The sequence below is a fragment of the Euleptes europaea genome, chromosome 5 (assembly GCF_029931775.1).
Source record: "Euleptes europaea isolate rEulEur1 chromosome 5, rEulEur1.hap1, whole genome shotgun sequence".
Lineage (NCBI taxonomy): Eukaryota > Metazoa > Chordata > Lepidosauria > Squamata > Sphaerodactylidae > Euleptes > Euleptes europaea.
Genome location: NC_079316.1, coordinates 10,025,141 through 10,097,229, shown reverse-complemented (window position 1 = coordinate 10,097,229; position 72,089 = coordinate 10,025,141). Strand labels below are relative to the sequence as shown.

Genomic DNA, 72,089 nt, shown 5'->3' with positions numbered 1-72,089 from the left:
GGCAGGCTGTTTGGAGATAAGCTAGATAAGATCCTGGTGGAGACCAGAAATGAGAAAAAGACCATGCCCAGATATCTACGAAAGGATACCAGGGGATCTTTCTCAATGAACTCCTTTGGATCCTACCATGCACCATCTCATTCCAGATCTGACCATAGGAGAACTCCATGGTCAAGTAGCGGAGGGTCCTTGTGCAGAGGAGTGTGATTCAACAGATCACCTCATTTCCAAGCCTATTGACAAGAAAGATAGGCCTGTCAAACAAGGAAAACAGTGACACAAGGCCATTGGCAGTGGGGGGAAGACTACAACAATTTCAAACCCAGTGGATGCAATCACAACCCATCTTCTGGGTACTGCAAATCATTCAATTCGGTTATGTCACAGAGATCACCATTCTCTCCCCAGATCATTTTCTCCAATCCCTTAGATCCCTCAGTGCAGAGAAGCAAGCAAGGACTTTAACTGCCATTGAACATCTCTTGCAGATGAACACAATAGAGCCAGTTCCTCTTTATGAATGCCATTCAGGAGTCTACTCCGTAGTCTTCACAGTTCTCACGAAAAATGGGGATTTCACTGAATTCTATATCTGTATCTTCTGGTGCGTTTGCAGAAGAGGAGAGGGCTGCAGAGTCGGGCTGAAGCAAGACTGGCTCTGGGAGCTAACAAAGGGGAAAGGAAGGCCTCGCAGGCTAGCGAGGCTCACCCCCCTTTCTGAGGCCAAGGAAGCTCAAGCCTGGAAGGGCATTCTGGGGGACAGTGGAATCGCCATTGACAGGGGACGCCCTGAAAGAGCGCCACAGAGATCATCAGAAAAACAAACTCCTTATTTATATAACTGACTACCTCAAACAAGGGGAAGAAGATGTTTAGGTCAACAATCAGCCATGATTTTAGACAATGTATATTCCAGGCCTACAAGGCCAGCGACATTCCCATATTTCCAGGCACCATAGCATACTCTGTGCAAAGCACAGCTACCAATGCTGCCTTCAATAGTCAAGCTTCAGTAGAAGAGAGATGCAAGATGGCTACATTGTCCTCCATCTTGACTTCGTCAGACACTACAAGCTTAATTCATTTTCTTCAGCTGATACAGCCTTTAGACATAGAGTGTTGCAACTTGTGGTGGATAAGGATTAGTTCCCACCCGGACTGAGGGACAGCAGCATTGGAAATCCCAAGTTTCAAGATGTCCTCCTCCTCAGAGCAAGAATGGAACCTTGGATGCTTACCGTGAGGGTTCCTTTTGCTGTGAGGTAAGGAGGGCATCTTGCTCACACAAAAAGACTGAGAGAAAGAAGACGAATGATTAAGATTTAGACAGTACGTTGAGCAAGTAACAACACGAGCACTTTCTGGATTGTCAACAATTACATAATCAAACACTTCTTCAAAAAAACAAAAAACTAAACAATTCACCTCCCTTTTCTGTTGTTCTAACACCTTGCACTATGACAGAGTTTTCACCTGTTCTCATTAATGTTCTATGTTTGCATTTCTTCCTGTCTTTCTTATTATTATCTCAGAAAGTATTTAAATTGAGCTCAGAAGATTCCCGCCTGGGAGACAGGAAGTGATCAGATTAGTCCTGCCTCCCTGTACGGCCAGTGGGAATCACCCAAGTTTCAAGATGCCCTCCTTACCTCAGAGCAGAAGGAACTCGATGAACGTATCCAAGGTTCCTTTTCTGTAAGGTATCTCTAAGAAGCCATTTAGTCCCATAAAAATCTTTACCTGCCATGTCCTTCACACACTGATTATTCTACCACCCTACCATCCCCTCCAATATATCTTAACTTCAAGGTTTCGTTTTCTTTCTAAAAGAGCCATACTTGGTTCTGCACTGAGCCACGTTTCGCTCCACAGCATAGGTTGTGGACCCATGTCCTAATGAATGTAATCAATGGGCCTTTTTCATTCCCCCCCATTCCTTTATAAATAAATACACGCTGTCAATTATTTGCTCATTGCCTATTTCAGCAGATTAACTATTTAGAAAAAATACCTCAGTGAAAAGATCATAATGAATTCTAAATCCAGAGCGCACCAGATGTGCAGCAGTCTCAATCACAGAAGGCCCAGGGGGGTACTTCTTGTATGCCTGGAGCAGTTTCAGAAAGTGTAGAATCAGGAGACACGCCAGCACAGCTGCCAATATTGCCCGTATCCACATAATTCTCCTTGCTGTTCTTTGTATCCTTCTAAGGCCTCTGATGGGTTGAATGCTCTTTGTCTGATGGCCTGTTTTTTCTCAAGGGGTGTTGCGTCTCTCTTTCTCACCCTTTTATACTCTGCACTTATTGAAGACGCATACGCAACAAGCCTTCTGACAGCCTACCCAAGCACTATAGGAATGTACCCCTCCAGGTACATATATCAGCAGACATCACTATTTACATGACTAATGCCTGTCTGTAGTACTGAAGTAATGGAAGCAACTGCCTCGATTGGTTTGTTAGAAGATCTAGGTGTGTTTACTAATGGGGGAAAGTTCCCTTGTTGGTTCTCCTACAGTGCTGAATAGCAACCGATAACATGGTATTTTTAATATCATGGTATTTGTCTGGGCCACCTTGCTGAGATGGACTTTGCTTTCTTGGAAAACAGCTCCTAGGTGTTCTTAAGAGATGTCTATTCAAACACTTGGCAACTCGTCTGTGGGGTCTTTCAAGCTTCCATGTTATTTCCTGTGTCGTTCAATATCTATATTGTTCAATATCTATGCTCTGCTAATAATAACCTACCGGTACTTCTGGTTCCTGGCCCAAAGATTGTCCAGCTGTACTCATCTATGGTCAGGGCTTTTTCAGGGCGTGGTGCAACTCCCTCTCCAGTGAGACCAGGGTCCTGTGTAGGGTTGCCAGGTCCCACCTTGCAACCGGCAGGAGATTTAGGGAGGGGGGGTTGGGGGTGCCAACCAGCGTTATCTACGCGATGACGTCGCTTACAGTGTAACCAGAAGTGCCGTCGTGAGGCTTTCCCTGCCCCCTCCTGTTCCTATCTTAAGTTTCCAACCAGCCGGTTCTGCTCCCCCCGCCCTAACACCACTCAGCTGCTTGGCGGGGGTGAGGGCTTTCTTTTTTGCTTTGCCTCCGTGGCTTCCCTGGCACTCCAGCCTGAGAGCTTTCTTTGCTGCGCTCTGCCCAGTGTCCCAGGTTTCTCAGGCAGCTTTCCTCCCTGGCTGCTTTTCCCTGTTGTTTCTCATAAGTAGCGCTACTCATGAGAAACCACAGGGAAAAGCAGCCAGGGAGGAAAGCTGCCTGTGAAACCTGGGACACGGGGCAGAGCGCAGCAAAGAATGTTTGCATGCTGGGGCGCCAGGGAAGCCACAGAGATGCGGCAAAGCAAAAAAGAAAGCCTGCACCCCGTCAAACAGCTGAGTGGCGGTAGGGTGGGGGGGGGAAAGAGAAACCGGCTGGTTGGAAACTTAAGATAGGAACAGGAGGGGGCAGGGAAAGCCTCACGATGGCAGTTCCAGTTACACTGTGTTGTGCCTGAGTAATCATACCTGCATTACATTCAGACATACACACAAGCTACACGCATAAGCCACTGACTTGCAAAAGCCATTAGCTGACAGACGTTGCTTACAAGCAAAACCACAGAAGCCCCTTCCCAGTGGCCCCCCTTTCCTTTAGCACCAAGCACATATGCACACACATTCCAAAGGCTTCCCCTCCCCTTCGGTAACTTTTGCTTCGCTCTGCAAAAGGACACTGTGAGCTTTCTCAAGGAAACAGGCTCCATTCATTAATGTAGCGAGGCTCGTGCACGCGCTGAAGAAACTAATGACGTTGCATTGACAAGCTAGAATCGGATGTTAAGAAAATGTATCACTGTTGTATTGGAATGTGAAAAGTCTATATAATCTTTTGCTGTTGCCCAGCCTCGGTGACAGGATCGCAGAGCTGTTTGTCTGTATCCTGACTCACCCAGTTATGACTTCTTGGCCAATAAAGCAAGCTGTAATCAAACCAACCTCCTGCCCTCATTGCTCTCATTGGACTCTATGAGAATGGGGGAGCACAACAACTGTAAGTGACGTCAGCGCGTAGATGACGCTGGTCACTCCCCCTCTCTTCCTCCACCTACTTCCACCCGTCAACCAGCTGAAAGTCGGCGGGTAACAGCAGTGATAGCGGGAGATTGCCTGCCATATGCAGGCAGTTGGTAACCCTAGCCTTGCATGATCTTAAGGAATTCCACTGGGCCTGTAAGATGGAGATGTGCCAGGCCTATAATTGAGGGCAGCAACAGTGTGTCATCAGAGCTGGCCTCCCTACCCCCTCTGTGCTGCAACTGTAATGCCTATAATCTTCATTAGTATTGGAAATATATGCTTTTATATTCAGCCCGCATATTCACACTTATAAAGATGCTAAGCCCGGGGTATAAGGGTTAGCATCTAGCACAATACCATATTCTGCACACATATATATAATGGCAATACCCCATGCATAAGGGGTCAAGTATTATTCTTTGGTTCCTATTCACTCCCTGTGTGAGCACTGAGTTAGCATAAACTAGCAGCCATTATGAATCAGGTGCTAGTGAGATCATCCTTTCAGGCCTGGTACTGCCAGCCACCTTAACAGGGCATAAAGCTTTGATTTAAGACACCAAGAATGTTAAGTTTAATTTCTTCGTTCCAGATCATGTAGCCACCTAAATCCCCGCCTCAACCCACACTAATAGGCCTATGCTAATCCAAAGGTGTCCATCATTGGGTCTTTGTGTATCTATGCTCTATAGTACATATATTGTAACACCCCTGACCAGAGGTTATAAATGTTGTGGCAATCCTTTGTTCTGGTGTGCAAGCTGTCCTGCGCATTTGGGAAGCTCCGACCCGGTATGCATTATTAAGATAATAAACAAACTGCTTTGAATTATCAACCTCTTCCTGTGTTATGGTTATTGAGACTTAATACTATAACGCAGGCACTTCACAACCAACTATAAATTGGGGCCCTGACTGTCTCTCCAGGCCCAGATGAGCACCACTTGTTTAATTATTTAACTAATTAATAACTGGGAACTGGTTTTAAATTCTTAAGGTAATAGTAATAGCAATAATAATAATAAGCTTTTATTTATACCCCTCCCTCCCACAGCCAAGTCAAGCTCAGGGTTGCTACCAACATAATTATGGTTTTATTATCTTGTTGTGTTGTTTTAATTATGTTAGCTGCCCTGAGCCTGGCCTCGGCAGGAACAGAGGGTGGGATACAAATGGAAATAAATAAATACATGTATTTATCCAGAGATTTGGAGCAGCATGTGATCAATATGTGAATGCCACACAGCTTTTCCTCTTCTTTCCTTTCCATCCAGACCCGGAGAGGCAGTGGGAAGTTTTAATCAGTGGGTGAGCAAGCTGAAATTTAATCTGATAAAAATGGAAGTTCTGTGAGTTGGCAATAAGGCTGATATGGAAATAAGTGTTCAGCATGTTCTGGATAGGGTCACACTCCCTCTAAAGTATCACATATGTTGTTTGGTATTTCAGGGTCCTTTGCTGTTCATAGAAAGGCAGGTGGTAGAAGAAGAGTTGGTTTGTATATGCCGATTTTCTCTACCACTTAAGGAAGAATCAAACCGGCTTACAATCACCTTCCCTTCCCCTCCCCACAACAGTTACCCTGTGAGGTAGGTGGGGCTGAGAGAGCATGACTGGCCCAAGGTCACCCAGCTGGCTTCATGTGGAGGAGTGGGGAAACAAATCCAGAGAGCTGTGACTAGCCCAAGGTCAACCAGCTGGCTTCATGTGGAGGAGTGGGGAATCAAACCTGGTTCTCCAAATTAGAGTCCACTGCTCCAAACCACTGCTCTTAACCACTACACCACGCTGGCTGGTTGTCATGGTCCAGCCGGGTCCAGGGGACACTGATGACTCCTCTGATGAAGAGGCAGCCGGCAGCCCTGGCTTCTATCCCCAGCCTGTGCCGGAGGTTGTACAGAAAGAAGCAGCCCCTGCAGGGCCAGAGCCAAACCTGCAGCCAGGAACGAGCACAGCAACCCCTCAGCCCTCCAGCTGTGAGCCAGCTGCAGAGGAGGCAAACATGCAGGACCTTACAGGGAAAGAGATGAAGTGCCCGCCTAGCAGCTCGGTACCGACCCAGCACTGACAGCGGGGACGAGTGTTTGCAGGAGCAGGTCTGAGGTGGCCGGCAGGTGCACGGCATTGCAGGCTGCCTCAGTGGCATCCTGTTTATAAGCAGCTCGAAAGGTCGTAGCGGCGTGGAAGCAACACGTCCATCCGCTCCTGACCTTGCTGAGAACGGTTTGCTTTATCTGACAAAGGAAGATCAACAAATTAATGCTTGTGGAATAGAGACCAATATATATGTTTTTTAAATATCCTGGGAAGACTTGTTCCCAGTGGATGCAAGTTCACAAGAAGGAGCCCCGAGAAGCACAGGAGGAGAGTGTGCATCGTGAGCATAGACCACTGGAGTGGGATGCTGCTATTGTAATGTGACAATATTGTGGTTTCATCAGAACGCCCCAGTTTTAAACAAGCACATTTGCAGGAACAAGATGTAAAGAGGAGGAAAAACAAAGCGAAACACTCACAAATGTACTCACAGAAACCGTAACCAACTATAAAAAAGTTAATGAAAAACTGGATTTCTTAAACAAGAAGACACAGGATAAAGATGGCCAAATCTCCATTCAGCAGCTTTGGATGATTTTGGAGGTTCATTTTGTTTGCGTTTGGCCCAGCCCAGAATTAGTCTTATTGAGGAACAGTAGCAAAACCAGAACTGCTGTGGCCCCAGGTCAGGGAATACCCATCCAACTGGAATGTTAAATTAATAAGGTCTTTTAAATGTTGTAGTACGTATTTTAAATTGATTTTTATCCTTGTTGTGAGCCACCCTGAGCCTGACTGTAGTCAGGAAAGGGCGTCATATAAACCTAATAAAATAAAATCCTATTCCTGAGCCACCACAGATTTCACATGCTGTGGGGGAGGCAGTTTCAGTAACGCAGATTATTTTGGTGAGGAGAGAACAAGTTTTGTTATGTTCCTGGAGAAATGTAACAAAAACAAATATAAAAGCCCACCACAATATTTTTTCAGATGCAAAATCATTATTGGTCACACAGTCCGTTGACAACTGCTAGTTAGCAATATTTATCTGAATAACATTACAATTTGACATCTCGCTGTGACACTGCACTCTTCTTGCGATCTATGGCTTTTTGTAATGTGCAAGTCTGCGGAGAGGATCTATCTCAGGCAACTGAGGAATTGGGAAGCTTTGATTAGTGATTACAGTGACTACAGAAGTCAGAGGACAGAGAGAAAGCAGAAAAGCTCAATGCCGATTTTGCTGCAGTTTTTTCCCCCTGAAGAAGGGAACAGGCTCGTCTAGAGATGGGAGTAGGCAAGGCACAGCGTCCGTGCTGCTGATTGACATGGACAGAGAGGTTGTTGAGAAGCACCTAGCTGCACTGATTGAGTACAAAGCCCCTGTGCCAGATGGTATTTACCCAAGAACATTCTAGAGAGCTTGTAGATCCTTTGCCCATCATTTTCAAGACTTCTTCGAGGATGGGAAATATGCCACAAGACTGGAGGAAGGCGAATGTTATCCCAACCTTCAAAAAAGAGAGGAGGGATGACCCGGGAAACTACAGGCTAGTCAGTCTGACCTCTGTCCCGGGGTACTGGAGCAGATACTGTGTCCCGTCTCTTTGAGAACTTTGTAATCTGGCCTAGGAGTGTCTTATCCAAGTCTTCTGCCTGGCTTGGTGGTCTATAGCAGACCCCCACCACAATATCACTATTATTTCTTACTCTTTTTATTTTTACCCAGAGACTCTCAACCGAATTTCCATGCTCAGATTCATGCATTTTCTCACAAGTATATACATCCTTGACATATAGTGCAACTCCTCCCCTTTCCTTATTTGTCTATCCCTTTTAAACAAGTTGTACCCCTAAATCCTAATATTTCAGTTGTGAGTGTCATCCCACCAAGTTTCAGAAATGCCTGTTAGGTCATAGACCCCTTTCTGTATTAGGGCTTGTTTTCCATACTCTGTGTATTAGTGTAGAGACCTCAAAATCCGTAGTTTATGTGCCCTGAAGTTTTCTGTGCATTAGTGTAGAGACCTCAAAATCCGTAGTTTATGTGCCCTGAAGTTTTCATTTCTGTACTTCTGCAAGTTAATGTTTCCTTGTGTATGTGCCATTCCCCGCAACTCTTTATTGTTGTTATCTCCCCAAATCCCACCCTCCTCAGGCTCTGCCCCCCAAAATAGGATTTAGTTTAAAGCCCTCCTTATCAGTTTAAAGTCACCCCCCCCAAACCCTGCTCTCCTCAGACTTCACCACAAAACTTCCAGGAATTTCTCAACCTGAAGCTGGCAACCCTAGTCAGGTGTGGCCAATGAGTGCTCCCTCAAAGGTCAAAATAGACCTAGAAAGTACCCAGCCCCCTCCCTCTGACTTTTACTGACAGAAACTGAAGCCAGGAATCTGTGGTTGTGGGAATTGGATACTTAAAGCTATAGATGCTCCTTTTAGCATTTTCAGATTTTTTAAGCCCCTCAATGATTATTTTTTTTAAGATTTCAGATTTTTCTGCAAACCCAGGACATTTTTCAGGCTTGTACAAAGATTCGTCTTGTCCGCTCACAGCTTCAGTCACCGCATTTAAGTATCCAAAGATTTGGTTGACTTCGCTATTAGGATATAAGATTCTTAAGTGTAAGAGTGTCTTTGTTGTAAGATTTTGAGCATCACTTTACTCATGTGAGAAATTAATGCGATGGTCTGATAGTTGCTGTAGTCTTTGATGTCTCCTTTTTCAGAACTGGAATGTAAATTGAGCATTTCCAATCTGTGGGCCATTCTTTTATTTTCCATATTTGTTGGCATATTCTTTTAAAGATTTTGATGGACTCCATTTCTGTGGCTTGGAATAGCTCTATTGATATCTCATCTACTCCTGGTGATTTGTTTCTTCCTGTTGCTCTTAGTGCAGCTTCCGCTTCATTTCCTAAAACTTTAGGTTCTTCTTCAAAGTTTCTTCTTTGAAGGAATCTGTAATTTTTTTCATCTCTTTTGTAAAGTTCTTCAGTGTATTGTTCCCATCTTTTCTTTATTTTGTCCTTTTCAGTTAATGTATTTCCATGTTGATCTTTCAGCATGCCTAACCATACTTTAAATTTCCCTCTAATTTCTTGGATCTTATTCTTCCTTTTTTGTTTTTCTCTTCTATTTCTTTATACTGATTATTAGAATAGTTCTCTTTGTCTTTATGTACGAGTTGCTGAATTGCTGCATTAGTCTAGGAAGATAGTCTGTGATTGTATGTGTGCTGTCAAGTCACAGCTGGTTTATGGCGATCCCGTAGGATTTTCAAGGCAAGAGATGTTCAGAGGTGGTTTGCCATTCCCTGCCTCCACGTGGGCTGAGAGAGTTCTGAGAGAACTGTGACTGGCCCTAGGACACCCAGCAGGCTTCATGTAGAGGAGTGGGGAATTGAACCCAGTTATCCAGATTAGAGTCCGCCGCTCTTAACCACTACACCATGTTGGCTCTCTAGGAAGTTAGTCTAGGAATCCATAATTACTCACGTCAAATCATAGCAAGTGCTCTCTTAAAATGAGAGAATCTGGATTCCCAGAGAGAATTTTTCCTGATCCTTAAGAATCCTCTGTCTCTCTGTAGTGTGCCCTGCAGAGATGGATCAATGAATAAGAAGATTGTCCTACTGTTGTCAGTGGAGCTTATTTCATCCCTCCCAGCTCATGCACCTAAGGGAAAAGTAGCATAACTAGCCAATGACAAAATGTTTGGTGACAGATTGTCAGTGTTTCTGCCTGAATGGGAGAAAGTTACAGTTGATTCTTGGGTTTTAAAAATAATAAAAAGTGGTTTTTTTTTTTAGTTCTAGTCTTTGCCTTATTACCTTTTCCTCATCACCTCTGCTGTCTTGGACACACCTCCACTGTTGAAGAATGAGGTGGCAGAGCTGCTAGCCAGAGGGGCCATTAGGAGAGTTCCCCCAGAAGAGGTGAACAGAGGGTATTACTCCTGTTATTTTTTGATAGACAAAAAGGGAGGTGGAAGAAGACCCATCGTGGACCTTAGGGGTCTGAATAAGTTCCTTAAGATTGGAAAGTTCTGAATGTTATCATTAGCTGAGGTGATCCCCTTTTTAGAGCAGGACATGTGGTTTGTAGTCTTAGATTTAAAAGGCGCATACTTCCACATTTCAATTCATGAAGACTGCAGAAAGTTCCTTAGATTCGTATGTGAGGGACAACTTTATGAGTTCTGTGTCCTTCCCTTTGATTTAGCCATAGCACCAAGAGTTTTCACAAGGTGTCTCTCCATGGTGGTGGCTCACTTGACATTAGCAGGTTGTACAGTGTTCCCATATTTAGACAACTGGTTATTAGTGGGGAGCTCCCCTCATGCTTTACAGTGTCCTGTGCTAGTGACACATTACAAACCCTGGGGTTCATTATTAACGAGAAGAAACCAAAATTGCATCCCACACAAGGTTTGGAATTTATTGTTGCAAGGTTGAACTTGATCGCTGCAAGAGCATACCTCCCCATTCAACGAATCAGGGCCATTCAGAACCTGGTTAGACAGTTTACCAGGAACAGGTTCCAAATTGCCCAGAAAATGCTGGGCCTTATGGTCTCTACAGCAGCAGTAGTGGCCCTTTTGAGATTGCACATGAGACCCTTGCAAAATTGGTTCTTGCAGAGGTTTACTCTGAATGTAGATCCCAAGGGCAAGCGCATGTCTATTCCAAGAGTGATAATCAGATCACTATAGTGGTGAGCTTCAGAGGCCAATTTGTCTGAGGGGGTCCCCTTCCAGATACCCCACCCTCAGGTATACCTTGGACCTGATCCCTCACTGTTGGACTGGGGAGCTCATTGTGAGGGATTGCATGCTCAGGGCACTTGTTCACCATCAGAGGCTAAGCTATATATTAATTTATTGGAACTGAGGGCAATTAGGTTTGCTCTTGTTTCTTTTTCAGCATTGGTCACAAGGAAGTCGATGCAAGTAACTACAGGCAACATGACTGCCGAATTCTATATTGTCAAGCAGGGGGGCATGGACTCTGTTGCTGTATGCATGGAGGCCACACGCATGTGGCAGTGGGCCATCCAACACCATACTACACGGATGTCTATCCATATTGCAGGCCAGAGCAAGGTGATTGCAGACACCCTAAGCAGGCAACTAGAAGACAAACACGAATAGTTTCTCAACTCCCCTTACCTGGCTCAAGTGTTCGACATGTGGGGCACTCCAGAAGTTGATTTGTCACATGAGAGAATGCCAGGTGTCATAGATATTGTTCCAGAGCTACAGTGAGATGTCAGTCCCTGGGGGATGTATTCCATTACAAGTGGAAAGGGAATTCTTTAACGTGTTCCCCTTGCTGAGCAGGGCTGTGGCAAAGATCAAGGTGGACAGATCCGACAGCATCCTCATCACCCCTTGTTGGTCCAGGAGGGTCTGGTTCGCAATGCTATAGAGTTTGGCCAAGGGGAACTACATTCTTTTTCCTCCTCATAAAGGGAGGTCCTACCACCATGATGTGGAATTGTTACACTTAGCAGCATGGAGGATCTCTCTGTGAATGCATGGCCTGACGGGTAGCAGAAGTCCTATTGGCGTCTCATACATTGCCTACTACAAAATTGCCCCCCCCCCCGCCGCCAGCTGATCGCTGCCTCTCCCGGTAAGTAGGGGGTTCAGGGGCTCTTCCCCCTCCCCCCCTAGGGTGGCGCTGGGGTCAGGGTGGGTCTGGAGGGCCCGGGAAGCCGGGCGGGAGGGCGACCCGGGGGTTGTATAAGCTGACCCTCGGCTTACACGAGGGTGCCTAATTTTCCCCTATTTTTGGGGTGAAATTAGGCACCTCGGCTTATACGCGGGTCGGCTTATACGCGAGTATATACGGTACTATCCAAAAGGCTAAAGGCCAGGACCTGTAAAGTAGCATTCTCAGAATGGCTACCTGTTCTACACACAGGGCTAGCTACACAGGCACAAATTAGGGTTCTCAATGCATGGGTGAGAAAGTGGTGCTGGAAGGAAGAGTATAGATTTGTAAGGCCTAGGGAACGTTTTGGGAACCTGTGCAAAAGAGATGGGCTTCACTTGAACCAAAAGAGAGCCAGGCTGTTGGCACAGAGCAGGTTTTACAGTAGCTCTTGGGGAAAGGCCGATGGGAGCTAGAGAAGCTCCAGTTCTGAACAACTCTTCCCAAAGGGGTGGTGTGGTACACTCTTGGGAAAATATTGGTGGGAGAGGGCTAAAACTTGCAAATTAAAGGAGGGCAGTAAAGGCAGGCCATGTGAAGAAACCTGAGGGCCAAAGAAGGTGGGGATTCATACAGATTAGGGTTGCCAGGTCCCTCTTCGCCACCAGTGGGAGATTTTTTGGGGCAGAGCCTGAGGAGGGTGGGATTTGGGGAGGGGAGGGACTTCAGTGCCATAGAGTTCAATTGCCAAAGGGCCATTTTTCTCCAGGTGATCTGATCTCTATCGGCTGGAGATCAGTTGTATTAGCAGGAGATCGCCTGCTACCACCTGGCAGTTGGCAACCCTAATACAGATGGAAACAAGGTACAGGTTTTTGTATGCCAACGCTAGAAGTATCTGAGTCAAGATCAGAGAGCTGGAGTGCTTAATGATTAAGGTGATGTAGTTATAGCGGGAATTTCAGAAACCTGGTGGTACAAGGAAAATCAGTAGGCCATTGTTATCTCTAGATGTAAACTCTATAGACAGGACAGGGATGCATGTGCTGGGAGTGGTGTTGCTCTGAATAAAAGACAGCATGAAGTCAAATAAACTAGAAAAATTAGGGGAAGAAACTCCCACCACAAAATCACTGTTGGTAGAGATATCAAGCCATAAGTGTTACTTTAAAGCAGGGTTTTACTGTTGCCTCCCTGATCAAACATGAAACAGACCTCAAGACGAAGAGGAAAATAACAGTGGTGACCAAAGGGAACAATGTTTTGCTGACCCAGGGCTATATGGGGGGGGGGGAGAGCTTGAGTTTATAACAAAATAATATTCTTGTTTAAAGATTTTATTTTGAAGAAAATATTATACTTGGACGTAATGGCCACAACTAGGTTGGCAACAGCAATGAATCTTTTTGGCGTAGCATGAGTGCTGGATACAGGCGAAGTCCAACCCCAATGCGGACAGTAGAGTCACACTCCCCCCGTGAGCCCGCTGGGGTAACAGGGATGGTGGACCCGGGAACTCACCTGGGCTTCAGCCACTTGGTGATCCCCCGCCATTTGTGAGAGGCTGACCAAATGCCACCCCGATCCGGGCATAATCCCGAGCAGCCTCTACACAAAATCTCTTAATGAGATCCCCACGAGAGGGGAATGGGGCACGCAGGCCACTTCCCCTCAAATTAAATTCAGCCTCATGCGCCACCGCCATAGTTGTGACATAAGCATAACAATTAACAAACATCAACAAGGGAGGGAGGGAAGGGACAAAGCCGGGGACGACTGAGCCCAGTTGCGCCCAAGCCCCGGTTTTATGCTGGGCGAACGGACTGAAGTGAGAACTTCACTTCTCCGCTCACCCTGCTGACCTCCTGAACCAACCCCCCTGTCCTCCCGATAGGTTCAATTTGAACCTGTTATCGGGAGCCGATAGGCCGGGGCAGTGGGAAAAACACGTGGATGGGATGGGAGCCTGCTCAACCATCCCGCCGCACAGCTGCTCAGCTAGTGACCGCCACCTGCCCGCCTGCCTTTGCCTCGCTCCCCCCCGCCCGGGCAGCAACATGGACTCCCGGTAAGTCGGGAATCCTTTATAATACTGGGTGATTATCTTCACTACCTTCACATTGACTGGACAATATATGATCAAGTGATGCCATAGAAATGAGCTTTCTAGACACCCTAAATGATTGTGCATTAGAGGAGTTGGTCATAGAGCCAACCAGAGATGAGGCAAGTCTGGACTTGCATCTGAACAGGGCTCGAGATCTGGTGTAAGATGCAGATGTTGTTGCACCGAACAGTGACCACAATTCTATTAAGTTCAGCATTCATGTCCACAGAACGTTGCTTCCAAAGTTCAAAACAATCACTTTTGATTTTAAAAGACTAGAATAGACATTTTATTTATACCCCGCCCTCCCCTGGTGAAACCTGGCTCAGAGAGGCTAACATCATAGGTTCCACAGGGCCTGTAAAATGGAGTTATTCCACCGGGCCTATAGTTGAGGGCAGCTACAGTTATCCATCAGTGCTGGCCTCCCTACCCCCCCCTTGTATATTTGTACCAACTAAACATGTGGGAGCTCTGACTGTTATTTTAGTCCATAGCTGTGGATCATGACCCCTTATGTGGTCGCATAACTGAATGTGGGGGTTGCGAAAAATTTGGCAACAGTAAATGGTAAAATTATATGTATACCAAAGAATTGTTTTAAATAAAATTCTTTATGATTTATTATCAGTAAATATTTGATTTGTATACCTATTTTATATACCTATATAGCCCGGGTCGCGTATAAATTTCTCGGGCGAAAAGGGGTCATGAGTGGAAAAAGTTTAAGAAGCCCTGTTTTAGTCGTTATTGTGGTCTCTATATTTAGTAAGGAGCACGGCAGTTTCTTGGCTGTTGATATTTAAATTGATGATTTTATGGGGCTGCCTAATTGCTTTTACTTTATATTATGATTTTACTGTATTTATGGTATCTTACTGCATTGTATATTCCGTTGTTAGCTGCCCTGAGCCCGGCTTTGGCCAGGGAAAGAGGGTGCGATAAAAGTTTACATAAATAAATAAATAAATAAATAAGTTGAGTTTTATTTTATTTTATTGTATTTAAGGAAGCCATAAAAGACAAAAAGGCTTCTTTTAAACCACCGAAGGTTTTCCTGGTGGAGGTTCTGTGAAAGCAGTTGGTTTGACACAATAAGGTAAGCAAAAAGAAAAACCGAGGAGCAGACGGCCAAAAACATTAAGATGAACAATAAACATTTCCTCCAATATAGCAGGAGCAGAAAACTGGCTAGGGAGGCTGTTGGGCCTTTTGATGAGAAAGGAATAAAAGAACTGCTTAAGGCAGATTGGTGATGGCGGAGAAACCGAATGAATTCTTTGCGTATTTTTTTGCTGTAGAAAATGTGGGGTGTATACCTATGGAGCCACAGCTTTAGGAAGGGTTTCTGAAGAACTGAGTCAAATTGAACTGATAAGAGATGAAATTCTAGAACTGAAAACTAATGTCTTCAGGTCCAGATGGAATACATCTGAGGATTCTTTCAGAACTCAAATATGAAGCTGTTGATCTACTAACAAGTATATGTAACTTGTTGCTAAAATTGGCCTCTGTGCCGGATATCTGGAAAATAGAAAATGTTACCCTAGGGGCCGGAAACAATCAAGGAAATTACAGGACAGTAACATCTGTTCCAGGTGAATTAGTACAAACTGTAATTAAAGGATTATTAAGCACACTGAGTAACACGTTTTGCTGGGTGAAAATCAGCATGGTTTCTATGGAAGTTCTGCCTCACCTAGCTGTTGGAAGTTCTTTGAGCAGGTTACCGAGCATATGGATAATGTATTTGGACTTGCGAAAGGCTTTTTGCAAGGAACCTCACCAAAGACTCCTCCTGAGTAAGCTCAGTAGTCATGGGACAAGAGGATTAGTTAAATTAAAAAGTTGGTTAAATGTCAGGAAGCAGACAGTAGGAATAAATAGCCAGCTCTGGCAACGGAGGGAAGTGAGCAGTGATAATTTCATCATTGTTTTAAACAGAAATGCTCATATCATGTGGAGGAAGAGATATCTGTTGGTAAAAGTTTCCTTTAGTGGGAAATAGCTAATTATTGTTTTGACATGGGCTCCCAACTCAAATCAGCATCAATTTTATCAAGTATTGACAAAGGTATTGTTCCAATTTTTGAAAGGACATTTGGTGTTTGGCTTAAGAACATAAGAACCATTCTGGATCAGACCAATGCTCCATCAAGTTTAGCATTCTGTTTCACACAGTGGCCAACCAATTGTCCTGGATGGCCAACAAACAGACAGCAGAGTGGCCAAGACCTTCTGATGATGTTTTCTCCTAGCACTGGCATTCAGAGATTTACTGCACCTGAATATAGAGGTTCCCTATGGTCTCCAAGTCTAGTAGCCACTGTTGAAACTGTGTGTTAAGTGCTATCAAGTCACTTCCAACTTATGGTGACCCTATGAATTAATGACCTCCAAAACATCCTATTGTAGTGCCCAGATATAAGGGCTGGTATAAAACACTATGTACTCATATGCACACATATAGAAGCTTTAGGGAAGTTGTCATCCAAAGGCTTTGAGCCAACAAATACTCTGCCTGGTACTGCCTCTCACCAGTAGAGAGAAAGCTGTCTTTGAATTACCTCTAACCTTAGGAATGTAGTTCTGTTTCCTAGCTCACAAGATCAAGCACTTGCTCAGTTACGCCTTCAGGCAATATCTATAGGCTATGCTATAACGTGTATTGGTGTATCAATCTGCTTGTAAACAGCTATGGCCCTGCCCCATTCTAATGCATAAATGATGCTGACCTTCCTTTGTTCCTTTGTGAGTAACTGTTGGGTTTTGGATAGCGAGTTTCATTGTATTTCAGTAAATCAAGGGTTAAACTGTTTGTAACCAAGCTGACCAGATCAAAGGTGATGTGACCTACAGTATGTGTCAAATAGCCATTGGCTAAACAGGACAGTTGTAAAGGTATTTGCATACCAGGAGCTTCTTCTTTGTCTTAGCTAGAAGAAGCCCCCGCCATTAGACTTTAGATTTGACCATGTGAAGATGTAAGCTATAGAACTCCCACTCTGGGATGTGATAGGGAACTTAGAATGTAGAAAGAGATTTATTATTTTACATCCAAGTTACCCTTCCCTGAAGTTAGTAAGTAAAGGTGATTTTTACTAAGAGAAATGACTGCGAGTCTTTCTTTGTGTGCGTGCAACCTTAATTAGCTTCTGCCGGTGATTCCATTAATATTCAACGATCCATTTCCTCTAACAAGGGTAAAATTCCCATCAAATTGGTAGCAGAGGATAGTTCGGAATATTAATATGAATTATTAATGGATTTTGGAGAAGCCAAAACACGCACGGCTTAAGTTAGGATTTTTCCAGGGAAGCCAAACAGATTACAAAACGCCAGAAGGGATCTTTTCTCTGCAAGAGCTCAGCGGTTTATTCGTGTGAGACCTGAGGAATTCATACCCAGCGTGCTGTAATCTGAGAGGAGGGAAGCTGCCAGGATGTCGAACCCAGACAACAGAGCTACAACGAGCACGGGAACTCCAGCCGCTCCCAATGCAACTCCACGAGTCGTGAGTGCAAAAAGTCCACAAACTGTGACTATACCTCCCATAGCAAAAACGCCATTTGCTTTATGGAAAAGAAATGTGATGTTTGCCTTTGAAGCTATGGATATTGAATGGGTCATAGATAAAGAAAAGCCAGGAAGAGATGACCCAGAGTACCCTGATTTTAAGAGGACAAATGCACAAGCGGTCTGCCTCTTAATGGGAGCATTAAGCCAAAGCGAATCTGATATTCTGTTAAATAATGAAACGGCCAAAGATATAATGAAAGAGCTATCTGCAAAGTATTCTGTAACTTCCTCAAATCAGCTCATGGCAATTAAAGGAAACTTATTCTCAAGCAGGATGCCAGAAAATATTTCTCTGACTGAGCATCTAAGACAATTGCAGACCCTGGCCACTGAAATTCGCATTGCAGGCGAAACCGTTTCAGAAAGAGACTTTATAACAATTTTCCTAGCCAGTCTTCATCCCAAATTTCAGTCTGAGAGGAGAAACCTGCTAGGGAGAAAGGAACTGAACCTTAATGATCTTGTGTGTGCACTGAAAGAATTTGAAAATGATCAGAAACGTTTAAATGAAGTATCAAGTGGGATCTCAGTGATGAATGTGCATGAAAGAAAGATTTTTAAATGCTTTTCGTGTGGGAAAATTGGTCACAAAAGTTTTCAATGCAAGGAAAACATGGCGAAGGGGGGCCCCTCCTCCTCTTCTTCTCACCAAAAGCCCGCGAAATTCAAACAAAGGCCGGAAAGGCAGCAATCGCGCCAACCAGCCACAAGAGGGAACCAGAGTACAACTAAAAGACCAAATGAGATGGCCACGCTTATGGTTAAGCAAGCTTCTTGTATTGATTTAAAGTCTAAAACTGAATCCAAGCATGTTAGAGACATTATTCTTGATTCAGGAGCGGATTGCCACTTATGGTCTAACAGAGAATGTTTTAACCATATGGAAGCATGCAATGAGAAACTTACAGTTGCCAATGGAGAGTCAATCACTTGCAAGGAAAAGGGATCTGTGACTGTATATATAGAGAGCCTATGTGGAAATGTAATGCAACTGAATTTGACTGATGTTTATCATGTGCCTAATGCCAAAGAATGTTTGATGTCTGTAAGGAAGCTGAATAATGCAGATTTTAAAGTGACTATGGAGAAAGATGGATGTTGGTTAATTGACCCTAAAGGACGGATTTATCCAACCAAAGCAGAAGGATCTCATTACTGTTTGGTTAACATAGCAGATGAAATAGACACTTCTGATTCAGATTGCAATGATGAGGCATTGCAGGAAGCGCAGGATGAGGCCTGTGATTCAGAAATGGAGCACCTAGCTGTTTATAGTGGAAAATCAAATGAGATGAAAGCTAAGGAATGTAATCATAAGGACTGTGTTTATGGATATCATGTGAAATTAGGGCATAGAAATTTCAAATCTGTGAAGCAACTGCTGAATGACTGTGATGTAGCAGTAAAAGAATGCTTTGCCAGCCAGGAGCGATGCAGCGTTTGCATTAAAGGGAAAGGAACTGCCCCAAAGCACGTGCAGAGAGGCACAGATGTTAAGGCAGAAATTCTTGATGAAGTTCACTCTGATCTTATTGGGCCAATCAAAGATTCTGCTGGAGGATCTAAATATGTTCTGCATTTTATAGACAGTTATTCAAGATATGCATATGTCTACTTATTGAAATAAAAGACTGAAGTAGTTGATAAGTTTAAGATGTATGCTGCCATGGTGAAGAACAAGTTTAATAAAGAAATACAAGTGTTATTCACAGATCAAGGAACTGAGTACGTTAATAGTCAAATGAAGGAATTTGTTGAATCTGAAGGGATTGAACATGTGACCAGTGTTGCATATAGCCCACGGCACAATGGACTCTCGGAGAGATTTAATAGAACTCTAATGCAAAGTGCGAGATGCATGTTGTTGCAGGCAGGATTGCCTGACCCCTGCTGGGGAGAGTGTGATAGTACAGCAGCCTATCTCTACAATAGGTCAATTTCTAGTACCATTAACATGACTCCATATGAAAGATGGAACGGCAGAAAGCCTAGTCTAAGTCATTTGAAAGCTTTTGGAAGTCATGTATATACTTACATTCCGAAAGAGAAAAGGGGAAAGCTAAAAAATATAATAATAAAAGGATTAGTAAAACAAACATTAATTACTTCCATTAAGAAATTTAATTCATTTTGAATTCTCCCATCCTCCCTAACACCAATTCAATAAAATATTACTAGTAAATTTATTATCAAATACAATCCATATCCATAAGGCCTGTCCTTTTAACCAATTTCATTTATTAATCTTCACCACATAAGACACTAAAGTCAGTTAAGCTAGTTCCTTCATCCGAGTTTTCCAGTGTCTCCTTCTTTTTATCATTGTCATTAAACAACGAAGATGGTCCTTAAGGGTTGTTAGCAAGCTCTCTTCCAAAAGTGAGAAGTCTTCGATAGGGCTGTTGATTCGGTTCGGCCCGAACTGAAAAACAGCCGAATTTCCCCTGATTCGGTGGTTTTTAGTTCGGGAGGAACCGAACTCAAAAATGGCGGGCAACGAGGGCCCCCCGAATTCAGCGAGTTCGGGAGTTCACGAATAAATCCGGCAAATTGGGCCGTCAGTAAGCAGCATAACCGTCAGTAAGCAGCAGTCTCCTCCCCCGGCCAATTGGTGGCCAAGCTGGGTCTTCTTCTGGACAATCAGTCAGGATTGAGTACTGGAGGAATCAGCTGATGTGCGGCCCGGCCGGGGAGAGAGAGAGAGAGAGGGAAATCCTCCTGTGTGTGTGTGGGGGTGGTGCTTGTGCACATTCGCTCCTTTCTGTGGCTGCAGGGGGCGTATTTTTTGGGTTACAGACCCCAAACTTTCAGCAGAGATTCAGACAAGCCTTCTTAAGAGACCACCCAAGTTTTGTAAACATTGGGTCAGGGGGTCCCGAGATATGGGCTCCCCCCTTTTTCTTTCCATGGCTGCAGGGGGCGCATTTTTTGGGGTACAGACCCCAAACTTTCAGTGGAGCTTCAGATGAGCCTTCTTAAGATACCCCCCAAGTTTTGTAAACATTAGGTCAGGGGGTCTCAAGATATGGGCTCCACCCTTTTACTTCCCCCTTTTCCATTTCTGTGGCTGCAGGGGGCACTTTTTTTGGGATACAGCCCCCAAACTTTCAGCATAGCTTCAGACAATCCTTCTTAAGATACCACCCAAGCTTTGTAAAGATGGGTTCAGTGGGGGCAGAAATATCGGCTCCCCCCTTTTCTCTTTCCATGGCTGCAGGGGGCGCATTTTTGGGGGTGCAGATCCCAAACTTTGAGCGGAGCTTCAGGCAAGCCTTCAGGCAAGAGACCACCCAAGTTTTGTAATCATTGGGTCAGGGGGTCCCGAGATATGGGCTTTCCCCTTTCCCCTTTTCCCTATTGGGATGAATGGGATTCTGTATGCATCTCCTCCAGAGCAAAACGTCCCGTGCCTAAATGGAAACGTCTTGGATTACCCAGTCCTCCCCAGCCCCTCCTGATGGAACAAAAGACAGCCACAGTAAGACCCCTTTAATCTATAATTTTGGGGGGCTTTAATCTATAATTTTTCTCCTGTGTGTGTGTGTGTGGGGGGGGAAGCAGAGCCTGTGTGTGTGTGGGGAGGGAGCAGTTTCTGTGCGTGGAGGGGAAGCCAAAGGGGGCTTTTGCCAGTTCTGCCTGGGGTGTGTATTCCCCCTCGAGTCTCTCTCCCTGGTTTGAGGGGGGGGGTTTCAGTTGTGTGTCTTCAGGTTTTCCCTCATTCATAAAAAACTTCTTAGCTGTTTGTCGGGGCTGGGAGCTTTGTGCGTGGGTGGCAAGCTCTGCTCAGAGATGCACATTAAGGGTGGGGGGGACCACTTTCGGGGCCCATATCTCAGCCCCCCCTGACCCAATCTTTACAAAACTTGGGGGGTCTTTCAAGAAACGTCCTTTGAAGCTCTGCTGAAAGTTTGGGACCTTTACCCCCAAAAATGCCCCCCAGAGCCGCGGAAAGACACGGTTGTGTTTTAAATGGCTTTATTCGGCCGAATTTGTTTTCCGAACTTTGAATTCCCGCCGAATTGCACGGACCCAAAGTGGGGGAGTTCGGACTTCGGCATATGCCGAATCTAAACGGGCCGAATTCAGCTGAATCCGAACTATACCGAATTTTTTAAAATTCAACAGCCCTAGTCTTCGAGACGTGTCTTAGTTGCTATGTTTTCCGCATCCAGTTCTAAGAGGAAGATCCCAACAGGTCTCCTGTCCAAGTAGGTATTAAACCATCCGTCAAGCAAATTGAAGAGATCAGTTACATTCAGCTCCATTGGTATCAACAAAGCTATTGGAGTTTGGTCTATTGTGTATTCTTTCTCTTGTTCCTCAGCTAGAGAGCTCTCTAGCATTGCAATATTTGGGAATACATCTTCAGAATCTTCTATGACTTCATTCCTGTTTTGAGTTGCTGGCAGGGTGGAGATATCAAATTTGGTCATCATCTGGTCCAGCAGTGCTGACATCTGCTTTTGTTGATTTAACAGGTGTTCATAGAACCTTGCAGTTGTCTCATTTTGTAGATTGAACATATCCTGAATTAACTTTTCCATGGCAGTTTCTTAAGAATGCCCTTCAGCAGCAATTTTGGCAGGTCCAGGATCAAAGATTTTAATGAGTGTGGGTAGATTAATAAGCTTTGTTAAACATAGTCATTAAGAATTTTTTTCCAAAGAGTCCTTAATTTAAAGTAGAAATTGAAGTTTGGAAATTTTCTGAAGAAACCAACAAGTTTTTTGCAGATGCTCTAGACCGGCAGTAGACAGGAAGTAGGAAGTTGACAGGAAACAGTTTAGCCACGGACTTTCCGACGTCCCGTTTTGTAGTTTTTCAAAGAGACGCCTTTAGATGATGCACCGAGGGGACGCCTTTCAGTCCTGACCTCTTCTTTCACTTCCCTTCTCCCCACAATCAGCAAGCATGCTTCTTCAAGTCACGGCAATTCCTAGATGTCTTCCGATTCTTGAAAACGAAACTTAAGGACGTTGATAAAGAGCCTTCCCCAGCCGGAAAAAGGTAACATAGCCAAGAGAGGGAAGGGTTTTAATTCTCCTTTCCCCTCAAACGTCACAGAAGCTGATTGGTTCCTTTCACATCAATCAGGAAGTTCGATTGTTTTGTCTACCCACAGATCAATTTGATAAGGTCCTTGCCACTTTATCTGATGATTTATCTGAACAGAAAAGGCTTTATACGATGGAGGGGAGGCATGCAGAGTTCTCGGCAGTTGCTTTCAGCCCGGTTATTTTTCCGTACCCGGTAAGATCAAAAGAATTCTTGTACTCACTTAGATTTCGGAGAGTGAGGTATTTTTCCTTTAAATGTTTCTTAAGATGGTTATAGGTGCTGGAGGTCCAAGCCGGTAGCCAAGCAAACACCCAAGGCGATGTATTCTCCCCTAAAAATGCCGAGCAGGACAACATCCACACCTCCGGGGGACTTAAAAAAGCTCCCTCGGAGAGTGTGGGAGTCACACTGCTATCTTCTGGCCGCAGAGGAATTCCTGCATCCCAGCCCACAATTTAGGACCGGGTTGGTGTGCTATTTGCACTCCAATTTAAAGTGTATCTTGGATTCTCCTGGGAACTCTCCCTGGAGACTGTTGCCGGGACCAAAGCAGGCACCGGAAGTCTTGATTTAAATTTATTGTTCATAGGCGCGATTTAAATTCTGTAATCCAGAAGTAGTTTTGGTTTTTCATGGGAACAAAGCAAGCAGTATTATACAATGGTTTGGTCTGTCCCCTTCTGAAAAGCTCATGGTTTATGCCTGCCCCCAACTCTGCCCCAACTCCACCCAGCGGATTACCCAGTGCAGTTCACCTCTGTGGACACAGCCCCAGCCAAAAAAAAAAAAAAAGCACCAGTCCCTCCGGTTTCCTTATATAACTTTTCTATTTACCATGTTCCCCGTTCCCCCCTTGTACTTGGCCATGCCCCCCTTTCCCAGACTTTGACATATGGTCATCACAGTAGCGCTCAGCTTACAAACAATACAATGCCAATCACTTTTCAATGTTCCAATCTGGATACTGACTGTGCACTTCTACAAGACCGTCTTTCTCCGTGTTTTACTTCAAACGTGTCTGCAACATAAGGATGGAAGACCATTTTCACTGTGTTGCATCTGATATTGTGTACTTACCTGTGACTTTGTTACATGAGCATTGTTTTTAGTTAGTGTAGTGTTTGTTACTGATGCTAATATAGATAGTTCTGTTCATTAATAAGTTGGCCCATCTATGTTATTTTATTTGATTCTAGTGTTTCTTGTCAAGGCCATCTACTCAGGTCTGTTGATTAGCTCACACAGTAAAGCTGTGAATCTGGTGAGGGGAAACTCCACAGCTGATTCTTCTTAACAGGTAAATTTCCTTTTCTGTAAAATCCCAACATCTCTTTTTGCCATCCACTTCACCACTTTTAACAATACGCCACAAGCCGAGAAAGTAAATGTCACCCAAATGTTTATTCAACAAGCAGGCACCCATTTGTCCTTGAAAGGCCTGCAGCTATATTGAGCAACTTTCTAACATCATACAGTGCCAGAACTCTAGACAGAGCGCTTGTGTGTATGCAGCAAACTAGGAAAAACAGGATTTCTTAGCTGATAGTGACTGAGGTAGCAATCGGTAGCAGGCTAGATCTGCCTGAATTCCTTATTTGTGCAGGGTATCAGATAAACCTTAATGGGATAGAGAAACTCCAGAACAGTGAATTGGGCAAATCATAACAGAATAATTGATGAAATTTAAATGAACGATGGATATGAAGAAATAAGTTGTTCTAGTCATTGTTAGGGGTCACGATTCACTGCAGCGGGGAACAGCACAAAGTTTATAATGGTGAGGAGCCATTGTCAAGCCTAGTACAGGCTCTGTGTTGACTTCTTCCACTCCTTCTGGCAGCTTGAAGGTGAATGCTCTCAGCAGGTTGGTGAAGAAGAGGAAGAGCTCGATCCTCGCCATGTCTTTCCCTGGACACACACGGGCTCCTGCAAAAGGAAATAAAGCAAAGCCGGCAAGTGAGTAATAGCTCTGTATATTCTCCAGTATTTATCCCCTTTTTCAGCAGCTAGTGTGAGAAAGAAATGCAGTCTCCTTGAAGGTACCTCAGATTCATAGCTAAACTTACTAAATTTGGACTTTTGCATTTACCTGCACCAAAGATCAAAAGTTCTTCTCTATCCACAAATTTTCCATCCTTGTCCAAAAAATGATTTGGGTTGAACTTCCGAGGGGTCTCCCATAGCTTGGGATCATAAAGAACTGAATGTACATCTGGAACAACCGTGGAACCCTGAAGGAATAATCAGTTGATTTAGAATGCATCCACATCAGCACCTTTTGCTTTTGTCTCTCGCTGTCTCAGTGCGGATCCTCTTGGAACTCAGAATTTACTTTTTCATAAACAACAGCATAGCAAAATAACATAAGAAGAGGCCGGCTTGGTCAGAACAGCGGTGTATCTAGTCCAGGATGCTGTTTCACATAATGGCCAGCTAGTTCCCCTGGAGGGCATGGAGGCATTCCCTTAATGTTGCCTCCGAGCACTGGTATTCAGAGATTTGCTTCCTCTGTTTATGGAGGTTCCCTTTACTCACTAATAGCCCCTGATGGACCTCTCCTCCATGAATCTGTCAAACCCCCTTTTAAAGCCATCTGTGCTTGTGGCCATCACTACACTAGCGTAGAATTCCACATTTTAATGACTTGACTTGATTTGTTTTATTAGATTTTTTTTGCTGTGTAAAGAAGTATTTCCTTAATGAATTCTGAAGTTGCACCTATGAACCCATCAACACACCATGAAAAAACCTATGCAGTTTGAAAAATGGGGTGGGGGGAGCAAAATTGTGTATGTTTGGTAGTGAGGATGAGGGTGAAATTAGAATAAAACTATTTTATGCAATCTTGGGAAATTGCTTTGACAATACATTTCTTTTGGTCACAGCAAACTGGAAAGACATTTCACCTGACTTTATTTCAGATCTTTCCTCTTGAATTTGGTGTACAGCTTATGCCCATTTGTGAAACCAGAACACCTCAGTGCAAGGGTTGCAAGTGAGGGTTGCTTCTGCTGTGTCATTGAGGCATGGCTGCCAGATCCCCCCTGGCCACCGATGGGGGATGGGCGTAGGGTTGCCAGATATAAGTTGGGAAACTCCTGGAGATTTGGGGGTGGGGCCTGGGGAGAATAGAGACATCAGTGGGGTGCAATGCTATAGAGTCCACCCTCCAAAGCATCCATCTTCTCCAGCGGAACAAATCTCTGTCATCTGGAGATCAGTTGTCATTCCAGGAGATCTTCAGGTTGCACCTGAAAGGTGGCAACTCTATGATGGTTCTGGGGGTGTTCCTCCGGGAACCAGCTGTGGCAGAGATTGAGTTGGTGGAAACTCAGTGGGGAGCATTTTATAGCTGTTGCACCTTTACTCTGGAACTCCCGCATAAGTTGAGAATGGCTGCTTCCCTAAAGGCTATCCAGAGGAGATTGCTGCCTTTGATAGAGGATCTTTAAGCTGTACCAATAAGAAATGAGCTTGAAGGGGAAGAATAGGACTACTGTATTTTATTGATTTCTGTGGTATTCAGAGGATTCTTTACAGTGAGTTGTTGTATGATGATGATGATTATTTTCTGCTGTCAAGTCACAGCTGACTTATGACAACCCATAGGGTTTTCAAGGCAAGAAACGTTCGGTGGTGGTTTGCCATTGCCTGCCTCTGCATCACAATGCTGGTATTCCTTGGAGGTCTCCCATCCTAACATGTGCCAGGTCAAGTCTGAGAGTGTGTGACTGGCCCAAGGTGACCCAGCAAGCTTCTGTGGCGTAGGGTTGCCAACCTCCAGGTACTCGCTCAAGATCTCCTGCTATTACAACTGATCTCCAGCCAATAAAGATCAGTTCACTTGGAGAAAATGGCTGCTTTGACAACTGGACTCTATGGCATTGAAGTCCCTCCCCTCCCCAAACCCTCCCCTCTTCAGGCTGTGCCCCGAAACCTCCCGCTGGTGGCGAAGAAGGACTTGGCAACCCTACTGTGGCGTGAGTGGGGATTTGAACCTAGGTTTCCCAGGTCCTAGTCCTATATCTTAACCATGACATTCTGTGTGGATATATTTCTCAAAATGTCCCTTGGATAGCATTTGTTCGTGGAATACAGAATTGTAACTATAACAATCTTCTGTACCTTTGGAATGAAAGAACCAAGAATGGTCACATCCTCCAAACTCTCTCTAGGGTTCCCAGCTAATAAGATACATTTGAAACGCTGGATCTCATGAATCAGAGCAAGTGTGTAGGGCACTTTCTTCCGATCTTGATAGCTAATTGATTGCGAGGAACCAAAAGCATCTTCTAGCTCCTTCTGGGCTTTCTCTGTGGAAAAGGATGGAAATGTAAGGTTTATTTTGGACAGTTCTTCTGTCTGTGGAAAGCTGAACAATCATTAGGAGATATTTATACCATCTGAAATTAGTTCATGTGGTTACATTAAAAAATCTCAATATACACTGAGTGGTAGCAATAGATAAGAACACAAGAAAACCCATGCTGGATCAGACCAAGGGCCATCTAGTCCAGCAGTGTGTTCACACAGTGGCCAGCCAAGTGCTTCTAGGAAGCCCACAAGCAAGATGACTGCAGCAGCATTATCCTACCTATGTTCTGCACCACCTAATATAATAGGCATGCTCCTCTGATACTGGAGAGATAGAAGATCCTGACCTCTTAAGGGAGACACATTTGCTCCATGCTAGAAGTAAGAAAAAAATCTAGAGGTAAAAGCACTGGAGCTGCCTAGAGAGAATGTACTAAGTGGCCTCACCAAAAAGGACTGATGTACATGAGAAAGTCAGCTTTGCTGTTATCTGCTGGACAGTCTGGTCAACTTGTTAAAGGGCAGCAATTCCTACTCCCCCTTTCCCAATACTGTTTCTCACTTACTCAGTTATTTGCAGTGACCTGTTCTTTAGACTACTTAAACCTGGTAAGAATTTCCTGCATTACTGCCCCCTGTTCGAACATAAGAGTTCATTGCATTCATTGGGAACTTGCAAGCTTGCGGTCCGCAGAGTGAATTATATCATTCAGCATATTTATTGTTTCTGAAGAAGACCAGCAAAACAGGAGATTACCGGATCCCTGTCTCTGGACTTGATTAGTTTAGACTGGCTACTTCAGTGATGTACTGATATCTTGAACTGCCTGCTTCATAATGGACCTTCCTAGCGGCTTTTCCATGCTACTTAGTTTTATACAGTTGTATTATTATACTTTGGATGACATCATATTATTCTGTGGCATAGCTGTATTTTTGTACATGAAGGTCTTAATTTATATTTAGTGACAACCTGAATGAACTTTATATCTGCAGTGAGTATCGTTTACTCTTAACATAGCCTGACATCTTTAAGCTGTTTGTATTATATTGTGGCCGTTGCTGCTGTGATTTTGATTTCGCCCACCTGGATGTTGGCAACCCCAGCCGCCAGCGTACAAGGGTTTGGTTTCTACATCCTTAGGAGACATCCTACAGTGCCTTTCTAAATTAACCAAAAAAGAAAAGACTCCTTTCCCTAAAAAAATGGACTGATGATTCCACAGCCTGCTACAAGAGGCACAGAATTCTGAAAGCAGCGGAGAGTCAATAAAAATGAGGGAGTGATGTTGTGTGAATGAGAAATATCCCACTCCCCTGGAAGGAAGGGTTACAAGAGTCAGTGTTCTGACTAGGGATGCCAGCCTCCAGGTGGGACCTGGGGATCCCCCTGGAATTAGAACTCATCTCCAGACTACAGGAATCAGTTCCTCTGGAGAAAATGGATGCTTTGGAGGGTGGACTGTGTGGCACTATACCCCAGTGAGGTCCTGGTCCTCTCCAGGCTACATCCCCAAATCTCCAGGAGTCTCCCAATGTGGATCTGGCAACTCTGCCCCCCCATCCCTCGCCGGTAGCCAAGGGGAATCTGGCAAGCCTGATGAACAGTGAGGAATCAGTCTATTCAATAGATCTCTTTCTGGTATAGGGCCTGTTTTATCGATAGTTTTTATGATGGGGAAAATTCCAAATCCTCCCACCATTTCTTCACAAACTCCCAGCTTGTGCTGATATATTAATCAGCCCAAAGTTATGAACTTTTTAACAAACTGCTAAGAATAGAATGACTCTTGTTTACATTACACAATTCTTATTCACCTTGGATATCTGGATGAGTCACCATAAGAAGCAGTCCCCATTGCAGAGTGGTACTGGTTGTGTCTGTCCCAGCAACAAAGAAGTCAGAAATACACTGAATCAGGTTTTCATCATCGTATGTAGAAGTAGGGTCATTCTTGTTCTGTTATTGACAACCGGGGGAAAATGAAATGCCTGCCTGCACAGAAGACCTCTCAATGAACAACAGTTACAGGTAAGTGCAACTCTGTTTTTACAACTGATCTCCAGACGACCAAAATCAGCTCCCCTGGAGAAAATGGCTGTTTTGGAGGATGTGTTCTGTGGCATTATATCCTGTTGAGGTCCCCTTCCCAAACCCCACCCTCCTCAGGCTGCATTCCCAAGCCCTAAGTCTGGCACAATGGCTCATTTTCCATATTCCTGATTTCAATGTGCCTTTCATTGACGGCTCTGATTGACAGTATGACGAAGTGGTTTGATGGCATCAGGGAAAACTAATCTGCTTTTCGCTGTGCTAACTACCGTATATACCCATGTATAAGCTGACCCGCGTATAAGCCGAGGTGCCTAATTTCTCCCCAAAAATGGGGAAAAATTAGGCACCCGCGTATAAGCCGAGGGTCGGCTTATAACCCCTCCCCCCCGCAGGCTTACCTTCAGGCCCAGCGAAGGCGGTGGTGGCGGCGGCGGGCCCCCCGCAGGAGGGAGGGCGGGCCCCCCGCCCTGGAAGGGCGGGGGGAGCCGGGCACGCCAGGCGGCAGCGGCCACAGAAGGCTTCCCCCGGCCCTTCCAGGGCGGGGGGAGCCGGGCGCACCCGGCGGCAACGGCCGCAGAAGGCTTCCCCTGGCCCTTCCAGGGCGGGGGGAGCCAGGTGTGCCCGGCCGCGGCAGCCGCGCAGCCTTGCAGCGGCCGCAGGAGGTCTGCAGAAGGCTTCCCCCAGCCCTTCCAGGGCGGGGGGAGCTGGGCGCGCCTGGCGGCAGCAGCCCCACAGCCTTCCAGTGGCTGCAGGAGACCCTCACAGGGCGCTCCTGGCCGGGGGAAGCCGCATGGGCCCGGCAGCGGTGGCGGCGGCGATGGCAGCGGCGGTAAGTTGCCCCCTCCCTCCTCCCTCCCTCCTCCCCTCCCCTCCCGTATTGACCCGCGTATAAGCCGAGGCCGGCTTTTCCAGCCCTTTTTTTGGGCTGAAAAACTCGGCTTATACGCGAGTATATATGGTATGCACCCTACTTGGGATGAGTGGTTTCTGATCTGCATGTTTTACTAGGGGCATGGAACCAAAGAATAACAAACAGTGTAAAGGGGTTACGTATAATGTCTGTGCCATTACAAGTTAGGAAGTGAGATATTAGTATCCATTCCATGGTCACCTTGCCTGGATTATATCCTCCTTCAGATGAACTTTATTGTTTAATTCATGTAAGCAGGATGAATAAAGAGACGTAAGAGATAGGCAGTGTTATCCCAAGCAGAGTTACATCATTTTCTCAGCCCATAGTTTTCAGCAGACTTAAAGGGGTGTAACTCTGCTTAGGACAGCACTTAGGACAACACCTCTGTACATGTTTGTGTGTGGAAGGAAACTAATCCTTAGTAATTATAGGTGCAGACCTCTGCATGCAAAGTCATTATTTCACACCAATTCCACTTACTTTCTCCATCTGAAGTAGATAGTAATCGATGAAATCTTGTGGCTCATATGATGCCGGTTGTGCCCTGTGCTTTTCTGTCTCTTTCCTTGCGTGTGAAAGCACAACATCTACAGCGGAAAATGCCTTCTTGTATGGCCATTTGATATGTTTCATGATCCATGGGATCCCTTCATATAGCTGCAGGAAAAAACACAAGCAAATCCTGCACTTCAGTAAACAGGCTAAGTAGCCTTTTCAGCATCGTGGCCTGGATTAAACTTGAGGGCAAGTACATTCACACTCAGTAAATGAAAGATTGTTCCTGTCCCCAAATCTGGATGACAGGGAGGAGATGTGTGAATGGCATCCTAACTTCTTTGTTAGTTCTGAATTACCAAAACCCAGCTACAGGAGGAGGCCAGTTTTAGTAGGGAATTAGCAGGAATACATTGCTTAATTCTCATGAGGAGGACGAGGACCTCCTTGATAGGTGATTTCTCTCATGAGAACAGGAGGCAGGTACAAATCAGCTTCCTTTGACCATAGGTGGGAGGCACTTTTCCCCTCCATCGGCAGTTCTTTTCCTGTCCTCTGTAAGGAAGGCAGGGATATCTGAAAACGTTGCTTTGCAGTGCTTCTAGGGCAGCTTTTATCTCCATTTTCTGCTTTTTGTTGTGCCCTCTTTTCTTTCTTCACTTTGTTAAGGGTTTTTTTTAATCCTTCTCTCTCAAGCTGTGCTGTTGAGATGCCAGCTGAGACGATGGCTGACAGAAGCTTATCCAGAGGGTCCTTGCCTCCGAGATTTGCCAGTGGATAATTTCGTCACCAAGTCCATGGCAATGCCAGAGTGCACTGGATGGGACCAACAATCAATTTAATCCAGAACAGGACAACTGCCATTGTCACAGGATAGCAGAGCGAGTCACCCCCTTCAACTGTGACTCCCCTAACCTCTAACCCCTAACTCCTAACCCCTAGGCCAAGGAAATTGGATGGAAAATGTGGCCCAAGATCTGGCCTCTGGAGTCACAGCAGTCATCTAGAGGGAGAAAGCACTTTAGGACAGTCTCCATCCATCCATCCATCCATCCATCCATCCATCCATCCATCCATCCATCCCAGGACCTCAAGAATCCTGCACACTTCAGCCACTCGGAGGTTTCAGTGATAGCAGTGGTTGCATGATCCTTGCACTGTCAGCTGGGAAGAGCAAAGATGTCCAGCTTACCAAGGCAGACAGAAGATCCGAGTACAGTGATTCCTGACTGGGGACCCAGCAGGGAGGGCAGAGTTATTGCAAGGGGTCCAGAATCCATATGTGCACTAAGCATTGTCGTTTTGATCTTTTTGTCATTGAGAAAATACATGGTCAATGGATACTAACAGTACAACTACTATCATGTTTGTGTGGGTGTGTGTGTCTCCAATTTAAATTTTTTTAATAGGTTCCTCATATTCAAAGAGGTTGTGAACCTCTGGTATGAAGTTTATTTCAGATGATAGCAACTGAGTAATGAAATTATCAGACAGGAATGGGCTGATGAGGGGGAAGAGCCAACATATGCTCTGCCCAAATAATGATTTTCTCAGGAAGATCTTCCCTGCTGAACTACCAAATCAATGATAGAGTTAGAGCTCTTGGGTCCCCCAGTGGACGAGACCCCCCCCCCCCCCAGCGGCTAAGAATTGCCTCTCTGGAGAAAAAGGATCAGATTAACATTTTCTTCTCCAGATTGCTTTTGAGAAGGAGGTCAAGGAAGAACAGTCCACCCTGCTCACTCACAGATGCTGCATTGGGCATGCTACATGGCTGCATTCTTTTCCTAGCAGAGCCTCTGTGATGTGGGGCAAGCGAGCAGCTCAGTGATAGTCCAATAATGAGCAGAAAACAAGGGAAATATATTCGTAGCCAAGAGAGAGCATCTCCCTTTATGGCAGACACCAGAATTACTTCTACGAAGTGGACAACTAATGGCTTCTGTGGCCATGGTACACCAAAGCCTGAGGCAAAAATACTTGTTGGTAGACAATCCTTCCAAAACCAGCCTCACCATATCCCACCTTCTCCTCCAAAACCATATCCCAACTTCTCAGGAACAGACTTTTGGGGATATTCTGATATCCTGTATGAGACAATTATCAACATCCAGTGTACGTTGTAGATAATTTGTGATGCACTGGACTGGTTTGAGCTGGGAGCTGTTGGTAATTTGAATTTTGCTTAATTACATTTTGCCCTGACTCTCCTGCATCTTATGGCAACTTGATCCTTCTGTTTGTTTATTTCGTCCATGTCTCCTATATAACAGGTGTGCCTAGTGAGAAGCCAGTCATTGTATCTGAAGAAGTAGGTTGTAGTCCATGAACACTTCTGCTACAATAAAATTTTATTATTTTTGAAGTGCCAGTAGACTGTATATCTTTGCCGTTATGGACTAACACTCGTACCTGGTATAGGATTTGAAAGGAAAGTCCATAGTGGAAGGCTTGCAAAAAGGCATTTTCATGATTTCAGTATAACTGACTGAAGCTTCCCTTCGTATTATACTTGTACTGCTTCACTGGGAATCCTTCAGATTCTTTTACCTGGACAGGCACTTCCAGTTCAGGTGATCTTTCATGAACTTATGGTTGCTGAGGTAGCTTTTCCCAGCAGATGTGGCTTCTATATGCCCCTATACCTGGGTGATCTCCTTCTGTGGCAAGGCAAGGAGGGATGTTGCAACTGTCAGAGATACAGCAGTGCTTGGCTTCTCCTTCCTTGCCTCCCAGGGCATTGCCTTACCTTCATTCTCAAGTTGTAGCCTTCTCTGACCAATATTGTCCCAAGCATTTACAGCATCATCTCTTAAGGATACATTGTCAAGAACCAGAGGCTCCTCAGCTCCTGTCAAGTAGTAGGTGATGTGAAGGACAGACCTCTGCCTGCGGTCCTGGAGAGCCGATGCCAGTGTGAGTAGAGAATATGAATAGACAATACTGGCCTTGAGGGACTAATGGTCTGATTGAACAAAAGGCATTTTCATGTATAAACCCTTTCTCCCAGCACTGCTTTATCGTCCATGCAGTGAGATGCCGTAATCTCTTCCCAAAACAACAGAACAGCAAAAGACTACTCACAAGGTGAAAGAATGTACCTCCAAATGTTACACTATATTCAATTGATTTAATCAGCTTGAGGAATTCTTCATCATCAACAGAATAACGATGTCCAAAGACCAGAGCACATATCACATTGCAGACCGAATTAATGATGGGTAATGAAGGGTCAATTGGCTGCCCTGAAAACCAAGTTATATACAAAACATTAATAATAGTTTTAACTCTGTTAATATGGAGAATCAGATTTCTTGGGCAGGAAGCTGTTGAATATGAGATGGCCTCTCTTGATTTTCCCCCTCCTACTACTGAAACTAACAAACAGTTAAGAGCCTAGGGGTTTTGCTGGATCCTGCACTGTTATGAGCTGATCACAGTAGACAGGAAGGTATGTGTTCTTACAAACATGATACTGCCTTATACTGAATCAGACCCCTGGTCCATCAAAGTCAGTATTGTCTACTCTGACCGGCAGTGGCTCTCCAGGGTTTCAGGTGGAGGTTCAATGGCTCTTGGTGCAGAACCTGGTTCTTCTTCTGTATTCCATCAGTCTGGCCACAGTGATCCATGCTTGTGTGATTCAAGGCTGGGTTATTGCAATGCAGTCTGCACGGGATGCCCTTAACAATTATTTGGAAGCTTTGGTTGGTACAGAGTATGACTGCTTGCTTATTAGTGAGAACACAGAAGTGGGAGTGTATTACTCCCATTATGAAGCAGCTTCATTTAATGCCAGTTTGCATGCAAGTCCAATTTAAGATGCTGGCATTGACTTTTAAAGACATGTATGACTTATGACCTGCCTACTTGAAAGGCCACCTCTTGATATGCACTTGTGCACCATCTCAAGTCCTCTCCTACTATTGAAGCTAGAGGGAGCTGAAGAGCTAGAGGGAGCTGGCAAGATCAGGTTAAGACCAGTAGGCTGATGCAATGTATGAGCAAGTCAGAATGACTAAGCATCTTCTGTGATTGGTGCTTGAGACTGTAATGTGTATATAATGGAGTGAAACTGAAGCTTGTGGTGGGATGCTATGAGCGGAAAGGAGTGTAAGGAGTTCTTGTATTATATCTACGCACTGTAAAATAAACCAACACTTTTCTAAGTAGCAAGGAGTTTTCTGGCGGTGTTTTCCTGGACTGCCTGCATAATCCGCTGGCAATCCGCATCAGTGTCATATTGCAGCAAAAAGAAACAGTCCTGAGATACTTTCAAAACTAACCGTTTGAAACACCATGAAAATGCAGCACTAAATTATTTTACACATTCAAGAAGTAATAGATCAGGAGACAATCCTTGGAAAAGATTTCTGCAGAGCAGAACATGCCAACCCAATCCCAGTAAAACATACCCTTTGCATGTGCAAAAGTCTCGACAAGCTGATTGGCCTCCTCTTCTATTTGGTTCTGCACACCTTTCTTCCCCATTCCCAGCTTCCGCATAGCAGATATCCCAAACTTCCTTTGTTGCTTCCAGGTATGACCATTTGAGAATACAATACCTGAGGCCATCAAAAATCAATGAGACATTATAACTTGTAGAAATTCATGTTAACAATGATTTAAGTTGTCAGCCTAGAAACTGTGAAATCGAATGTAGTTCATGTCTAAACATTCAAGAGCTACCTATTGTGATAGAATTGCAATGCTGATGAAGAATCAGTCTTTGCCTAATACACTGGGCTGTGGCATACGTGTCAGAATCCAGAGCATGAACGTTGGGAGAAAGGCAAACTCTATGTTAGGGTTTATTAGGAAAGGGATTGAAAATAAAACAACTGATATTATAATGCCCCTATATAGATCTATGCTGCAGCCTCATTTGGAATACTGTGTACAGTTCTGGTCACCATATCACAAAAAAGGACATTGCAGAGCTGGAAAAAGTTCAGAAGAGAGTAAGCATGTTGATTAGAGGGTTGGAGCACCTTCCCTATGAGGAAAGGCTGAAGAGTCTGGGTCGTTTCACGTTAGAAAAGAGATGACTAAGGGTGGGGGACACGATAGAGGTTTTCTCTCTCTCCCAAAATACTAGAACTCAAAGGCATCCAGTGAAGCTGATGGGAAGTAGATTCAGGATGGTCAAAAGGAAATATTTATTTACACAGAGAGTGAGTGAAGTGTGGAATTTGCTGTCAAAGGATGTAGTGACGGCCACACACATAGACAGATTTAAAAGGAGGGTTAGATAGATTCATGGAGGGTAGGTCTATCAGTGGCTACTAGCCATGGTGATTAAGGAAACCTCCACGTTCAGAGGCAGTCAACCTCTGAACTCCAGGGCCAGAAGGCAACATCAGGGGAAGGCCTCGGCCTCTATGCCCTGTGGTTGGACTTTCAGAAGAACCAGTTGGCCACTGTGTGAGACAGGATGCTGGACTGAACGGACCCTCACTGGTCTAATCCAGCAGGGCTATTCTGATGTTCTGACGTGAAAATGCCCCCTCCCCTCAGCAGAGCTGCTTTCAGCTTCTTGTCCCTCCTCATTTGAGCCCCCCCTCCACACATGTCTCCAGAGTGACCCCACCAATACAGAGGAACATAGTAGAACCACACCTTCTGCATACTGAGTCATGGGATACTGCCTGCTGGATAGCGAAATCTCCAACTGGCTGAAACTTTCATGCTTTTTCTTTCTAAAAGACTTTTCTTTAATGTTCCTTTATTATTTCTCTGGAATGAAAAGAAGTAAAAATGTTTTTACAAGAACTTACCCTTTTCCTTTGCTACAGCTTTAAAGAAAGGGGTCACTGGTCTCCCAGAGAATATTTCTGAATGCTTTATTAGAGCTTCTTTGACGGCTTGGAATCCAGACACTATTACCATAGGCTGATGCCCTCCCCATATAGTGAAAATGTGTCCATGTTTCTTTGCTATCTGCAGTTTGGGTAGAAACAGATAAATGTTACATTCTTTTGCACCTCTTCAGACTTACACGACGTAGCTTGGTTTCACATGGAGTTTTTGCTCTGCCTCCCCTTGCTCTGCTTCAGCACAACATAGTCATGTAGCTGCCCACCTTCTGGGCTTTCCTTGGCTCAGCTCTGCAGCTTGCCAAACCCGCTTTGGCACCATCTTTGCTCAAATATTGTCCTCCAACTGGATTTGGTTCTAGTGAGCATGGGAAGGTGTGGGTTTCCATGCCTCCCCACTCACATTTTTTCCTCGATTCCCCCTCATGCCTCCCATTACTCACAGTTACTAATGAGCTAACACTATAGCAATTAACCTACTATTGTTTTTTTGTTTTAAACCACTCCGTTTTGCACAACTAACATGACTGGGAGTCAGCGTGGTGTGCTTTAATGTGTGTAATGTGTAGCCCATTGTGCAAGGGAGGCTGAAGCCCTCACTCCTCACACACCACAGCCCATTCCCCAGTAGCGCCCTTGCATGCCCGGGAAGGGCTCAACTCCAGAACACCTCTCTTGACCTCCACCTGGGGGATGGTTCCTGAATAAAACAAAATGGCCAGGAGCATCTAGGTATATTCTGATGTCACGTATTTGTAAGGAGACTTGTTTCTTCTGTTTTTGTTCTTCTTCCCCTTAGAATTACAATCAATAGGCAATAAACTTGTACCGTATATACTCGGGTATAAGCCGACCCGAGTATAAGCCGACCCCCCAAATTTGAGGCCAGAAAAGGGAATTTCTTATTGACCCGCGTATAAGCCGAGGGTCAATAAGAAATTCCCTTTACCGGCAATGCTGCGCTCTAAAATGGCGGCCGCCATTTTAGAGCGCAGGGCCCTGCCCCAGGTCGCCCTCCCGCCGGCCTCCCAGGCCCTCCCGCCCCACCCCACCCCACCCCCAGTGCCATTCAAGGGGGGAGGGGGAAGAGCCCCTTACCTGGAAAGGCGGCGAAGCTGTGGCGGTGGCGCGGCCTTCCTGGGCTGGCAGGAGGCCCCCACCGGCTGGAGGAAGGCGCCCAGGCACGCGGGTGGCGGCGGCGCGGCCGGCGGGGGCCTCCTGCCTGGGCGGGAAGGCCCCCCCCGGCCAGAGGAACGCGCCCAGGCGCGTGGGCGGCGGCGGCGCGGCCGGCAGGGGCCTCCTGCCTGGGCGGGAAGGCCCCCCCCCCGGCCAGAGGAACGCGCCCAGGCGCGTGGGCGGCGGCGGCGCGGCCGGCGGGGGCCTCCTGCCTGGGCGGGAAGGCCCCCCCGGCCAGAGGAACGCGCCCAGGCGCGCGGGCGGGGGCCGCGCAGCCGGCGGGGGCCTCCTGTCTGGGCGGGAAGGCCCCCCCCGGCCGGAGGAACGCGCGCGGGCGGCGGGGGCCTCCTGCCTGGGCAGGAAGGCCCCTGCCGGTCGGAGGAAGGTGCCTGGGCCCGGCGGCGGCGGTGATGGAGGTAAGTTCCCCCCTCCCTCCTCCCTCCTCCCCTCTCCTACCGTATTGACCCGCGTATAAGCCGAGTTCAGCTTTTTCAGCCCTTTTTTTGGGCTGAAAACTCGGCTTATACGCGAGTATATACGGTATGTTTTCATCTTTTAGTTAAACAGTGACTTTGGTTCTTGCTCCTGAAGGTAATCTGACTTTATAGGGGACTATCAGAGTGTTTGGATGGCTTTGAAATAAGCCTGTCTTCCTGACCAGCATTTTCTTGCCTCTGGCCATCCCCCCTCTTTGGGCTGCACCCTAGCTGGAGCCAGTCTTGAGTGTTGCAAAGTGATAGCCACGTTAATTTATTGGAGCAAAATCAAACAGAAGTCCAGGGGCTCCTTACAGATTAACAGCGTTTATTTCACTATGAGTCACAGCCTACATGACTAGGGTTGCCAACCTCCAGGTAGTAGCAGGAGATCTCCTGCTATTACAACTAATCTCCAGCCGATAGAGATCAGTTCACCTGGAGAAAATGGCCACCTTTTGCAACTGGACTCTATGGCATTGAAGTCCCTCCCCTCCCCAAACCCCACCCTTCTCAGGCTCTGCCCCCAAAACCTCCCGCCAGTTGTGAAGAGGGACCTGGAAACCCTATACATGACTCACTACAGCTCACCTTGAAATAAATGTTGTTAGTCATTAACAGGCTTGCCAACTGCCTGGTGGGGGTGGGCAAAAGTCTGCCAATCCACCAAGCTGCCCGCCGCCCCTCAGCTGGTCGGCGGGCAGAAGAGGGCCAGTGGAAGGGAGATGCGATTGGTGCATGCGAGACCCACGCGACATGCCGATGTCACTTCCGGGTTTACTCAGAAGTGATGCGGACGCTCTAGCAATTGCTCCGAAACCCTATGGAAACCGATCATCGCCGCCAGCCACAACCCCACAAAGCTCTCACCAGTGGTGAGGAGTGACCTGGCAGCCCTTAAGGTGCCACCAGGCTTTTGTTTGATTTTGCCATCTTTGAGTGTCTATGTAGATGCTGGGTTAGGAGGTTACATAGCGAGCATTTAAACTGCATACAAAACGTGTAAAGGAATAATCAATACCAGTATCAATAATCAGCAGACCAAAACTGTTCACAGTGACAACATATTAAACAAAACAAAAACCCTAAAATAAAATAAAATAATGAAAAGGTAATCTATGCCTATCTGTATTAAAGTGGCAAAGCAATGTCCAGATAAGGTACTTCCCTAAGCGCAAGAAAATCTTCAGGGCCCTTGGCACCCATTACGTTAATGGAGACTCGGAGATTAGAACACCATCTTATGTTCTGTTTCAGCTTAGCTCTTTAATGTCATTCCTTTCATTGAGTAGCGGTAGGCATTGGCATAAATTATGCTAAGTGCTGAGCATCATGTCACAGAATCCCTTCTATGGATCCTTGCCCTTCTCTGACTCTAACTGTGCATTCTGTAAAAGCCCAGCTCTCTTGGATTCTACCGATATACCCTTGATATTTTTTCACTGCCACCAAAATTTCTCAAAGTTGCACAGTAGTGCTCCCAACCCAAATATGAGGCTGTATACAAGTGTGAGGAAAGGCTTTTCCTTGATTATAGGCATCCCCTCAAATTAAAATTGCTTTTTACCAACAACCATAGATCACACAACATACACAAACCAGGAACCAAACCTCACAATAGACCTTGATTCCAACTCTGTCCTCATATACACTCTGTCCCTCTATGCTGTTATGGGACTTAATAACATCAGCTACACCATCCACCATCAGCTACACCATCAGCTACATCATCCACTTGCACAACATCCAATTTAATATATGCCATCATATACTAACAATGCCCTTCTACTGTCTAAGTTGGATAAATGTGTTCGTCTCCACATGAGAGACTCAATGGACACAAATTGGACATAAGAAATCACTACATTCAGAAACCAGTGGGGGAGCATTTTGATCTCCCTGGACATACTATTACAGACATGGAAGTCACTGTTCTATAAAAAACCCCAACAATCTCAAAAAGAATACACAGTGTGAAAGTGCTGATTTAGAATTCATCACTACAAGTCATCCTGGCTTAAACAGAGACTAGGGCATGGCTGTCAAACACAAGGCCCAGGGGCCGGATGTGGACCCTTGAGGGCTCTTAACCAGCTCAAGAGCCAGCCAAGGCATCCACTTCTCCCAGTCCCGATCTCATCTGGCAAGCTCCCTGTGGGCTGGCCAGCCAAGGCAGCCACCCCCCGAGTCCCAATCTGGGCTGGCGAGCCCGCTGCGGGTTTGCCAGCTAAGGCAGCCACCCCCCCAGTCCCAATCTGGGTTGGCCAGCCCGCTGTGGGCTTGCCAACCAAGACAGCCACCTCTAAGCTCCCGCACTAGAGGCTTGTCTCTTTCTCCCCAGATTTCCCTGCAAGATTTGCTTGCTGGCGCACAGTCCTGTTAGGAGGCTGGGCAGAAAGGTGCCTTTTTGTCCACTACAACCCCCTTTTAGGTGGGTCATTGGAATCCATCTCCGGTATCTTGCCACCACCTCTGGCTTTGTTAATGGTCCCTTGCACCTGGCACTGTCTAAAGGTGTGACACCAAAGGGGATCTTATGTTAGCGCTGTCAAGCAGCCTTTGCTGTGGGCAAGGAAGTGTGCAAGTATTTACATTATGTGTGTGTGTGTAAAGTGCCATCAAGTCGCAGCCGACTTATGGCGACCCCTTTTTGGGGTTTTCATGGCAAAAGACTATCAGAGGTGGTTTACCAGTACCTTCCTTTGCACAGCAACCCTGGTATTCCTTGGTGGTCTCCCATCCAAATACTAACCAGGGCCAACCCTGCTTAGCTTCTGAGATCTGACGAGATCAGGCTAGCCCAGGCCATCCAGGTCAGGGCCTTATAGAACATCATTATTAAATGCCATAGACAAAAATTTCACCACTGCAAGAGTCACATGAGGGTCGCCATCAGCTAACAACTTAGCTACAACCTCCAGCTCTGAAGCTGGAGTCCATTTTTGAACGTAAACTGTAATCCACTTGTCTCTGGCAATACTATTTTGTTACAGTCAATTTAAAAAATGCCAAATAGTATATAGTTTTCCAGATTTACAATCTCAAAGCTGCTCAGAAAATGGAGTCCCTGCAAGCCTACCTGATAAGTCCCCTAACTGAAATAATTTAATCTTGCTATAGAAAATAAGATTCATAGAATCATAGAATCATGGAGTTGGAAGGGACCACCAGGGTCATCTAGTCCAACCCCCTGCACAATGCAGGAAATTCTGAACTACCTTCCCCCCCCCACACCCCCAGTAACCCATACTTCATGCCCAGAAGATGGCCAAGATGCCCTCCCTCTCATGATTCAATACCTAGGCACTGTTCAGAGTTTAGGGAGCACACAATCTAAGCTCTAAAGGTAAAGGTAAAGGTCCCCTGTGCAAGCACCGGGTCATCCCTGACCCATGGGGCGACTTCACATCTCGACGTTTCCAAGGCAGATTTTGTTTGCGGGGTGGTTTGCCAGTGCCTTCCCCAAATCTAAGCTCTACAAGTACTCAATTTATCAAAATGTAGCACAGCAGATTTAATCAATATGCACATAGGTATATTTCATTTGCTTAAACAACTTAAAAGTAAAACCAAGTTTCTGTAGCCTATCATCAACTAATTTTGCCCATGTGCTTCGACAGCCATTATTAGCAAGCTGATACAAATAACACCCTTCTGACGAATAGAAGATTTTTAATCTGAAAAGGAATGTTGCTATCCAAGCCTTAGCCTCTAGGGATGGTTCAACAAATTCCAAACGGATTACAGGGCCAGAAGTATATACTAGCAAATTTGACATTGAGCATGAAGTGGAAATTAAATGAGAATCATACTGATCATTAACCTTGGCTATGGCAAGAGGTATACCATATAATAATAATGGAACATTTTTAGTCTGAGAAGCTTGAATGACAGCCAGTACACAGTATCTCTCGAGGTCCGGAAGAATCATAAGAGGGCTGAAGAAGGCCCTGAAGGTAATTTCTTAGCAGCATGAATATGACTTGTCTAAGACAAGTTATAAGAAAAAAGAATATCCAAATAAAATTTGTTCACTTGTTCAGTTGACATACCATTCATAAACTAAGCTAGACTGCATGGCAGAGGACCTTTAGAAAACACGAAAACTTTGATCTTTTGATAATTCACATCTAAAAACTTCTGGGAACAGTAAAGTGCAAAAGAATTCAATAAATGTCTTAAATCAAGGCAAGACCAAGATATGAAAAAGACATCAGCATAAAACAAATTTGTGTTTGAGCTTAATGTCTGTTCCAGGTAAATTGATGGAAAGCATTATGAAAGATAGAATTGTCAAGGTTATAGACGGGCAAGCCCTGCTGAGCGAAACCCAACATGGCTTCTGTAAAGGTAGGTCCTTCTCACTAACCTTTTATAATTTTTGCCTGTGGACATTGTGTATTTTGATTTCCAAAAGGCTTTTGACCAAGTCCCCCACCAGACTGCTAAGCAAACTTCATAGTCATGGATTGAGAGCTGACTGAAAAATAGTAAGCAGAGAGCAGGAATAAATGGTCAGTTCTCATAACGGAGGGATGTGAGCAGTGGGATCCCTCAGGGATCTGCGTTGAGACCGGTGCTTTTCAACCTGTTTATCAATGACCTGCAGTTGGGGGTGAACTGCGAACAGTAGGCCTATTGCCTCTTTTATCTTGTGTTTGCTCCTCACATATCTGAAGATGCTTTTCTTGTTGTAGCCAGCAGCTCACTCTGAGCTTTAGCCTCTCTGATGGCTGACCTACAGTGACTAGCAACCCTCGGATACTCTTCTTTAGAGGTATGTCCTTGCCTCCATTTCTTGAACATTTCGTTTTTCTTTCTTCGCTCATCATTCGGTTCTCTGTTCATCCACATTGGCTTCCTTGATCCCCTACCATGTTTCCATCTCGTTGGAACAGTGATAGCTTGAGCTCACAAGAGCTCCTCTTGTAGGAGAGCCCACCCTTCACTTGCTCCTTTCCCTTCCAGAATTCCTGCCCATGGAATGACTCTCATCATGCCTCTGAGTTCATTCAAGTTTGCCCGACTAACATACATGTCTGGCTACGAACTTCCTTGCTCCCCCACTGCCAAAGAAATTCTAGGAGGACATGGTCACTTTCCCCCACGGTAACCCACCGCCTTCACCCAATCTATCAATTCTTGCCTGTTGGTCAATATTAAGTCGAGTATGGTCACTTTGTCCACCATTTGAAAAGAGGTTGTCGGCCAGGCAGATCAGGAAGTTGTGTGACTGTGGATGCTTAGCAGAGTCAGTCTGCCAGCATACATCAGGGAAATAGAAATCACCCATAACCACAAGGTCATGTTGCCTGGATACTCGGTCAAGCTGCTCAAAGAGGGCAGCATCCACCTCCTCACCCTGGTCAACAGATTAGTAGCAGACTCCAACCACAATACTCTTTGTCCTTCCTTCCCTTATCCTCACCCAGATATTTCCACTGGGCTGTCACCCGCCTCCTCCAGTATTTCCTGACAAGCAAATCCTCTCCACACATAAGTGCCACTCCACCTCCTTTTTGTTGTTGTTACACATACTCATAATCTTATCTAATTACTATCAATTGAAGGAAACTTAATACAAAGATAATAATAAGAGTTGGTTTTTATATGCCGATTTTCTCTACCTTTTAAGGAGAATCAAACCGTCTTACAATCACCTTCCCTTCCTTTCCTCACAACAGACACCCTGTGAGGTAGGTGGGGCTGAGAGAGTTCTGAGAGAGCTGTGACTAGCCCAAGGTCACCCAGCTGGCTTCATGTGTAGGAGTGGGGAAACAAACCCGGTTCTCCAGATCAGAGTCTACCGCTCTTAACCACTGCACCACGCTGGCTCTCCCAGAAGACAGAGATAGAATTCAATGAGATCTGGACACACTGGAAAAGTGGGCGGATACAAACAAGATGCAATTCGACAAGGACCAGTGCATCTGGGAAACAAAAATGGGAAGCACACATACTGGATGGGGGATACACTATTGGAACAATAAAAGACCAGCTAGGCCAAGCTACAGTCCTTGCTAGGGTGCAGCCTACTAATAAGGTCATGGACATAAGAGAGAACATAACGAAAGATATGTAGAGGTGGTACTTCTGATAGACTGGCAAATATAAAGGGGGTTAAAATGTTTAAAATTTGGAGAAGAGATATTTTAAATTTTTTATGGGAAAAGGAAAAGCATAGGATAGCATATAATAATTTAATTGAATTAAAGGAAACAGGAGGTTTAGGGTTACCAGACTTAAGAATGTATTATGAGGCAGCCTGTTTTACCTGGTTAAAGACCTGGATATTGTTAGAGAATACTAAATTTTTAGAATTAGAAGGCTTTAATTTACGTTTTGGATGGCATGCATATTTATGGTACGAAAAGGAAAAGGTAAATAAAGAATTTAATATACATATTATTAGAGTTGGATTATTACAAATCTGGAAAAAATATAAAAGGACTTTGGAAAATAAGACTCCAGGATGGATTAACCCAGTTGAAGCATATATGAAGAGAGGAACCCATTTAAATTTAGATACGGAAAGATATAGAGAAATTATAGAATTTAAAGAGGGAGAATGAGTTTTAAAAAGTAAGGAAGAACTTAATATTAAAGATTGGTTTGTGTATTATAAACTATAAGATATATCTAATAAAGATAATCAGCAGGGATTTAACAAAACTAAATCCAAATTGGAAAAAATATTAATAAAGGGAAATAAAGTCTTGATTGGAAGAATGTATAAATTATTAATTGAAACCAATTTAGAACAGGAAAGAATTATACCAGTAATGGTGAAATGGATGAGGGAATTAGGATTTAATATAGATTTGGACATTTGGGAAAACTTATGGAAGAGAGAGTTTAAATTTACAATTACGAATGAAATTAGGGAAAATTTATACAAAATGTTTTATAGATGGTATATAACACCAGTGATGATATCTGAAATGAAAAAAGGCGAGATGGGTTTATGTTGGAAATGTGGAAAGGAAAAGAGTACATTTATGCATGCATGGTGGACATGTAAAAAAATTAAAAGCTTTTGGAAAAAAGTTCTCAGGGAAACTAATAATTTGATTAATAGTAGAGTATAAAGGAAACCGGCATTTTGTTTACTGGGAATCCCACAAGGAAATCTGAATAATAAGGGTAGAGTTATTTGTCAATATAGTTTTGCTGCTGCAAGAATTGTAATCGCAAAAATTTGGAAGCAAACGAATAAACCTTTAATTAATGACTGGAGAGAGATGGACTTCTATGAGGATGGCCAAATTAACAGAATTCCTACATGGAAAGGATATGGAAGAATTTAAAAATATGTGGACAAAGGCCACCACATATTGGGATAAACTGGCAAAAATGGATTTTACTAAGTTAGTTAGTGAGTTATAGAAATTAGTTTTTTTAACATCTTTACATTTTATTAGTAACAAATATTTTCAAAACTGTCAAGACACTTCTGCGGAAGTCAGGTGAAGGGTCACTTTTGGTGGTGGGTGGAGGGTTAGGGGGTATCTTATGAGATTTTATAATTATATAATTAAGAATGTATTAATGAGTATATATAGATACTCCTAAGTATTTTTGTTTATTCTTTTTTTTGTATTTTTGAATATTTTTTCTTTTATTATTATTATTATTGTTGTTGTAATTGTTTATTTTGTTTTATGTTATAAAAATTTAATAAAAATCTATTAAAAAAAAGTGGGCGGATACAAACAAGATGCAATTCAACAAGGACCAGTGCATCTGGGAAACAAAAATGGGAAGCACACATACTGGATGGGGGATACACTATTGGAACAATAAAAGACCAGCTAGGCCAAGCTACAGTCCTTGCCAGGGGGCAGCCTACTAATAAGGTCATGGACATAAGAGAGAACATAACGAAAGACATGTAGAGGTGGTACTTCTGATAGACTGGCAAATATGTTCCCAACAGCCTCTAGGTGCTGTAATTTAAAAAATTGGAACTTTTTAACATATTTGGTGGCTCTGTCCAGGCATTTAAAAGTACTGAGAAGTTATAGTTAATGGAATGGAGGAAATTTTGCATTTTAGACTACCATGTCATCCTGAGTCTGTTTTCTAGGTCCATAAACAGAGATTAGTAAAGGTTTCGCGGTGGCAAGGATATTGATAGCACTAAACGAGAGGCAAGTTAAGCTGCTGAAGGCAGACATGGCTTCATAAACTTTAGTTTGTCATGGCCATGGAAAAAATTAAAAAGGTTATAGAATGGAAGGCGAGTTACTTAAGAGGAATGTATAGGTTGCTAGAAAACTTTTTAAACTATTGGAATAGAATAGATCTTGGAAGGAATAGGCTGAAAGTGAAGAAGAAGAAAAAGAGTTGGTTTGCTTTTCTCTACCATAAGGAGTCTCAAGGTTGCTTACAATCGCCTTCCCTTCTCTCCCCCCCCCTCCCACAACAGGCACCTTGTGAGGTAGGTGTGGCTGAGAGGGTTCTGAGAGAACTGTGACTGGCCCAAGATCACCTAGCAGGCTTCATGTGGAGGAGTGGGGAATTGAACCCCATTCTAGAGAATAATGGTGCAAAACTATTTTGACATAATATTTGATTCTCATAGAGCCAGAACAGATTTCTCAGTGTTCAGAGAACGTATACATTCTGGCAGGTGAACAAACAGAGTTTGAATACAGAGGTAACTTTGGGGAGTGTCAAATTACTGTCATGACCAATGCTTCTTTGGAAGGATGAAGAGCACCTTGTGTTGGGGGGGGGGGTAGATCGCAGATGATGAAGCAGTTGCAGAGTGAGTCAGAAATAGTTTCCATAGGGGAAGGTGATACCAGTAGCTACGTACCGCTGCAATATATTGCATAAGCAAAAAGGGAAGGGCAACTTTTCATATTCTGTGCTATTGAGCAATCCGTTTGGGAGTGGTGTATTCTTCACCAGTGTGTGATGCACGTCATTCATATTTGGAGGATTCCACTGTTAATCACACATTATACAAGACAATTAATGCTGTAAATTATAGCCCAACATCTCGAATGATCAACAAAGCCCAGTCACTGTAGCAAATGATCTAGTTATTGCATTGAATAGTGAAAGAGATCTTAGTAAAAGAGATTTCCTTCCATCTCCGCCATGGGCTTTCTGTACAAGGTTGGGGAGAATCTCTCTTGATATCAAAAGAGGATGCTACACCCTCTTCACCTGATTGGGAGGCACTTAAAACCATTGAAAGGGAATTAAAGATCGGGTCATGTTTGGAGGAGCCCTGGCCTGTTCTTGCATCCAAGTGTGAATGCATGGAAGATCACTCAAAGAACAACAATGTGGAGTAGCTGATAAGCATGTTGGACTATTATCTGGGAGACCCGGGTATGAATCCCCACTGGTGCCATGGAAACTCATTGGGTGACCTTAGGCCAGACACAACTCTCAGCCTAACCTACCTCACAGGGGTTTTTGAGTTCCTTTCAGGGCAGTTCTCGTCAGTGTTAGAAACTCTTCAATGAGATGCTCCCACTCAAAAGTTCATTTAGCTTGCCCAGTTTGTGCCCTTGATGTTATCCAAAAAACTATGTTACATATTCAGGCTTCTTTTCACTGTAGGCTGTTGCTAATTAGCAGTGATGGTGAGTCCAGCGGTAGAGCATGCCTAATGTTAGCATATATTTTTTAAAAGGTTTTTAAATGTCCTAGTTTGGATTAGTGAGGCAATTGTTGTTGACATGGCTGGACACATTGTAAACTATCAAGTTAGTAAATTTTGAACATTATAGCACCTTGCACACATGCTGATTTGGAAGGGCAAAAGTGAGAGTTTTTTTGCAGTTTTCAGAAATTCAACAGTCCATCCATGCATGTAAGATTGAAACTAAATAGGTTGGGTGAATGGATCACTACAACATGCATTTAGGTAGTCAAAATTATTGTCAGATCAACTTGTGCACAGAAATAGATATAAAAATTCCTGAAAATCTGGAAATTTCTGCTAATTTTAGCATACTACACTTTACATTTTTAAAAGAGACTTTGACTGTTGTAGGTAGAGTGTGTTTCATTCTATGGCTACAAGAACGAATACATGTGTTATGGGTAATGTGACCTTGAACAAATGTGGGGGGTATTGCCCTGTCCCCAGTGAATTTTTAAAGAAATTGCCCGTAAATACATTTCAACATGGATAAAGACCTGCAAAATTCCAACAAAATCCATGACTACGATCCAATTTACATTTGGCAAGTTTTGTTAATTTGGTATGGGATTAATTTATTGAATTCATGTGTACCCTGCCTTTCTCCCCAATGGGAACCCAAAGCAGCTTACATTGTTCTCCTTCTGGATGGAATGATGGTACCGCATCTAAAAGTCAGGCAGCATTACAGGTGGGCAGAGGCTGGCATGTGGAAAAGTCAGAAGATAGGCACCATTATGCATCAATCAGAATAAGATTTTTGAATGCCCCCGAAAGGCACAGAGATTACATAACTGAAATCAGGAAAAAAAATGTGATTTGTGTAATGGATGTCCAGAAACGTCCTATTCCTTACTGGTTCTGTCATGTTCTTGCCACTATCTGTTGTCATAAAGTTCTTGGTGACATCACCTGTATTTCACAGACGTAGCCTCCCCTCCCTCCGTCCCCAATGGATTTGATGTGCTTGAAGATGTTGGTGGAAGTTTGGTTCTGGGCTCACCTGTTCCCACTGTCCCATTGATTACTGTTCCCAGTTCCTCAGCTGCCACTAGTAAGCAGTACAGGATAGGTTCGTTTGTTCAGTGTGGCTATTCCAGATATCACTGGCAAAGTGCACATTATGTCCCTTCTCCCTGGCTACCTGGACCCTGACTTTATTCCTCCAGACCCCATATGCATATAGGCCCTCATTCTTGCTAGATTTGATGTGCTGGTATTTTGTACCAGGGTAAAACTTGGCCAGCATCTTGGGATGAAGGCACCTACTGCCTCATAAAACTCTTTCCCCCCATGCCACTTGTGTACCTGGGCAGCCTCAGACTGGGGTTGCTGCTGTTCTACCCCACTGCCTTTCCCAGATGGCTTTTCTGCTCCTGATATATCCACTTGCTGAACCTAGCATCTCCTTGCCCCCCACAATGTCTCCCTCTTCTGCAGACTGAGGGACAACCGCCCTTATAATCTTGGGCTTGGTTCCTGGCCCGCAGTCAGAAATACCTCCCTGGCTATTGATTGTTGAGCGTACATGACACATTAAATCTAATTAGGGCCAAAATACATGGTACGCCCAAAACATGCTGGGTCACGGGTATGATACCCAACATGCAGTCAGACGTACATTGAGGACACTCACCTTAAACAGTGCTTTTTTTGATCAGTGCTGCAAAAGAGCACTGCGGGGGGGGGGGGGAGAAGGAGATACTGGTTGCCCTCCCACCCTACTTTTGCCAGTGGAAACAGCAGTGGGGGGGGGGGGCTTTTCACCCTTTTTCTAAGGCATATCATGTATTTTGGCCTTTAGTCAAAGGAGTTTCATCACCCAAGATTATATACAGTGGCAGACTGGGTCTAAAAATATTGGTTGCCAGGAGACAAAGGGGGCCCACCCACAACTATAAGGCTACCATTTAATTTTTATTAATTTTTATTTTTAACAGCGTGGTGTAGTGGTTAAGAGCGGTGGTTTGGAGCCGTGGAATCTGATCTGGAGAACCGGGTTTGATTCCCCATTTCTCCACATGAGCGGCAGAGGCTAATCTGCTGAACTGGATTTCTTTCCCCACTCCCACACATGAAGCCAGCTGGGTGACCTTGGGCTAGTCACACTCTCTCAGCCTCACCTACCTCACAGGTTGTCTGTTGTGGGGAGGGGAAGGGAAGGTGATTGTAAGCCGGTTTGATTCAGTCGGCATATAAAAACCAACTCTTCTTCTTCGGCCCACTTCATCAGGGGCCCACAGGGCCCACTTGCCATCGGGAAAGCTAACACAATGGCCAGTCCGCCACTGATTTTATATATATGTATTCTGCAAGTAACACATATTGAGACATAAAAATTAATTTTCTATGTATGTGCACTCCAATTAGTAACATGCATATGACAAACTCTTATTGCACTGTACCAACCGAGAGACAGGCAGATTTAAACTAACCTACCCCTAATGGAGGACACACACATGCTAGCTATCTCAAAGCACCAAATTTACACTTGCTTCATCTCAAATGAAAGAGACCCAGCTCAAGCAAGTTCTACAATGTCCAGAAACTACTGAGTCATCAGTGTTATTGTGAAAACTCTGTGGAAAGCAAGACATAGCACAATTCTTCTGCAAGATCTGATTGTTTCTGAGGGTAAGCATGTTGGTCTGCAGTAATACAGGCCTTTTATGCAGGGGCGTTTCCCCACGATCACCCCCCTTGACTGCTTTGGGGTTTCTTTTTGATTATGCATGACTTTTCTGCCTGTCAGAGGTCGCCTTACTCTCCCTGCGCGTTTTGCTCGCGTTTTCCAATTCTGGCTAAAACAGCATCTGGAAAACACGGGCAAAATGTGCGTAGAGAGTGAGGCGACCACTGACGGGTGGAAAAGGCATGCATAATCAAAAGGAAGCCCCAAAGCAGTCAGTTGGTGACCGTGGGGAAACGACCCTGCATAAAAGGCCTTAGTCTCTAGTCCAGTAGCACTTTAGAGATTTCAGGGTATAAGCTTTCGAGTTTTGATTAGAATTTTTCCATGCCAGCTGCATCACTCCTGATCCCTTTCCTTTGAAGCTGAATTCTTTTTGAACTTTTTAAACCAGACTGCCAGGCATCAGGGCAATCAAAGAAAGGAATCACAAATTTCTATTTCCATTTGCTTTTTGTTATCCTAATGCTGTGGTCAGCAACCTTTTATAATTAGGATGTCAAAATTCAGAGCACAAGATGGAAAAAAAAACAGTATAAGAATGCCTGTTTGCATAAATTAAAATCTACAGATTTAACATTGCTGAAAATCACCTGCTGGCAAGGTTGTTGTTGAGTGAAGAGGACTTGTTTGCCTGGGGTTTATTGCTGGCCCATCTTTCTGCTGTTGGCTATTGAGAGGTGAGCCTTTGAACTGCAAGGCTCCTCCTCACCAGAGGCGCGAACCGAAGGGCGAGAGCTAAAGGGCTCTTGTCCTGTGGCTCTTAGCCTGGGAGTCAGGCCTGGTGGCCCTGTAAGAAGCTTATGCATCCTGTATGTGTTCAGCTTTTTTGCTTCTGGAAACTCTTGAGAGGCAGTTTGTCAGGGCAGCTATCAGGCAAGTGCAGCAAACTCACTGAACAACTTCAGCAATGGATCACAGCAGTGTGGCTAGTGAGGGAGCTGAGGCTGTAACATGCTAGGTCTGTGGCATGTTTGTGTTCTTACCTGAGGGTAACAGTAATAACACTTGCAGCAAGTGTAAGTTGGTAGCCCTACTGGAGGAGAAGATACAGGGACTTGAGGCACGCTTATCCACCCTCCATCTTATAAGGGAAGGTGAAGAGTTCATGGAAAGAACGCATGAAGCACTCTTGAGAGGGCAACAGGAGGAGGAAAGAAAGGTATCTTAGCAAATGGAGGAGCAACCAACACAGGAGGAGGTCACATGGAAGAATGTAACTCGCAGGAGCAGGACAATCAGGAGAAATTCTGAGCCTCTGTTGCTAAGCAATCAATTTCTACTTGGTCTCCAGACCCCCCACCATCTTCGTTGCCCTCCTCTGGACATGTTTCAGCTTTTGTACATCCTTCTTGAATTGTGGTGATCAAAACTGAACACAGTGCTCTAGGTGAGGCCTAACCAGAGCAGAGTAAAGTGATACCATCACTTCATGTGATCTGGACACTATGTTTCTGTTGATACAGCCAAAAATCACATTTGCCTTTTTAGCTACCGCATCATACTGCTGATTCATGTTCAGTGTATGGTCTACTAAGACCCCAAGATCCTTTTTGCACACACTGCTGCCAAGACAAGTCTCCTCCACCTTATAATTATGCATTTGATTTTTCCTACCTAAATGCACAACTTTACATGTATCTCTGTTGAAATGCATTTTATTAGTTTTAGCCCAGTTCTCCAGCCTGTCAAGATCATCCTGTATCCTGGCTCTGTCTTTCACCGTATTTGCTATCCTCCCAATTTAGTATAACAGTATCATTTGCAAATTTAATAAGCATCCTCTTTATTCCTTCATCCAAATCATTTATAAAGATGCTAAACAACACAGGGCCCAGGACAGAACCCTGAGGCACTCCACTTCTCACTCTTCTCCAAGAGGGTGAGGAACCATTAACAAGCACTCTTTGAGTGCGATCTGTCAACCAGTTACAGATCCATCTAACAGTAATAGGATCTAAACCACATTTTACCAATTTGTCAGTAAGAATATTATCGGAAACCTTATCCACAGCATTCCCTTGGTCCAGGAAGGTAGTAATTTTTTCAAAAAAAGGAGATAAGATTAGTCTGACATTACTTGCGTTTGTGAAACCCGTGCTGGCTCTTAGTAATCATAGCCATCCTTTCTAAATGCTCGAGGACTGACTGTTTGATGATTTGTTCTAAAACGTTTCCCAGTATAGGCGTCAAGCTGATGGGTCAGTAGTTATCCAGATCCTCCTTTTTCCCCTTCTTGACGATGGGGACAACATTTGCCTGCCTCCAATCTTCTAGCATCTCACCTGTTCTCCAAGAATTCTCAAAAATAATGGACAGAGGCTCAGAAATTACATCTGCAAGTTCTTTTAGTACCCTTGGATGCAATTCATCTGGCCTATGCCAATCCTAGGCTGCAACTCCCTTTCCTCATCATGTGTTCTGTTTTTGCCATGCTGAACACCATTTCCCTCACAAGGGAAGACTGAGGAAAAGTAGGAATTGAGTTCTGCCTTCTCTTCATCACCTGTTACCATTTCACTGTCCTGTCCCCGCAATGGGCCTATCATGTCCTTGATCTTTTTCTTATTCTGAACATACAAAAAGATCTCTCGCTAGCCTAAGCTCATACTGACCTTTAGCTTTTCTAACACTCTCCCTACAAACACTGTAGCAGTCTCTGACATGATCATGGTATCTTATGAACATGTGCAGAATTAATTCCATATAGAGCTTAAACACATCATACAAATACAGAGGTTTGTGTAATGTATAATGAAAGTCTGTGTCATGCTGACAGGCAACTCTGTGTCATGCTGACAGGCTAGCTCAAGATTAGCTCTAATCAAAGCTAACTACTAAAGTTACTCTGGCTTGCCCTTGAAGGGGCAGCGTAAAAGTCATCTTTCTGACTTAGCTGCCAGATGTCGGAATCTTAACTGGCCTTTTCAAGGTCTTAAGTTATCTTAATGTACTAAGAGTGCATTAATAGTTGGAAGTGTGCTTAAAATATAGCCTAAAGGCATTATAGTTCTCTCAACGATGAGAGTAATATGCTTCCTTGCTCTACTGTAATCTTGCCAGAATACAAACCTGCTAACTAATGTAAACAAAACACTTTGCAAAGTGACAATGTCAGCTAAAATTATGTTTCATGAGTTATATAGTTAAACGTTGTGCTACAGATTTCTAAGTAGTCTCATTTAATGCGTATAGTCCTAACGAAGAGGATGGTATAGAAATTAAATATGTAACTTGATCATGTAACTCAGAAATAAGGGTTTATACTTTAAACACAGAGGAGTGAAAGGAAAGGAAATCCATATAAGGACATAAGACAGGAAAAGAAACCACTAAGCTCCTGGTTTTGGATAAGAAAGGGAAATAAAAGTACCCTTTCGAGGGCTAAGGAAGAGGAGAAAGGAACAATCTTCACTCTTAATGGGTCTAGAAATTGTATAAATACCAGCCACAGTCCAGCTTGCATTTTAGAGTCCTATGGCTGGCAGACTGCAGCTGTCTGGCATAGTACCTCCATCTCAAAAGGCTTGAGATGTAAAACATTGAAACTCTGATCCTTGCGTGGACAGAAGTTCTCAGATATCTTGAAATATCAAGATCTGGATATTTCAACATATCTCACTTACAGTCTTCTTGTGAGACTGCTCTATTCCTAGAAGAGGATAGAGACCCTTAGAATTCCTATTCTTTGAATGGGAATCTAAGTGCAGAGATCTTTCCATGTATTGGAACACTGAGAGTCCATCAGATTTATGGATTCTTACAGACTAAGCCTATTTGGCTTACCAATGCTAAGAAGCATCCTGAATACAGGGCTAATAGCTAGACCTCTGAGATTGTGTCAGAACGTCCTCTACTTAACAGAGGGACTTCTGAACCTTCTCAGAGCAAGAGACCAGAGAAGGGAAAGGAGACTCTCTGTACTCTGTGAGATATGCACAATGCACATACACAGATTGACACAGCAAGGTATAGTGTGTCTTCTGTACAGAAATGTTATGATGTTCTGAATGATTTAAGTTAGGATGCTTCTAACTAAATCTTTCTCCAAAGAATTAACCATATTTTGACAGGATTTCTGTAACCTTATATTCTGAATGAAGGTGCATTGCACTAAGGATACTTTATGAGTATATTCTGACTAAGATACTCCTTTATGGAGGCATAGAGAATGTGAATGATTACTTGCTACATAAACATGTTTAAGACTAATGATGTCTATCCTTATATGATATTTTAAGGCTTTGCAACCAAAAAGCATATATTGTATAATGTAAATAAATGTGTTTTTTATATATACTTCTACTCTTGTCCATTATTATAAATTTATTGGCGTGTTCAAGAGATGTCCTAGAAGCAATAACAAGTTTCTAGGAACCGTTGATTCCGGTCTAGTGGTGTCTCGCTGAATAAGATAACTCCATTTCTCAGTAAATGGTACATTCTAAGAGTGTAGGCACTTAACGGCCCGAACCGCGACAACACTGGATGTTTATATTCATCCTTGGTAATAAGGCTCTCCTTCTACTTCCTAAATGAGTCTTTTTATTTCTCAAATCTTTAGAAAGTTGTTTATGGAGCCACCCTGGCCTCTTTAGGCTCCACCCATTTTTCCTTGTCATAGGAATAATTTGTGATTGTGCCTTCAATATTTCACTTTTAAGGAACTACCACCCCTCTTGAGCTCCCTTCTTAAGCATTTCTGACCATGGGATTCTACCCAGCATATGTTTAAGTTTGTTAAAATTTGCTTTCCTAAAGTCCAACCTATATATTTGATTACGTACAGCTTTTCCCTTCCCCATGATTGTAAATTCCAAATTTACACCATCACCACTACCCAGAGTGCTGACTACATGCACCTCATCAACCAGTCCTTCCCTGTTGGTGAGAATCAAGTCCAAGATAGCAGCCCCCCCTTGTTTCCCTCTCCACTTTCTGGAAAATGAAGTTGTCAGCAAGACAAGTCAGGAATTTACTGGATTTTTCACTTTTAGCAGAGTTGGATTTCCAACAGATATCTGGGTAATTGAAATCTCCCATGATCACTGTGTCCCATCTCTTTGAGAACTTTGTAATCAGGTCAAAGTGTGATTCATCCAGACCCCCACCATAATATCATTATCATTACTTACTCCTTTTATTTTTTATCAAGAAACTCTGGATGGAACTTCCAAGCTCAGATTCATGTATTTCCTCACAAGTATACACATCCTTGACATGCTACTCCTCCCCCCTTCCTTATTTGTCTCTCCTTTTAAACAAGTTGTACTCCTCAATCCTAATATTGTGAGTGTCATACCACCAAGTGTCAGTAATGTATTAGATCATAATCCCCTTCCTGTATTGAGGCTTCCAGTTCCTCCTGTTTCCCATACCCTGTGCATTATTGTAGAGACATTGGAATCAATGGTTTATGCGCCCTGAGGTTTTCATTTCTGTACTTACCCACAAGTTAATATTTCCTTTCATTTGTGCCACTCCCTGTAAATCTTTAAGTTTTTGTCTCGCTCCCCCCATAGGATTTAGTTTAAAGCCCTCTTTATCAGGTTTGCAAGGCTCCTACCAAACACATTTTTTCCTACCCTTGTGAGGTGCAAACCATTTCCCAACAGAAGACCTTCATCTTGAAAGTGTAAGGCATGGTCCAAAAAACCAAACCTTCCCTGAAAACACCATCTACGTAGCCAGTTGTTTATTTGCAGAATTCTTTTTTCCCTTCCTAAGCCATGACCTTCGACAGGGAGAACTGATGAAAACACAACCTGTGCTCCCAGGTCCTTCACCTTTTTACCCAGAGCCACATAGTTAAGCACCCATGGCTAAGGTGGTTGCCTAATTGCTAAGGTGTTTTCTATCCTCATGATTATGGACTGTCTTGGCTATGCCATGATTGTATTTATAGTTCATATAGGTTATCGTTATCACATTTGGCTTTAGTTTAATACACGTTTAGCTCCACAGCATAGGTTGTGGACCCATGTCCTAATGAATGTAATCAATTGTCCCTTTCATTTTTTCCCCATTTCATTCATTTAGAAATAAACACACATTGTCAATTGTTTGCTCATTGCCGATTTCAGCAGATTAACTATTTAGAAAAAAAAATACCTCCATGAGAAGATCAGGACGAATTCTGAATCCAGAGCGCACTAGTTGTGCAGCAGTCTTAAGCATAGAAGGCCCAGGAGGGTACTTCTTGTATGCCTGGAGCAGTTTCAGAAATTGTAGAATCAGGAGACACACCAGCACAACAACCAATATTGCCCGTATCCACATAGTTCTTCTTCTTGGTCTTGGTATCCTTATAAGGTATCCTTGCTATCCTTCTAATTCTCCTTCCTGGTGTCCTTCTAAGGCCTCTGATGAGTTGAGTGCTCTTTGTCTGATGGCCGATTTTCTTCTCAAGAGGCGTTGCTTCTTTCTTTCTCGCCCTTTTATACTCTCCACTTCTTGAAGATGCATACGCAACAAAGCCTTCTGACAGCATACCCAAGCACTATAGGAATGTAGTCCTCCAGGCACATTTGATGTCAGCCCACAACACTATTTACATGACTAATGCTGGTCTGTAGTATTGAAGGGATAGAAGAAACTGTCTCGGTTTCTTTGTTAGAAGATCTAGGTATGTTTACTAATGGGAGGAGAGTTTTTTTTTAAAAAAACATTTTTTAAACTTTATTTTATTTACCCACTTTTCACCACAATGGGGATCCAAAGTGGCTTACATTGTTATCCTTTCCTGTTTTTATCCTCACAACAACCCTGTGAGGTAAGTTAGGCTGAGAGGGTGTGACTGTCCCCAGGTCACCCAATGAGCTTCCATGGTGTGAATGGGGATTTGAACCTGGGTCTCCCAGATCTTAATTTGACACACTGACTGCTACAATGTGCAAACTGCCTTGATTGCTTTGTTAGAAGATCTAGGTGTGCTTACTAATGGAGGAAAGCTCCCTTGTTGGTTCTCCTAAAGTGCTCAATAGTAACCAATCACGTGGTATTTTTAATATCATTGTATTTTTCTGGGCAGAAGAAGAGTTGGTTTTTATATGCCGAGTTTCTCTACCACTTAAGGAAGAATCAAACCGGCTTACAATTACCTTCCCTTCCCCTCCCCACAACAGACACCCTGTGAGGTAGGTGGGGCCGAGAGAGTGTGACTAGCCCAAGGTCACCCAGCTGGCTTCATGTGGAGGAGTGGGGAAAGAAATCCAGTTCACCAGATTAGCCTCTGCTGCTCATGTGGAGGAGTGGGGAATCAAACCCGGTTCTCCAGATCAGACTCCACCCCTCCAAACCACGGCTCTGAGATGGACTTTTTGATAGTATTGTCTTGAGCAGGTTTTAGGCTTTCTTGGTGTTCTTAAGAGATGTCTATCCCTTGGCAACTGGTCTGTGGGGTCCTTCAGGCTTCCATATTATCTCCTATGGTGTTCAATATTGATATCCAGAGATTTGGAGCAGCATGTGATCGATATGTGTATGCCACACAGCTTTGCCTCTTCTTTCCTTTCTGTCCAAAAGGCAGTGGGAAGTTTTAATCAGTGGGTGAGCAAGCTGAAATTTAATCTGATAAAGATGGAAGTTTTGTGAGATGGAAATAAGGCTGATATGGAATAGGTGTTCAGCCTGCTCTGGGTAGAGTCACACTCCCTCTAAAGTATCACATATGTTGTTTGGTACTTCCGAATCCTTTGCTGTTCATAGAAAGGCAGGTGGTAGCAATTGCCAGGAATGCCTTTGAGCACCTTAGGCTGGTTTGCCAAGTAAAACATCTCTGGCAGAAAATGCAACTAGCCATAATTACATTTTCCTTGATAACACCTGAATAATACAGTTGCAATGTGTTCCACCTGGGGCTGCCCTTGAAATTTTGAACTACAGCCGCATGGGTTCTGATTGGAACCCTCTGCTATGAGAGCCAGCGTGGTGTAGTGGTTAAGAGTGGTGGTTTGGAGCGGTGGACTCTGATCTGGAGAACCGGGTTTGATTCCCCACTCCTCCACATGAGCGGTGGAGGCTAATCTGGTGAACCAGGTTGGTTTCCCCACTCCTACACATGAAGCCAGCTGGGTGACATTGGGCAAGTCACACCTCTCTCAGCCCCACCTCCCTCACAGGTTGTCTGTTGTGGGGAGGGGAAGGAAAGGTGATTGTAAGCCGGTTTGATTTTCCCTTCAATGGTAGAGAAAGTAGGGCTGTCAATTCGGTTCGGTCCGAACTGAAAATCAACCGAATTTCCCCTGATTCGTTGCTTTTCTGTTTGGACGGAACCGAACTCAAAACTGGCGGGCAACCGGGGGGGCCGAATTCAGCGAGTTCGGGAGTTCGCGAATAAATTCGGCCAATTCGGCCGTCAGTAAGCAGCATAACCGTCAGTAAGCAGCATTCTCCTCCCCCGGCCAATCGGTGGGCAAGCTGGGTCTTCTTCTGGCCAATCAGTCAGGATTGAGTACTGGAGGAATCAGCTGATGTGCGGCCCAGCCAGGGAGAGAGAGAGAGAGAGCGAAATCCTCGTGTGTGTATGTGGGGTGCTTGTGCACATTCGCTCCTTTCTGTGGCTGCAGGGGGCGCATTTTTTTGGGTGCACACACAAAACTTTCACTGGAACTTCAGATGAAGCTTCTTAAGATACCCCCCAAGTTTTGTAAACATTGGGTCAGGGGGTCCCGAGATATGGGCTCCCCCCTTTTTCTTTCCATGGCTGCAGGGGGCGCATTTTTGGGGGTACAAATCCCAAACTTTGAGCGGAGTTTCAGACCAGTGTTCTTAAGATACCCCCCAAGTTTTGTAAACATTGGGTCAGGGGGTCTCGAGATATGGGCTCTCCCCCTTTTCCCTCCCCCCTTTTCCATTTATGTGGCTGCAGGGGGCGCTTTTTTGGGGATATAGCCCCCAAACGTTTAGCATAGTTTCAGTGAATTATTCTTAAGATACTACCCAAGTTTTGTAAAGATGGGTTCAGTGGGGGCAGAAATATCGCCTCCCCCCTTTTCTCTTTCCATGGCTGCAGGGGGCGCATTTTTGGGGGTGCAGACACAAAACTTTCACTGGAACTTTAGATTAAGCTTCTTAAGGAACCCCCCAAGTTTTGTGAACATTGGGTCAGGGGTTCCCGAGATATGGGCTTTCCCCTTTCCCCTTTCCCCTATTGGGATGAATGGGGCAGCCGATCCGATCCTGTGTGCATCTCTCCAGAGCAAAACGTTCCGTGCCTAATTGGAATCATCTTGGATTACAGCCCGTCCTGCTGGAACAGAAGACAGCCACAGTAAGACCCCTTTGGGGGCTTTAATCTATAATTTTTCTCCTGTGTATGTGTGTGTGTGTGGGGGAAAGCAGAGTCTGTGTGTGTGTGGGGAGGGAGCAGTTTCTGTGGGTGGGGGGGAAGCCAAAGGGGGCTTTCGTCGGTTCTGCCTGGGGTGTGTGTTCCCCCTCGAGTCTCTCGCTCCCTGGTTTGAGGGGGGAGGTTTCAGTTGTGTGTTGCAAAGGTATTGTTTAACAAGGTTGTGTTTGCAGTTGTTTTGCTAATTTCTCCGCTGTTGTCGGGCTGGGAGCTTTGTGCGTGAGCGGCAAGCTCTGCTGAGAGATGCACAACATTAAGGGTGGGGGGGACCCCTTTCAGGGCCCATATCTCAGCCCCCCCTGACCCAATCTTTACAAAACTTGGGGAGTCTTTCAATAAACGTCCTTTGAAGCTCTGCCAAAAGTTTGGGACCTCTAAGCCCAAAAATGCCCCCCCCGAGCCGCGGAAAGGCACGGTTGTGTTTTTAATGGCTTTATTCGGCCGAATTTGTTTCCGAACTTTGAATTCCCGCCGAATTGAACGGATCCGAAGTGGGGGAGTTCGGACTTGGGCACGAACCCACAAGGGCCAAATTCGGCTGAATCCGAACTGTACCGAATTTTTTTTTTTGACAGCCCTAAGAGAAAGTCGGCATATAAAAAGCAACTCTTCTTCTTCTTCTTCTTCTTCTTCTTCTTCTTCTTCTTCTTCTTCTTCTTCTTCTTCCACAGCGTTATGAACACGCTGCTATGAGCACATGAAGCTTATATAGTTCAGTCTGCATTGGCTCTTGGTGTACAGTACTTCAGGAATACCTTCTCACATATCACCAGATCCAAGAAAGAAGATCCAGGAATGAGACATGACATTCCTATAGGAATTGATTTTTAGCGCCATCCCGGGGGGGGGGGGCGCTGCAGCCGGGTGCAGCAGAACAGCAGTGTAACTGAACCCCTTCCTAAGGAGAAAGTTAAAACATAGCCAGCACCAAAACAAGGAAAGGGAAAAACACTGGAGCACTTATGTCAGTGCCGAAGCGCCGGCATAGAGAATTCATGCTGCAGTGTGTGTGGAGGTTGCCCTTTGGGACCAGGAATGCCCCCTTTTTCTGGTGCAAAGCTGCGCCCTCAAAAATGGCATTGCAGCCCATAGGACTCCATTCCAAAAGATATTTAAATGTCCCTCACCAGCACAGCCCCGCCCACATGGTCCACAAGTTCTTAGGGTGCCAACTAAGGGAGCGACCAATGGGAAGGCCTCTGGTGCTAGCCATCTCCCTCCCCAGGAACCAATGGCGGTCCCCCCTGCCCTTTAAAACCCCCAGCCAGGATGCCCCACACCTCAGAGAGTAGGGTGTGCGGCACAGGACGCTGTCTGACAGCTACCTGCGATGTGGACTTAGAGCAAGTGGCATGGCGCCCGTGTGGGGGGGAAAAGCACAGAGAGAGCCCTTTGCACAAAGTGGTGAGCACTTCGCACCAAACCCCAGCTGGGATGGCAAAGTCCACACACTTTCTGATTGAGCTTTCCCAGTTCAGAAAATTTACGGGCGCCCATCTTCTCTGCCAGGACAGGGTGGACAAACACTGACACGTCAGCCGGGGACTGCACCTCCAACCTCCTGCCCCCCTCCCCTTTCCTTCTCATGTGGCTGGGAAGATTTATTTATTTATATTTTAGATTCATATCCTGCTCCCGCCCCCACTACAACAGGGCTCATTGTGGGTAACAACATGTCAAATATACATTAAAAACCAGAAACAGTTAAAATAGATTAAGCTCCATAAAATAATACAAATAATAAAGATGGCACCCTAAACTCCCAGGAGATGACTCCCGAGATTAACAGCCCTCTGCAAAGTAAGTGGGGAGGGAAACCAAGGGAAGCATATAGAAAGGGGGGTTCTGCCTGGTTACTGGTGGATGTAATAGAGCAGTCGAAGGTCCTCAGCCATGGGCCTGCCGAAACATCTCCATTTTGCAGGCCCTGCACAACTGGGCCAGATCCCATGGGCCCTGGTCTCCGCAGACAGAGAATTCCACCAGGCAGGGGCCACAGTCAAAAATGCCCTCATAGAGTCATAGAGTTGGAAGGGACCACCAGGGTCAAGGGACTGCCAGGCCCTGGCCAAGAACAATCAAAGCAAACTAACGAGGAATCCTTGGGGGGACATAGCGGAAGAGGTGGTCCTCTAGGTGTGAGGGTCCCAGACTGTTAAGGGCTTTAAAGCCCTTGAACCTGATCCAGAAGCATACTAGCAGCTAACGCAGCCGGCGGAGAATAGGTTGAACAGAAACTCTTCAAGGGATTCTTGTTAGGAAGCTGCATTCTGTGCCAGTTGACTTGTGTGCCAGTTGGCTTTTGGAGTAGTCTCGGGGCAGCCCTATGTAGAGCGATTTACAGTAATCCAGGTTGAAGGTGACCTTTGCATGGATCACGGTCCAAGAGATTGGGGGAACACTGGAAAGGGCCTCTATGGGTCCTCTGAGCTGAAAGCTGGGTGGGAAAGTGATTTCCCTGTGCAGAGAAATAGGGGGAGGGGTGGAGAGGAAGGAAGAGACAGCCAGGAAAGGCTCCCAGTTGCCATAAGCATTGAAAGGCTGTCTTTCAGCAGTCCTCCCCCTGGTGCCCTGGCCCTCCCCACCCTCCCTGCACTGAAAAACTCCTTCCCTTCCCCCCTGCGCTCTCAGAGTGGCGACGCAGCCGTGGGCCATCTTCACAGGTGACTGAGGAAGTTGCTGTGGCAGCCAAAAGCCAGGGCAGCTGGGCACCCACCTCATGTCCCACAGAGGAGAGGGAGTACCCCCATACCCCCACCCAGGGTGCTCCTACGAGACTCCTGGTGGTGAGTGCTGGGGCCAGTATTTCCTTGTGGCTCGCCAGGAGAAGATGGAGCCGAGGAGGCGGACGGTGATAAGTTGGCAGATACAGGGGCTGATAGGGATGAGGAGGAGGAGATGGAGCTGAGGAGGAGGAAGATGGAGCTGAGGAGGAGGACGGTGTCAAGTTGGCAGATACAGGGGCTGATAGAGATGAGGAGACCACTAGGGCAGCTGGTGGCACTACAGGAGAAGATAAAGGTTGCCCCCTGGGCCTGATGCTTCACTTTCTGTCCCCAAAACCCAGGGCCAGTCTACCTAATGGTTGCACCAGATGCCATCGACTACCTCCACGCCTTAAGCCCAGTGAGGTGAACTGTGACCACGAATCATAGAATCATAGAGTTGGAAGGGACCACCAGGGCCATCAAGTCCAACCCCCTGCACAATGCAGGAAATTCACAACCCCACACACCTAGTGACCAGAAGATGGCCAAGATGCCCTCCCTCGGTCGGTCCCTATTTGGTGTGTGTGTGTGGGGAGATTCCAATCTGGGTGTAGCCAGTAAAAGGCAGCAGAGGGGAGCAGGGCCCTTTCCAGGCCTATTTGGGCCTTGGAGAAGGACTTTTGGGGGCAAGGCCCGGCTAGAGTTGCCTCCTATATTTACCTGAAAGGAAGAGGATTTTTAAAAACTGTTTTGGCTTTCTAAAGATGGGGGGTGGGTCATTGACTCTGGCATAAAAATCTGCTGAGTGATGCTGAGCTGAGGTGATTCTCTCACTGCACATGTGGAGTGCAGAACGCAGTAGAGAAAGCTTGCAAATTCATTCACTAGCAGAGAGGAGCAGCAGTGAAAGCAATGCAACATCCTGCAAATGCTGCCTTTTGGGCTGCTTGAGTTGTGAAGGGAGAGAGGAGGAGATTAAATTGACCGGCTGGCTGGCTTTGACTGCCGTTTATTGCCGGGCAAACAGTAAGAAATGGTTAAGCAGTCAGTGGGAGCCTGGGGAGGTGGGGCTATGGGAAGGCCCTGGGAGGTCATGCCCTGCCAGGAATTTCCAGAAACTCTATGGTAAAATTCTGTGGTAAAAATAACACTGTTGCCTGACATTGTTTTTTTTAAATCTTTTTCCTTGTCCCCAGAGTGCTAGTGTGCTGCATGAACTGGGGGCAAGAAATCTTCCTCCCCCAGTGGGCAAATGGCAAGCCTAGGAGTGGTAGGACCAACAGGATGGATGGGGTCTTGTTTCACTGCTGCAGAGTAAGTGTGAGCTCTACTTTACCCCCCCCCCATTTGCAGCTCTAAAGACCTAAACCATTTTTGCATGGTCAATTTTGATGCTCACCCACAGCTCTTTTTTTAAATGCAACTTTAAAAATGCCTATTCACGGTCCTGGCGCAAAAGGAGAACATAAGAACATAAGAAAGGCCCTGCTGGATCAGACCAAGGCCCATCAAGTCCAGCAGTCTGTTCACACTGTGGCCAACCAGGTGCCTCTAGGAAGCCCACAAGCAAGACGACTGCAGCAGCATCCTGCCCATGTTCCACAGCACCTGATAGGAATGCTCCTCTGATCCTGGAGAGAATAGGTATGCATTGTGACTAGTATCAAGAACATAAGAAAGGTCCTGCTGGATCAGACCGAGACCCATCAAGTCCAGCAGTCTGTTCACACAGTGGCCAACCAGGTGCCTCTAGGAAGCCCCCAAACAAGACGACTGCAGCAGCACCATCCAGCCTGTGTTCCACAGCACCTAATATAACAGGTGTGCTCCTCTGATCCTGGAGAGAATAGGTATGCATCATAAGAACACAAGAAAAGCCATGCTGGATCAGACCAAGGCCCATCAAGTCCAGCAGTCTGTTCACACAGTGGCCAACCAGGTGCCTCTAGGAAGCCACTAACAAGATGAGTGCAGCAGCACCATCCTGCCTGTGTTCCACCGCACCCAAAATAATAGGCATGCTCCTCTGATACTAGAGAGAATAGATATGCAGCATGACTAGTATCCATTCTAACTAACAACCATGAATACCCCTCTCCTCCATGAATATGTCCACTCCCCTCTTAAAGCCCTCCAAGCTGGCAGCCATCACCACATCCTGGGGCAGGGAGTTCCACAATTAACTATGCGTTGTGTGAAAAAATACTTCCCTTTATCTGTTTCGAATCTCTCACCCTCCAGCTTTAGCAGATGATCCCGTGTTCTAGTATTATGGGAGAGGGAGAAAAACCTCTCCCTGTCCACTGTCTCCAAACCATGCATAATTTTATAGACCTCTATCATGTCTCCCCTCATAGAAGAAATTCCACCCCCCACACGCTTGCCTGCTCTTTCGTTCTGTTTGCATAGCCATTAGCATGTGCGTAGCTAATGCGCCGCTATTGTTTTGCATGGTTCCTTTGGGATTCTTCTTGGCTCTTAATTAATACGAAGCAGGCTTCACAGTCACTTCCGGAATGACGGTTCAGCATGAAAAATTCAAAGAAATATGCGGGGCTTGGAACATGCTGCTAATGCAAAAATGGCCCCATATTTCTGGCTCAGAATCGTATTCCACACTGGCTTTTGTTTCTGTGCTTCAGGCAGGACTTGGCTTTTTTGAAAAGCCACCAGAGCATTTCCTTAGTCATTTGGGACTAGGGATTAGTGGCAGGGAATACCAAAGGTTTGACTGGTGAATAAACCATGCATAGGTGAGACTGGATGGGGAACAAGCTCTAGTGAGTCACCTGTGGATAAGATGAGCATACATACTCATAACAAACAACATAGTTATTGCCTGTAGCATGGTGATGAGTTTTCAAGCTTGTAGTTGTAACTAGGTGTAGCTAAGTTGTGGGTGAAATTCCCTAACTGATTAGTACTGAGCGAGTTAAGACCTGCTACATCCTAGCTTTTAGATTAGAATCATTAATATACAGCCGCATTGATGTAAGACACACCGAGCACGTAAAACTACAATAGGGAATGATATCTTGTTTGCTAAAATGCAAATCTGGTAAACTGCTCCTGACAAAGGAAGATCAGCTAATAAATGCCTGTGGAATAGAGACCAATACATATGTTTTTAAACACCCTGGGAAGTTCACGGGACGAAGCCCTAAGAAGCACAGGAGGAGAATGTGCGTTGTGAGCACTGACCAATGGAGTGGGATGCAGCTACTGTGATTTGACAATATTGTGGTTTCATCAGTCCAGGCAGAACTGCTCAGTTTTAAACAAACACATTTGCGGGAACAAGATGTACAGAGGGGGAAAAAGAAGAAGAGTTGGTTTTTATATGCCGACTTTCTCTGCCACTTAAGGGAGAATCAAACCAGCTAACAATCACCTTCCCTTCCCCTCCCCACAACAGACACCCTGTGAGGTAGGTGGGGCTGAGAGAGCTGTGACTAGCCCAAGGTCACCCAACTGGCTTTGTGTGTAGGAGCAGGGAAACAAACCCAGTTCACCAGATTGGCCTCCGCCGCTCATGCGGAGGAGTGGGGAATCAAGCCCGGTTCTCCAGATCAGACTCCGCCGCTCCAAACCACCGCTCTTAACCACTACACCACGCTGAAAAACAAGACAAACCACCAGGGTACACAAACAACCAGCGTAAAACTGGATATCTTAAATGAGAAGGCACAGGATAAAGACGGCCAAATCTCCATGCAGCAGCTTTGGATGATTTCGGAGGTTCATTTTGTTTGCATTTGGCCCAGCCCAGAATTAGTCTTACTGAGGAACAGCAGCAAAACAGGAACTGCTGTAGCCCCAGGTCAGGGAATGCCAGTTGGGGACGAAGGCATCACAATATCGCCTTCCTCATCCTGTTTCTGAGCCACCACAGTTGCCACGTTGCTGCACAGATGCCACATGCTGTGGGAGGGCGGTTTCAGCAATGCCGATTATCTTGGTGAGGAAAGAACAAGTTTTGTTATATGTGCTTGGGGAAGTGTGACAAAAATACATGTAGAAGCCCACCACAATATTTTTTTTCCCCAGAAGCAAAATAATTATTGGTTGCTCAGTCCCTTAACAACTGCTAGTTAGTAATATTCATCTGAATAACATTCAGATTTGACTCTTGTGACACTGCGCGCTTCTTGTGGTCTATGGCCTTTTGTAATGTGCAGGTCTGTGGAGAGGATCTATCTCAGGCATCTGAGGAATTGGGAAGCTTTACTTGACTGGCGATTAACGTGACTACAGAAGACTCCTGTTGGCTATGAACTCTTGAGAGAAAATGTATGAGGATCACTGTTTGTAGCCTTAAAGTACCCTGAGCTGATTTGTATTCCATTTTTAACCTGTGAGGGTGACCAAAGGAAGCTCTTCACCTTAAGTAAGTAAAGGCCAGGCTGGAACAAGAGATCCACTAGACAGAGAACAAAATAGATGCCTGTAAAAATTGGAAGGGACTGTGGCTCAGTGGTGGGAACATCTGTTTAGCACCCAGAAGGTCCCAGCTTCAATCTCGGCATCTCTAGTTTAAAAGGATCAGGTAGGAGGTGATGTGAAAAAACCTCCACCTGAGACCCTGAAGAGCCACTGCAAGTCTGAGTAGACAGTACTGATCTTCATGGAACAGAGGTCTGATTCATTACAAGGCAGCTTCATGTGACATGTTGAGACAGTATCAAATGATGTCCGTTGATATGTGTATCTCATAAACCCAGCAGATGTATAATCATAATTATTTATTTAAAGGAGCTGATTTGCTTTAAGGAAGCATGCTGAATTTTTTGTGGTTGACAATTATGTATCTTTTTGCACTGTACAATTTCAAGAGTTGTTAATGTTCCGTTTTCCATTATAGTGACACCTCAGATAGTAACAGGAAAGTCAGCCAGCCCCTTAGGGTCAGTAGGGTGGAGAATGTTTCACACAGACCCAGGTTATATGTGCAGGGGACCTTCCCCGGTGTGTTTCCTGGACCCAGGATTTGGTGAGCAAAAGTGTTTGCATACACATAAGTGGATTGGAACAATATTTTCTCAAGAACGGAAAGAAGCCCTTGCGCTTTAAAAGGTTGACTTTGTGGACTAGTTATAAACAGATTGAAGGCAAGAAGGAAAGGCAATTGCAATAGAAATCATCAATAAAATACTGTGGCAAGTTTGAATGGTGACTTTCAGCAAAATACTCTGGTAAATCCAAATAGTAGCTAGTGGTAAAATACTTTGATGAACCCAAATCAAGCAATAAAGTAAGCAATTCTTAGTGTCTTTTGCAATTTAATATACCTGATTGTGTCTACCCCCACCCCCAGCTAATCCAAGAGAAGCTTGCCCTAAGAGAATATAAATTTATATGTATTTACTGAAATGGGAGAGAAAGGAGAATTATTTATTTTGTTTATTTATGCTATTTATAGTCTCCTTTCTTACTGAGACTCATGGTGGATTACACAATCTAAGTCAATGCCATGAATATGATGAGACATATAATAAGCAATGAATAGAAGTAGGATTTCAGAAGTCTGGAACAAAGCATGAGTATTAGACATGATGTGTTGCACAATGCAGAAAATGGTGTCACATATGTAGGAAACAATGCAGGGAGGGCAAGGTAGTAATGCAGCAAGTATATGATAAAACTACACCGTAGTATAAGCCACAATCCTGATTTCTTTATTAAAGTACCCTCCTGAACCATTTCATTATAATATAGCACCAATATATTTTTAAAATATGCAAGGAACTAAATTTCAGGGCACTCGAGCTATTCCGACAGAGGTGCTAATGGGGCAGGAAATGACATTGTCTTGCTTGCTTAAGAACTTGACTAGGTTACCAGACAGGTCTGCATTTGCGAGAGATGCCTGTAAGTGGAATGGAATACCAAGTCATTGTCCTGCAAACACCAAATATTCATTTTGTCTGGATGAGAGGGATCCCAAAGCGTTACAGGGAGTGTTTGTATGTTACGCCTTTCTTTTGGGAGCCTGACTATCTCATCATGAGATACACTTAATTGCAATGTTGTGCTGATTATGGTTCACTGGTTTGTGGCAAGCTGGAGTCTCTCTGTACATCTGGCTGCAAAGAGAGCTGAGAGAAACTCCAATGATCAAGGTTCCCAGAAGTGAGGGTAATAGGAAAGGTGGTCTGACGAGGGATCTATAGTGGTCTATAGCCCTAAAGAAAAGCCCCATGGTGCAGAGTGGTAAGCTGCAGTACTGCAGTCCAAGCTCTGCTCATGACCCAAGTTTGATCCCGACGGAAGTCGGTTTCAGGTAGTCGGCTCGAGGTCGACTCAGCCATCCTTCTGAGGTTGGTAAAATGAGTACCCAGCTTGCTGGGGGTAAAGGGAATATGCCTGGGGAAGGCACTGGCAAACCACCTCATAAAACAAAGTCTGCCTAATAAACGTCGGGATGTGACATCACCCCATGGGTCAGGAATGACCCGGTGCTTGCACAGGGGACCTTTACCTTTTACTATAGCCCTAAAAGCCCACGCTCTATTCCTTTCCTTCTTTGCATGAGCGCAGGTACAACTGCTCCCAATGATCATCTCTGTTGTTGTTGTTGGCCTGCAAAATATACAGCACTTCATCTCTCATTCACCTCCCATAGTTTGGGAGGGCTGTAAAATGTTGGACTGGATTTCCTCCTCTGCAGTTCCCCTTTAAGCTACTAATTAGCAGACTATTATCATCCTTTTTGCTACTCGCTTTTGAGGAAGTAGCATGACCTATGAAGCTGCCTTATACTGAGTCAGACACTGGTTCATCAATGCCATTATGTTCTACTCAGACTAGCAGCGACACTCCAGGGTCTCAGACTGAGATCTTTCACATCACCTACTACTTGGTCCTTTTAACTGGAGATGGTGGGGATTGAACCTGGGACCTTTTGCATGCTGAGCAGATGCTCTCCCACTAAGCCATGCCCCCCAGACATACACAGGAAGCTGCTTTGTACTGAGTCAGACCATTGGTCCATCAAGGTCCATTTGTCTACGAAGACTGGCAGCAGCTCTCCAGGGTCTCAGATGGAGGTCTTTTACATCACCTACTACCTTATTGAACCTTGCAGTTTCTGCATGGCAAGAAGATAAACTACCACTAAGCCATGACCCCTCCATAACCACCTCTTAGACCCTATTGGGGGCATAACTGATACTGGCCAAAGCTGTATATTGAGGCCATTTTACCTCATTGATTTTAGATTATCTTTATATATCACAGCTTCTGACTCTTTTACTTGCCTTCCCCCCACCCCCGAGGCATCCACGGCTGGGGCTAGCTCCTCTGGTTAAGGATACTTGGGGTCAGAGTGCTACATTACTGCTTAAAGACTATGAAGAAGAAGAGTTGGTTTTGTTGTGTCCATGAAAATCATAAGCACACTCACTCACATTCCACTGTTTTGGAATCAGAAACACTACACACACACACACACACACACACACACACACAAACACACACACACACACACCGATTAGACTGCATCTGCCCAAGGACAGAGACCTCCCTCCCTCCTTCCCCGTTCGTGCACACAAAGAACTCTCTGATTTCTATAGATTGCTTTGTTCCCTGTAAGCATGAAAGGCTAGTTAGATGCGCTTGCGCAAAAGTAAGTGTTGACTTTGTATCTTTAATACTCAATGATGCTGCTGAAGACTTGTATGGTTGAATGTATCTTTTATGTAACCGCCTTTAAGGAAAAGAGAACTGTTTCTCCTCTGCTCTGGTGTACAGCCTCCCGACTCTGTTTTGGGATCTGTTCACCCAGTTCTGTGATTTGGCCAAATAAAAGAGCTGTCGTTCATCCAACCTCCTCCCTATTGTCTTCATTGGACCTTATAGATAATTGGGTCACAACAGTTTTTATATGCCGACTTTCTCTACCACTTAAGGGAGACTCAAACCGGCTTACAATCACCTTCCCTTCCCCTCCCCACAACAGACACCCAGTGAGGTAGGTGGGGCTGAGAGAGCTCTAACAGAGCTGTAACTTGCCCAACGTCACCCAGCTGGCTTCGTGTGTAGGAGTGGGGAAACAAATCCAGTTCACCAGATTAGCCTCTGCCGCTCATGTGGAGGAGCGGGGAATCAAACCCGGTTCTCCAGATTAGAGTCCACTGCTCCAAATCATTCAGTTCAGATGAGCAATGCCCGGATTAGGAAGAACAGGGTCACTATCAAATCCACAGGAGTCACCTCTTCGGTCCCTCTTTTTATAGTGTGGTGGATCACAGGGATTGCACAGGCTTTGCATACCGAAGATGTCAGGTTTTTCCCAACTCTCTTTAGCTGGAGTTTGCCTGTCTCTCCACTAAGGAAGTTATTCAATGTATTACTGTATATTGGAATGTCACTAAAGGATATATTAGAATAGAAGGAAGTATGTGTGAAGCATCGAGTCATGTTTTATGTAACATCTTCTACCTTGGAAGTCTTGGAAGCATGGGAATGAGTTTAGGACTTTAGGTGTAAAGGCAGAAATTCTTGGGAGATTACCAATGCTATGATAATAAATTCACTAGAAGCCCTGGAAGATCATGAGTGGGGTGACCGTGAGACCTAATAGCAAGAGGATAAAACAAGTAAGAAGTGGAGATACAGAATGATTGTGCCAATGAATAAAATGGAAGATTATTAGGTGGCTAAAAGCAGAAATGTTTATCTAGTTATGATGGAAGACCAAGCAGACCAGAAGTTAAAATGAAGGCCAAAGCGAATGGGGGGATGGTGAGTCAAGTTAAGTTTGTTGAATTGAGTTGGAAAGGGGAAGTTCTCTATGGCAAACAAAGAACTCAAACCCTATATAAGGCTCATAGAATATGAAGCAAGTTGGAGGATTCTACCTTGTTTACCTGAATAATTTGTGCATCAGTTATCTCCGATGTCTCCTCATCCAGCTGGATACCCAATGTCTATTTCTCTTAGACTTTTTCTCTGCCTCATATGAAATAATCTTGTGCACCATAAAATTTTATTCAAATTGACTTTCTTCAAATTAATTAATTTTTAATCCAGTTAATCTGAGATTAAAGCAAAACTAGCAACCTGGGTGAAATTGAGTATCTCACTTCTTGAAGATATACACTCCAAGATGCTTAACTTGGTTTTTACATTTGATCTAAGGACATAATTAATTAGAATCTAAATATTTTATCTCAGGGTTTTTTCTGTTGGGATTTGTTGTGATCAACCCACTCTCTCCTCCCCCCCACCTTAAAGACAAGTGATTTCTTTTTCTTTCTTAAAAAAAAACAACAGCACTAAAATATCGATATATTAGTCAAGTGTTGTAATTATAGGTTTAGGAGATTCTTTGAATTACCAGCTTTCATTTTTAAAAAGTAACAGCCCATTCCCGAGGGGGAGGGCTGAGCTGGTGGCTGGAGGTAGCGCCACTGCGCCACCTCCAAAGAAGGATTCAGCCCCCCCCCTGAAGCTAGAAAGCTGCCCTTACTTTCCAGCCCCATGGAACCACTCCATAGCTTTCCACGGGGCTATGCCGCCTAAAAAGGTGGCATAACTGAAAGAAAGGGCAAAGGGGGCGTTATTGGCCTGAAGGGGGTTAGGAAACAGCCTAAAGGAGCATGGACACTAAACTGTGTTAATGAATTTAACTTGGGAAATATTAAAGGTTATGTTTTGATCTATTTCAAATGATCCAAGTAGGAAAAATATTACTGTTATAATTTAGATTATAAGAAAGTGTGATATATAGTTAAACTTATATATGAAATATTATAATGAATTAGAACTTAATTACAAAGGGAACCACAGATATATAAAATAGAGGAGGGGAGAGGGGAAGTCAACAAGATAGAATTATTTGTAGTGATTAGACAAAGATTGTTTATGTTATGCAAATATGTTAATTGAATGATGAAACTAAATATGATTTAAGTGGAAAATAATAAAAAAAAA

The 72,089-nt window shown here is 44.7% G+C and overlaps 2 protein-coding genes across 2 annotated transcripts in view; both read right to left on the bottom strand.

Moving 5' to 3' along the window:
• LOC130477907 (cytochrome P450 2C3-like) overlaps positions 1–2,179 on the bottom strand; it is an 18,235-nt gene extending 16,056 nt beyond the window's left edge. The window contains exon 1 of the mRNA XM_056849987.1: positions 2,012–2,179. Within this exon, the coding sequence (XP_056705965.1) occupies positions 2,012–2,179 (168 nt within the window). The remainder of the gene's footprint in view (positions 1–2,011) is intronic.
• A 22,059-nt stretch (positions 2,180–24,238) lies between these two features.
• LOC130477903 (cytochrome P450 2J2-like) lies at positions 24,239–56,381 on the bottom strand. Its single transcript, XM_056849984.1, has 9 exons — positions 56,214–56,381; positions 36,059–36,221; positions 34,697–34,846; positions 33,366–33,526; positions 30,267–30,443; positions 28,636–28,777; positions 26,629–26,816; positions 24,593–24,734; positions 24,239–24,429 (listed from the first exon to the last, which is right to left on the bottom strand). The coding sequence occupies exons 1-9, from the start codon at positions 56,379–56,381 to the stop codon at positions 24,239–24,241; spliced, it is 1,482 nt and encodes a 493-aa protein (XP_056705962.1).
• Between the last annotated feature and the right edge of the window lie 15,708 nt (positions 56,382–72,089).

Coding starts and splice junctions, on each gene's coding strand:
- LOC130477903 (XM_056849984.1), bottom strand. CDS start 56,381: ATGTGGATACGGGCAATATTGGTTGTTGTGCTGGTGTGTCTCCTGATT. Junction 34,847..36,058: donor AGCTGTAGCAAAGGAAAAGG/GTAAGTTCTTGT, acceptor TGATGGCCTCAG/GTATTGTATTCTCAAATGGT. Junction 33,527..34,696: donor GACTTTTGCACATGCAAAGG/GTATGTTTTACT, acceptor CTTGGTTTTCAG/GGCAGCCAATTGACCCTTCA.